The 71,336-nt window shown below is 45.4% G+C and overlaps 4 protein-coding genes, 1 long non-coding RNA gene and 1 pseudogene across 5 annotated transcripts; 5 read left to right on the top strand and 1 right to left on the bottom strand.

Annotated features, from left to right (window-relative positions):
• Positions 1-16,970: 16,970 nt before the first annotated feature.
• LOC120679137 lies at positions 16,971-25,139 on the top strand (annotated as a pseudogene).
• Positions 25,140-29,623: 4,484 nt separating this feature from the next.
• Positions 29,624-33,268, bottom strand: LOC120679136. The gene is made up of 3 exons (XR_005677005.1): positions 32,377-33,268; positions 32,211-32,302; positions 29,624-31,486 (listed from the first exon to the last, which is right to left on the bottom strand). It is a non-coding gene; the product is annotated as an uncharacterized LOC120679136 (long non-coding RNA).
• Positions 33,269-42,082: 8,814 nt separating this feature from the next.
• On the top strand, positions 42,083-50,394 carry LOC120677924 (reticulon-like protein B23). The gene is made up of 5 exons (XM_039959109.1): positions 42,083-42,088; positions 44,904-45,178; positions 49,368-49,509; positions 49,899-49,968; positions 50,088-50,394. The coding sequence occupies exons 1-5, from the start codon at positions 42,083-42,085 to the stop codon at positions 50,201-50,203; spliced, it is 609 nt and encodes a 202-aa protein (XP_039815043.1). The 3' UTR covers positions 50,204-50,394.
• A 2,752-nt stretch (positions 50,395-53,146) lies between these two features.
• Positions 53,147-55,584, top strand: LOC120679134 (3-hydroxyacyl-[acyl-carrier-protein] dehydratase FabZ-like). The gene is made up of 4 exons (XM_039960655.1): positions 53,147-53,481; positions 53,594-53,654; positions 54,452-54,596; positions 55,066-55,584. Exons 1-4 carry the CDS (start codon positions 53,271-53,273, stop codon positions 55,315-55,317), a joined length of 669 nt encoding a protein of 222 aa, XP_039816589.1. The 5' UTR covers positions 53,147-53,270; the 3' UTR covers positions 55,318-55,584.
• Positions 55,585-57,002: 1,418 nt separating this feature from the next.
• LOC120679135 lies at positions 57,003-58,466 on the top strand. The gene is made up of 3 exons (XM_039960658.1): positions 57,003-57,241; positions 57,723-58,002; positions 58,155-58,466. Exons 1-3 carry the CDS (start codon positions 57,143-57,145, stop codon positions 58,163-58,165), a joined length of 390 nt encoding a protein of 129 aa, XP_039816592.1. The 5' UTR covers positions 57,003-57,142; the 3' UTR covers positions 58,166-58,466.
• Positions 58,467-58,945: 479 nt separating this feature from the next.
• LOC120677923 (protein STRICTOSIDINE SYNTHASE-LIKE 10-like) lies at positions 58,946-59,971 on the top strand. Its single transcript, XM_039959108.1, has one exon. The coding sequence runs from the start codon at positions 58,946-58,948 to the stop codon at positions 59,969-59,971; it is 1,026 nt and encodes a 341-aa protein (XP_039815042.1).
• The last annotated feature ends 11,365 nt before the right edge of the window (positions 59,972-71,336 follow it).

Raw genomic sequence — 71,336 nt, 5'->3', positions numbered from 1 at the left:
GTCATTCTGGGAATGGAGACTCTGGCCAAGTGGGGAGTTCGGATAGATTGTGCTCAGCGGACAGTCTTGTTATCAGCTTCCAGTGGCCAAGAGGTTGTTATCAGTGCAGTAGAGCCTTCTGGATTTCTTCATCAGATGGAGGCTAGACCCACGGACGGTATTCGCGTGGTGTCTGAATTCCCGGATGTCTTTCCGGATGATCTGCCAGGTATGCCGCCTGAACGCGCCATTGAGTTTTGTATTGATCTCTTGCCTGGCACAGCTCCTATTGCAAAGCGGCCCTACCGTATGGCGCCTATAGAGCATGAAGAAGTTAAGAAGACTATTGATGAGTTGCTAGCCAAGGGCTATATCCGTCGCAGCTTCTCTCCTTGGGCTTTTCCAGTTGTTGCTGGTAGATAAGAAGGATGGCTCGAAAAGGATGTGTGTCGATTATCGGGAGCTGAATGCAGTCACTATCAAGAACAAGCATCCACTGCCCCGTATTGAGGATCTCTTCGATCTGCTTCGAGGTGCTCGTATATTCTCGAAAGATTGATCTTCGTTCGGGATATTTTCAGCTGAGGATCCGTCCTGGGGATATTCCGAAGACGGCATTCACCTGCAAGTACGGGCTATATGAGTATACAGTCATGTCCTTCGGCTTGACTAATGCCCCGGCTTTCTTCATGCATCTGATGAACATGGTTTTCATGGATTATCTGGATGTCTTCGTGGTGATTTTCATTGATGATATTCTGATCTTCTCCAAGACAGAAGAGGAGCATGAGGAGCATTTGAGACTCGTGTTGCAGAGACTGAGAGAGCATCAGTTGTATGCTAAGTTCAGCAAGTGTGAGTTCTGGATTGACGAGGTTCCATTCCTCGGTCATGTTATCTCTCAGGGAGGCATTGCTGTTGATCCAAGCAAGGTGAAGGATGTGCTCGAGTGGGAGACACCGCAGACAGTGAAGGAAGTCAGATCTTTCTTGGGCTTAGCTGGATATTATCGGAGGTTCATTGAGAATTTCTCCAAGATCGCGAAGCCTTTGACTTCTTTGCTGGAGAAGAATGTGGCTTTTGTATGGACTAATGAGCGCCAGATGGCCTTTGATGAGCTGAAGAAAAGGTTGACTACGGCGCCAGTCCTGACTCTGCCAGACCAGACGAAGAGGTTCACGGTATATTGTGATGCTTCGAAGGATGGTCTTGGGTGTGTTCTGATGCAGGAGGGCAGAGTGATTGCTTATGCTTCACGGCAGCTACGTCGCCATGAGCTGAATTATCCTACTCATGATCTTGAGTTAGCCGCAGTTGTGCATGCTCTGAAGATTTGGAGGCACTACTTGTATGGGCAGCGTTGTGATATCTATACTGATCACAAGAGCCTCAAGTATATTTTCACGCAGAATGAGCTGAACATGCGGCAGAGAAGATGGCTAGAGTTGGTCAAGGATTATGATCTAGAGATTCACTATCATCCTGGCAAGGCCAATGTTGTAGCAGATGCTCTGAGCAGAAGAAGTTATGTCAACATGGCCGTGGCTTTCCAGATGCCTCCAGAGTTATGCGAGGAGTTCGAGCAGTTGAGCCTGGGTTTCTTGCATCATACTTCCAGTGCGGCACTTGAGGCAGTACCGACTCTAGAGTCAGAGATCAGGCAGCATCAGAAAGATGATGAGAAGCTGCAGGAGATTCGTGAGTTGCTCAGAAAGGGCAAGGCTCCTCATTTCAGAGAAGATGATCAGGGTACTCTGTGGTACAAGAACCGGATCTGCGTGCCTGATGTGCATGATCTCCGGAAGTTGATTCTGAGTGAGGCCCATGATACAGCTTACTCTATTCATCCGGGCAGCACGAAGATGTACTATGATCTGAAGGAACGTTTCTGGTGGTATGGGATGAAGCGTTCAGTGGCAGAGTACGTGGCTATTTGTGACACCTGCCAGCGTGTCAAGGCTGAGCATCAGAGGCCAGCAGGTCTGTTACAGCCTTTGAAGATTCCAGAGTGGAAATGGGAGGAAATCACTATGGACTTCATTGTTGGTTTGCCTCGTACTCAGAAAGGGTACAACTCTATATGGGTAGTAGTGGATCGATTGACGAAGGTTGCTCACTTCATTCCAGTGAACACTACTTACTCCGGTGCTAGACTTGCGGAGTTGTACATCTCTCGGATTGTCTGCTTGCATGGTGTGCCGAAGAAGATCATATCTGACAGAGGGTCTCAGTTCACTTCTCGTTTCTGGGAGCAGCTCCATGAATTCGTTGGATACGAAGCTGCGTTTCAGTACGGCTTATCACCCTCAGACAGATGGGCAGACAGAGAGAACCAACCAAGTGTTGGAGGATATGCTGAGAGCTTGTGCTATTCAGTACAGTACTAGTTGGGATAAGTGCCTGTCTTATGCTGAGTTTTCATATAACAACAGCTATCAGGCCAGTCTGAAGAAGTCTCCCTTTGAGGCATTGTATGGCAGAAAGTGCAGGACTCCTCTCTATTGGGATCAGATCGGTGAGAAGCAGCTCTTTGGCCCTGAGATCATAGACGATGCAGAGCAGATGGTTCAGGCTGTGCGAGAAAATCTGAGGATTGCACAGAGCAGGCAAAAGAGCTATGCAGATGGCAAACGGAGAGACCTGACTTTCAGTGTTGGTGATTATGTGTATCTGAAGGTATCTCCGATGAGAGGAATCCGCAGATTTAATGTCAAAGGGAAGTTAGCACCTCGTTATGTGGGGCCATTCAAGGTGCTAGAGCGGAAAGGCGAAGTTGCTTATCGCCTGGAGTTACCTCTCAGTCTCTCGGGAGTTCATGATGTCTTCCATATATCTCAGCTGAAGAGGTGTTTACGAGTACCCGAGGAGCAGGCACCCCTGGATGGAGTCGATGTCCAGGAAGATCTGACTTATACTGAGCATCCGGTGAAGATTCTGGAGACATCCGAGAGGGTTACTCGGAACAAGCGCATCAAGATGTGCAGAGTTCAGTGGAGTCACCACAGTGAAGCTGAGGCTACTTGGGAGCGAGAAGATGAGTTGAAGAAGACATATCCAGATCTCTTTGCTAGCCAGCCCAGCTAAATCTCAGGGACGAGATTTCTTTAAGGGGTAGGGTATGTAACACCCTAATTTAAATTTCAGCATTTATTAATAAATTTAATTGGCTTTAGTTAAATTTTCTAAGGTTTATTGTGTTTAGTTGGCATTTAATCTAATTTTTGTTCCTTAAGAAATTAAAATTTATCATAGGTTTAAATTTTGTTGTTGCATTCATGCTGGTGCATACTTTAATTGATTGTGGTTTGAATTCAAATTCATACTTGAATTCAACCTTTGTTTGATTTAGATTTGAAATGAGAGAGTAAATAGACATAGAAAGGAAAAACCCAAAACAAAACCCAAGACCCAGCCCAAACCTCTTTCCCAAGCCGGCCCAGCGCGGCCCATGGCCAGCCCAGCGCCCGCTCCCACTTCCCCCGCACGGCCCACACTTCGGCCCAGAACGCCACACGCGGCCCGCGTGCGCGCTTGGCCGCTCCCACCCGCGCGCCGCTCAGCCCGCAGGCGCGCATCCCCGCTCTCACACGCTGAACCGCAGACCCCACCCGTCAGGAGCTCCCTTTCCCTTCCCTTTCACCCCGCCGCGCAACGGATGCCCGAAGTCACCGGCGAGTTTGCCGGGATTCTCATCCAGCCGCGCCCCGCCGCAATCCCCGCCTGGCCCTGCCTCTTAACCACCCAGCCGCACCCCCCAGGAACCCCATCCCCACACCGCAGCGCCGCCCCGCAAACCCTAGCCCCGGCCGCCGCTCTGCCTCACCAGCGCAGGGGCTCTGCGCCACCACGAACCCGCCCTTCCGCTACCTCCCGGGCCGCCAGGACCCCCGCACCCGCTCCGCCTCGACGTCCGGTACATCTCCGTGCCACCTGATCGAAGGATCGACCCGAACTCCGCCGGAATTGCGCCTGAGACCCCACTCCGGTAAATTCTGGAACCACCGCATTTCCTCGCCGCCGAAGCATCTCTGGCCCGCCTGATCCCCTTGGCCTCATCACAGGGACATCGCACGTCGATCCGCAGGACCAAGAGGACCAGAGCTCCCCTCCAGCAACCATGTCATCGTGCTCCGCCGTGCGACGCCGCCGAACTTCGACGCCAGCGCCACTGCACGGACCTGCCTTGCCCGTGCCGCGTTCTAGATCAGCACACACCCCGCAGATGCTCACTACCCCCTTCTCGTCCAAAATCGAGACCTAGTTTCGCGTAGACGTGAGCTCCGGCGGGATCCGTGTCCGCCGAGCCGCCCTCGCCGTCGAGGGGCCTTTTCCCAGCCCCGCACCTCCTGGGCGAGCCCGCCGGTGGATTACTCATGCCACGGCGGTGCTCCACGGCCAAACCCCGGCCCAATTAGGTCCCTGTAGCGGCGGATTTCTCAACCCCGGCGACCCCCCTGAGCTGCACCGCCGCGGAAGCTCCCGCTCCGGCGTGTTCCGCCGCTGCCCCGCGCTCCTGACCGCCCGATCCGCTTTGGACGCCCAGGATTAGAAGCGCGTACCCCTTCGATCTGATCCATCAGATCGTGATCCAGCGGCCCATATCCTTAGATAACGGTTCGGCCTGGCAATCTTTCTAAAGAACCCCCCAGCTTTCCTGAAATCAACCCGCGGTCCACAGCCATTCAAAAATATTTACATTTTGGCCCAAAATCTTGCTCAGACCCCCCTGACCTTTTTAGATATATAACCCGCCATCCACTCCTGACCTTTTTACATCGTTAGCCCCTAGATCTATCCTTTATTTGCATTTTAGTCCTCGGTTCTAGCAGAAAACCCCCTGGAACCTTAGTTTTCTTACAGAAAAGCCCCTAGAACTTGTTTTTGGCCTAGTTTATGCGTTTTAGCTCCGTTTTTAGCGTTCTTTATGTCCACGCGATCGTTGTAACGTGTAGAACAGTATTAGAGTAGTTTAGTGTGCTGTTTTTATGTATTGATGTACTGTTTCTTAGTTTTTGCTAAGTGTTTGCTTGTATGCTTATTATCATGCTTTGTTTTGGCCATGTGTTCGTGAGTAGACGTTGATCCATCTGAGGAGCCCCAGTACCAGTACCCGGAGCAGCCGTCTTCGGAGCACTTTGAGCAGCAGCAGGAGCAGTACGAGGAAGGCAAGTATAACATGAACAATCCTATCACTTTAATTACAATTTCATACTGCATGTTAATACTGTATGCCTTTAAGGATTTCCTAGCCAGTTTATATCCTTTATATATACCTTTGGGTTGCATTTTGGTTAGTTGTGCTAGGTTGCTGCGCTATAACACACTCTGGTCCTTTTTAATTAATTTGATTAATGGTTTACTTGAATTTAATTCTGAGAGTGGCACTCTGTGTGGCTTGAGTGGCTCACGTCTCGTTAAAATTGGCTTTTGTTAGAAACATGGTTTAGGGGACCAGCACGGTGCTTACTGCCTGGTTGGCCACTCTCCATAAGGACCAGTTCATAGAGCGACAACCTGGGACAACAGCGCTACCACAAGGCTAGAATGGGATAGACTTGGCGTAATAATTAGATCTTTTTGGTTTGGAGTAACTTACCTGCGGGGCAAGAGTAGTAAGCTTCAATGGTCCCTGCTCCTCCGGCTTGGTCTGTGCTTGGATTGCGCTCCTGTGCTTGTACCCCCAGGAGGTGGGCCCCATCGTCGCCGACCTAACTCTCGCGGTTACGCCTTACCAACGAGATTCTTTTTAAAGGCCTCGTAGTGAGTCGCTGGCCATCTCACCTAAGGAAGTGTGATGAACAACTGGCGTAGCTCACGACTTGTGGGTAAAGATGTGCAACCTCTGCAGAGTGTAAAACTGGTATACTAGCCGTGCTCACGGTTATGAGCGGCCCAGATCCTCCTTTTGATTAGTGAAGTTATCTCCTTCCGACGAGGGAGGTGCTTCTCGGGGTTACCTTGGTGGCTTGGTTTTGGTTTGGATCTCAGTAGTAGTATGATTAAATCTGATTAATTACTATGTAACTGGGTTAATGGTAACTCATCCACTCGTAGTAAATAGTTTTAATAAAATTTTGCCAACACTTAAAAGCTAATGCAGTTGAGTCAGCCAGCCTAGAGCCTCATAGTTTGTGTTATACTTGTTGAGTACAAGTTGTGTACTCACTCTTGCCTCTTCTCTATTTTTTTTTCCTCTTGGCTACGCTACTGCTGCTCAGTTCCTGCCGACTCGAGGGAGTTCGTCCAGCGCTACCAGGACTACGAGGACTTCTAGGTGCTTCGTCTCCCAGTCGACGTCCCTGTGGCGCCCTGCTTCAGCTTCGGAGAGCTTTATCATATTTTGTACTTCGCTTCCGCTGTATCAGACATTTTTGTCATTATTGTAATAAATAACATTCGTATTCGCTTTATTATGTCTTTTTACGTGATATGTGCTATGATATACTGTTCATTCTGTTGTATATACGTGTGACTTGATCCTGGCACGTATATGATTGCTCGGTTTATGTTCTTTTATAAACCGGGTGTTACAACCATGCAAATAGACAATTCGGGAGATATACAACTCTGCAAGTCTGGCACCAGAGTAAGTAGTGTTCACGGGAATGAAGTGAGCAACCTTCGTCAAACGGTCCACTACTACCCATATAGAGTTGTACCACTGCTGAGTACGAGGCAATCCCACTATGAAATCCATCGTGATCTCCTCCCATTTCCACTCGGGAATGTTCAACGGCTGCAACAAACCGGCTAGCCTCTTATGCTCTGCCTTCACACACTGACATGTGTCACAGATGGCCACATACTTTGCGACGGAACGCTTCATCCCGGGCCACCAGAAACGCTCCTTAAGATCATAGTACATCTTAGTACTGCCCGGATGAATAGAGTAAGCCGTATCATGAGCCTCACTCAGAATCAACTTCCTGAGATCATTCCCCTCTGGCACACAAATCCGGTTCTTGCACCACAAAGTACCCTGATCATCCTCTCTAAAATGAGGAGCCTTGCCTTTCTTGAGCAACTCACGAATCTCCTGCAGCTTCTCATCTTCCTTTTGATGCTGCCAGATCTCTGCCTCTAGAGTGGGCTCTGCCTTGAATGCTGCACTCAAAGTATGATGCAAGAAACCCAGACTCAACTACTCAAACTCCTCGCATAACTCTGGAGGCATCTGGAAAGCCACGGTCATGTTGACATAGCTTCTTCTGCTCAGGGCGTCTGCCACAACATTGGCCTTTCCCGGATGATAGTGAATCTCCAGGTCATAATCCTTGACCAGCTCTAACCATCTCCTCTGCTGCATGTTCAGCTCATTCTGCGTGAAAATATACTTGAGGCTCTTGTGATCAGTGTAGATATCACACTGCCGCCCGTACAAGTAATGCCTTCAAATCTTCAGAGCATGCACAACTGCGGCTAACTCAAGATCATGAGTGGGATAGTTCAGCTCATGCCGACGTAACTGCCGTGAAGCATAAGCAATCACCTTGCCCTCCTGCATCAGAACACAACCAAGACCATCCTTCGAAGCATCACAATACACCGTGAACCTCTTGCTCTGGTCTAGTAGAGTAAGGACTGGTGCTGTAGTAAGCCTCTTCTTCAACTCATAAAAGGCCATCTGACGCTCATCAGTCCATCTGAAATCCACATTCTTCTCTAGCAAAGAAGTCAAGGGCTTCGCGATTTTGGAGAAATTCTCAATGAACCTCTGATAATATCCTGCTAAGCCCAAGAATGACCGGACTTCCTTCAACGTCTGCGGTGTCTCCCACTCGAGCACATCCTCCCCACATGCCTACGTGGTGGTCAATGCCAGCGTGGTGTGGTCAAAACCACTAAACGTCGGTCAAAACAGCCTTTCCCCCGCCCAGGTGCTAAAAGTGAACGGTTTTAACAGTTGAGGTACTGGTACTAGACGGTTTTGTAGTTGAGGGTTAAAATTAGACTTCGCAAAGAGTTGAGGGGCCAAAAGTGGACTTTTTCCTTAAAAAAAGAAGAGAAGAGAGAAAGGGAAGATGACAAGAGCAAAAATATATGAATCGAATTTTCCCAAAATATAAATGACGGACATGTGTCCTTGCTTACACCTGCACATGATCGAAGTATTTGGATGGCATTGCTACTTAGAGACACATTGTTTGAATTTGCAAAATAAATAAAAAAAAGATAAGCATATACCTCTGTTACCATGTATACACATGAGAGGGCTTTGCCGTGTCAGGATCATACATCATGAGTGCCCGAGTGAATTGAGCATTCAAGAGTTTGCCTCATTTTCAAAAAGTTTAAAAATCCTCCAAGCTCCTAGAAGGAAGGCTCGCATTGATTCTAGGTGACAAGTTCTGAGGATCAATAGATGAAAGTGACGATGTTAGCCACCCGAAATCCAAGGTATGGAAAGAAAGCTAAGAAATAATTCTTTTGCATAGTTTGAATTCTTGAAACCAGGCTTCGCTCTTTATCGACATTATTGCTAGGGGCAAGCAAAGTCTGGCTGTGGGGGTGTGTTGACGGTCGATATCGGTGATTTTCGCCGCCGCTTCGCTTGATTTCATGAAACATAGGACATAATCTTGCCATAATCATTATATCTAAGAAGTTCCACAAGTTTTGGTATATATTTGATCTCAGGAACAACATATCCAAAATTGAGTCAAAACAGACAATGTTTAGACCGGAAGGCCCGAGTCCGGCCGACCGTATCAACTGTGGAATTTCGGCATGAAATTTTACCAGAGTGATCTTGAGGGAGAATAATGGCCAATCCAACAGGAACTAACTTAGAATTCACAAGTTGGAACCGGAAGGCTTGAGTCCTTAAGCACAAAGGGGAATCCGGGGCCACAATCAGAGAAACGAGATGTGTGAAGCCTGGAACCACCTCCAGGAGTAACATCCAGCCATTGAGGATCATGACGGTGCAACGGATAGTCGAGATGCCCCAGGGGGCAGGCCGCCCGGCCTTGTCTAGGCCGCTCAGCCCAAAGAAACCATTTCTGGACCAAGTACCCGAAGCACCAACCTCCAGAGCGCATCAGGAGCGTCCACGCAAAGGCGGTGGCCACGTGGCCACACCCCTAGCCGGCCTAGGGAGGCCGGCCGGCCTAGGGGAGGCCGCCCGACCCCACAAGTCAGCCACTGGCTGGCATCTTTCACGTGGAGTTGAAGCCAAGCAAGGGGTTGCGTATTCTTGCAGTTACCGGCCAGTTACCGACCTCCAACTGTTATAAATAGGCTCTCAGCCCTCACTTGTAACACACACCACTTGGAGCAAGAAAAGTTTCAAAGCTAGTTCCTCTCCTAGTTAGAATAGGGAGAGTGTAAGGTGAGAGCTTTGGCGAAAGCCGAGCTAAAGGGGCTGAGTCAAGTCCTCTCGACCTTACCCCACTTTTGTAAGCCACCTCAGGGGAATTTATTTCCAAGTAAGTTCCTTATTTATCTTTAGTATCTCGCTAGTTTTACTTTTTACTTCAGTTACTTGTTTAGTTACTTTCATTGATCTGCAGGATCCTGAGTCTGCGTAAGTAGCAAGTTCTACTTAACTGAGGTTACTTTCTGCCTAAGTACACGGTTGGAGTAAGTACCTCTATAGTTGTAGGCGTGGTGCCTAGGCTTGGTTAGCTATCTTGGGTTGTGTTCCACTCCACGGTACCACAGTGGTAGGCGGCAAGTGGTGACAGCCTTGTCCGTCCTTCATAGTCCATCACGTTCGGGTGCTTTCATAGCAGTAGTTGCCAACAGATGTTGGACTCCCTTCTCACCCCAGTCTGAGTCCTTCTCTTAGGCCGCCGAAGCAGATCAAGTTAGTAATCTAGCAAGATAGCTTAGTAATTAGGAAATCTATTTGGAGTTAAACTATCTACCCTCATACCTCTTCTCCTTGGCATGTCCGGCTGAATCATTCTTGACCACTAGTCGAAGCTTATCGTTCCTTGGATTTGATATCCCAGGTATACTCCCTGGAGAAAGCTACAATCGGTCTCTGTGCGCTTGCGGAGTAATTCGTTTAGGCTAAGGAGTGCCAACATATGGTAAAAGACTTTCTCTTCACAAATATTCGTTGATTATGATCACGGCACAAGTATGGAGCATCTTCATTCGCTAACAGGATCCATGGATCAGCATAGACTGCGAAAGGTGGAATGTCAACAAAGTTATTATAATCCTCTGACACATCTGTCTTGTCTTCGACTCCAATGATGTTTCTTTTTCCAGAAAGAACTATGTGTCTCTTTGGCTCATCCTTTGCTTGTTTGTCCCCTTCTTTGGCTTGCTGGACATGTCATTAACGTAGAAAACCTGAGCGACATCCTAGGCTAAGACGAATGGCTCGTCTCTGTACCCATGATTGTTGAGATACTATTGTCATCCCGTACTGATCTTTTGTTACCCCTCCTTCAGTCAGCTTCACCCATTGGCACCAAAATAGAGGCATCTTGAAATTGGAACCGTAATCCAGTTCTCATATCTCTTCAATGTAGCCGTAATATGTCTCCTTTTTTCAATTGCTGTCTGTGGCATCCATATGGACACCACTATTTTGGTTGATGCTCTTTTTATCTTGGGCTATCGTGTAAAATCTGCTCTCATTTATCTCATACCCTTGGCATGTTAAGATATTCCAAGATGTTCTCCTAGCCAACAAGAACAGTTGTTCACTTATATCCATGTTATCCATTAGATGCTTCCATAACCAGCTGGCAAAAGTATTCATGTGCTGACGAGTAATCCAGGCCTCAGACTTTTCTGGGAATTCGGAGAGCAGAATCTTCTTATGTTCCTCGATATACAGATCCACCAAGGATAATTTTTGTTGAAGAACCGCATTTTCTTGAATGAGACATCATCTGTGCAGACATAGGATTTCTTTCCTAGTGTGCCCTTTTCACCTAGTCTCCCATCATATCGTGATTCAGGGACCCCAATCGGTTAAGGTCATCAATAAAGTCAACACAAAAGTCAATGACCTTCTCTGTTCCATAGGCACTGGCAATATTTCCGTTTGGATGAACATGATTACGAACACATTTCTTTAGTACCCCCATGAACCTCTCGAAGTGGAACATGTTTTGTAGGAATATAGGTCCAAGGATATCAATCTCTTTCACAAGATGCACCAGAAGATGTGTCATAATGTTGAAGAACGATGGTGGAAATATCAACTCAAAGCCAACAAGGCATTGTACCACATCATTTTGCAGCTTTATCAGTTTGTCTGGGTCAGTTACCTTCTGAGAAATTGTGTTGAGGAAGGAACATAGCTTGACGATGGTTAATCAGACGTTCTCAGGCAAAATCCCCTGTAACACAAGCGGAAGAAGTTCAGTCATAAGCATGTGGCAGTCATGAAACATTAGGTTTGTGAATTTCTTCTTTGGCAAATTTAGGATTCCTTTTATATTGGGCGAGTATCCAGATGAGACCTTGGTACTGCTCAAGCATTCAAACATGCTTTCCTTCTCTTCTTTGCTAAGAGTATAACTGGCAGGACATAAGTAGTGTCGTCCATTGTTTCACTTTTCTGGATGTAGGGCATCTCGTTCCTCCATACGTTGCAATTCCTGATGTGCTTCTAGTATATCTTTTGTCTTTCCATAAACTCCCAATAATCCTATCAGGTTGACATAAAGATTCTTTGTGAGGTGCATCACGTCGATTGCATGATGAACATCTAAGACTTGCCAATATGGTAGCTCCAAAAATATAGACTTGTTCTTCTACATGGGCGCCATTCCGTTTTCACTCGGAACAAGTTGGCTACCAAGTCCCTTTCTAAAAACAACTTCTAGATCTTTTATCATGTCAAAGACGTCCTTACCGCTACGGTGCATCGGCTTTGTTCGGTGGTCTGCTTGACCTTTGAAATGCTTGCCTTTCTTTTGTACCGGATGTCTGACAGAAAGAAACCAATGATGACCCATGTATACAACCTTCTTGCAGTGAGTCAACCATATACTATCGGTATCATCTAAATAGTGTGTACAGGCTCTATATCCCTTGTTTAAATGTCCTGATATGTTACTAAGAGCAGGTGAGTCATTGATCGTTATGAACAACAATGCTCATAGGTTGAAGTTTTCTTGTTTGTATTCATCCCACATCCGTAGACCTTCATCGCGCCAGAGCAATAAGAGTTCTTCAACCAATAGTCTTAGGTACACATGAATGTCATTTTTGGGCTGCATTGGGCCCGGATCAGCACTGGGATCATGATGAACTTTCACTTCATGCAGAGCCATGGTGGAAGATTGTACATGTATAGAGTCACAGGCCAAGTGCTATAACCACTTCTCATCTCACCGAAAGGAATCATGCCATCCATACTCAAACCGAACCTTATGTTTCTCGCATCTGATTCAAAGTCTTTGTAGGTTCTATCTAGGTGTCTCAACATCGAGTCTTGCTTATGTTCCTCTTGTGCCATCATATTAACTTAGCATTCTCTTTATTTCTAAACAGACGCTTCAAACATGGTATTATAGGACAATAACATGACCTTGGTAGGAACTCTCTTTCGGGGACGCTCCCCCTCGACATCCCTAGGATCATCCTTTCTGATCTTGTAACGCAATTCACCGCATATGGGGTATGCATCCAAATTCTCTTACTCACCTCGGTAGAAGATGCAGTCGTTGGGGCATGCATCTATCTTGTGTACATCCAATCCTAGAGTGAAAACAAGCTGTTTGGCTTCACACGTTATGGTACGCAATTCGTTGTCTTTAGGAAGCATTACGTTTTGGTAGGCAATTCGTTGTCCTTAGGAAGGATTTTTTTTTAAAGTTTCGGTAATTCACCAAATCCCTTGTCGGATACACCATGTGTCGCCTTCCATTGCAGCAACTTAAGGGTGGTGCTAAGCTTCTTCAATCCATCTTCACAACCTCGGTATAACAACTTGTGGTGGTCCTCTAACATCTTCCGGAACTTCATCCTCTCATTTTCACTCTCACAATCTACCCACACATTGCGCAATAGCTGTCCCAGATCGTCGTCATGATCATCTTCTATTGCATCTACTTCGGGCTCTTTCATGGCAATATCATCATCGAAGGCACCGAATCCAGCATTTTCGGGAAAGTGGTCACCAAAATCTTCTTCTTAATTGTCTTCCATGGCAACCCCTTTTTCTACGTGCTTGGTCTAACAAACATACTTGGGCATGAAACCATTAGCGAAAATGTGGCTATAAAGGATTTTTGAAGAGGAGTAATCCATCTTATTCTGGCAATTTACGCACGGGCAGCATGTGAAACTATTCTGCTTGTTTGTGTCGGCAACAGCCAAAAAATAATGCAGCCCATCAATGAATGCAATAGAATGTCGGTAAACATTGTACATTCATTGCCGGCCCATCCGCAATGTTTTCCCAAAAAAAAATATAACCAAATTCAATACTAAATTTCTCGTATGCAAAATTCAAATGGATAGATTTCATTACATGTAACCATTAAATTAAATGTAACCAAAATAAATTAAATTAAAATGTAACATAACATGAATATTAAAAGATCCGCAATATCCATCATACAATTTGGATAATAGATTAACCATACACCATGACTAATTAAAAGGTCTACAAAATTCATTCCACAACATGACAAACTAAACGGTACAAACTAAGATACGGGATAAGGTACATGCTAATACATCCTACTCACAGGACCTATTGATCAATGCCTCGTGAACAACCTCGCAAAGTATCGACATGTTATAGTCAAATTCTGCCATCCCCGACGCTTCACACCTTGCATTGTATCGAGCCATAAACTCACGACCATCATCTGTACCATGCAACTCAACATGAAAATCACGCAGAAATTTGCGATCTGCTTTTGAAATTCATAGACCTACAATGCAAAATATACTCATTCTCACATTGAAGTTGACAGTTGATAATAACTATTTCTAATCCCTAATTATTTTGACACTCTTCAGTTTGAGGCGGACACTCTTCGTTCCAGGCTACTGCCATAGGATGCAATCATGGTTCACACACTTTGTTTCAGGCTCAATATCCAAAACACCATCTAAAAAAAGAATCTTTATTTCGAAAAATGTATATGTCATTAACCTCGACCCTGCAGTGATGACACTGCCATTTGGGGCCAACATGATATCTGCAACATGGTATGGTACAAGGATGTCACCGGTCAGCTCGCCATAGCACCAGCACATGCAGTTGATGCGGACGCAGAACTTGGCGCATGCAGCGTGGCCGTTGATATGACTTTAGTGCAACAACGGCCACGCTACCTGTGCCAAGTGTTGCGTCCGCATCAACCGCAAGTGTTGGTGCTGCCGCGAGCCAATGGGTGACGTTCTTATACTACATCGTGTCGCAGATATCATGTAGGTCCCGAATGGCAGTGCCATCACTGCTGATCGAGGTTAATGACGTATACTTATTCCGAATAAAGATTTTTTTTAACTTCTAGATGGTTAGAATGTGAGCCTGAATTAATACATCACTAGAGTGTCAAAATAATTCATTCGTAATACAAAAAGTTTCTACTATACTCATGTGAATAATTCATTCTAAAAATTTCTAATATCCACATATGGTCATTTATACATACTCATCTCATTCTAAAAATATTAAATATACTACAGTCATTTATAATATATGGCTATATATAAGTAAATCATAACAACTCTCTATACTCATTTAGATCAACTAAAACAAGTAAATAAAATCTACATTTGCAAACCTTAAGTACCACATTTGAGCTCAAATGGTGTATAAATGAAAAAACTCCAACATTTCCCCAATCTAAAAAACCTCACATTTCTCTATTTGTAAAGCAAATGAGCTACACAAGCAATGAAAGATGAGAGGAACATGCTCCTAACATTTAGAGCCGCTGGATGGATGGGGAATTAAGAGCTTTCACAAATGAGCTGAGGATATGAGCAAGAACTCCCCCACCCGAACCAAGAACAAGTGAGCTGAATGGCTCGGGCAGGGGAGGGGAGAGGAGGAAGGTGACAAGGAGGTCAAGGAATTTTGTCTCGGTTGGAGGCATCAACCGGGACCAAATGACACTCTTTTGTCCCGGTTGGTGGCTCCAACCGGGGCCAATTGGCCGAGTGGCCTTTAGTCCTTGTTGGAGCTACCAACCAAGACAAAAGAGTGCCCTTTGGTCCCGGTTTGTGCCTCCAACTGAGACCAAAGGCCCCCAACCCGCCTGGCTAGTCGTTGGACCCGGGACAAAAGCCCCCTTTGGTCCAGGGTCCAACGGCGTCCGGGACAAATGTGCCAGATCAAAGGGTTGTTCTGTAGCAGTGATAATTTCTTAATATATGCCTATAATAAATTTACTCTCTTCTCTCCACATATCATATTTATTCTCTCCATTATCATAAAAACACTATTATCTCCCAATACAAACCTAATAGTATCTAGTGCATTGGATTATGCATTGAAACAGAGTCTTGCATGACATTAGGTTTTTTCACCTCTCTATTTTTTCTCTCATTTATTATAGTTCCACGTAAGTGAAAAATCTTATATGGCAGTGTATTTAGTAGCATAGAAACCATCCAAGATGAATGAATGAATGGTGGTGCTCTAGGTCTTCTCCAGTTTTCACATTGTCCTTGCTTGATGGTTGCGCACATGCCATCATGTGAAGGCGATGTGTGCGATCGAATCTTAGCATCAAAAAGAAGTACGACTTCCCTTTATTTAAAACATTCACATGATGATGACGTGAATCAAGTTGCCATTGATGATGCAGCACGAGATACCGCTGCACATCAAATCTTTCATTTTGGAGTTCCCAAGACAAGTTATTTGTTTCGCTGGAATCATTAAAGGTTACTTAGAAAACAGTTATTATTAATTAATTAATGCTGAGTCGCTAAGTCCTCTCCTTCAATTTTTCACATTATCCTTTCTCGACGCCTGCGCACATGCCGTGATGTGAAGGCATATGCATGGAATCTTAGCATTAAATTGGGCGTACGACTTCTTGTGCCCACCTCAGCAACTTCATTAATAAGCATGAAGTTATACCCATGTTTCGTACAGGTTTCATACACGTTACATTGAGGTGTCATGTTGCATTTTTTATTATACGGCAAGGAGATAATAAGAAGAGAGATGAAAATATTATCGTCTAAATGAAACCATGTGTGCTTCCAACATAGAAAATTTCTGGCGTGTATTATTTATAAAAGAAAAAAAGTTCAGTTTACATCCTTGAATTATCCCAGAACTTGAATTATCAAAGTCTGATTTTCAACCTTCAACTAAAGTATCAGATAACGAGGGTCGTCGATATGTTGAAATCGGGCAAAGTTAGCCCCTTGAGTGGTTTCAAAGGTTGTTTTTTTTATTTTGTGAAAATTAAACATATTCAAGTTTAAACTAAAAATGTTCATAAGTAATTCAGTTCAAATCATAGAAATACGAAACAAGTGCCAGCGTTTTCCAAAAATGTAACTTATATGTTGGTAAGCGATCTGTCAATTACTTGGATCCAATTTTTTCTTATTCCTAGTATTTTATTCTTGTAGTTATGTCTATTGTTTGTTAATAAATAAGATTTGGTTCAAGTTTCATATTTTTATAATTTGAAATTAATTAGTTTTGATTTTTTAAAATTTATCTATTTTTTTATTTTTTAAAAAACTACAAAACATCTTTAAAACCACACAAATTTAAAATTTGCTCAGTTTCTACAGTCGGATAGCTGTAATTATCTGCTTTGTAGTTGAAGGTTGGAAACACCAAAATGGAACCATACATTGTATGAGGTATTTCATCCATCAACAAAACTCTTTGTCGCTTAGGTGGCATTCTTGGAAACAGAAAAAATGAAACCTCCCATTGGATATTGGCTTAAAAACCTTCCCCTGATACGGTTAAAGATTGCTGTAAAATATTGCATTTGCAAGTTGCCATTTGTTTGCAAGTCAAAACCATCTCCGCTACCAAGACGCTATAATAAGCGACCCCTTCAGTTCAACCAATACACACATTTGCCAACCACACCAAAAGCAATTGAACGAGAGACACCAAGCTAGCCATGGATCTCGCCACCGGAGCCATGGGATCCCTCCTATCCAAGCTGGCGGTGCTCGCTGAGAAAGAGTACAGGCTGCAGAAGAGTGTGAAGAAACGGGTGAACACTCTCACTCTCGAGTTGGAGAGCATGCAAGCTGCCCTTAGCAAGGTCGGCGAGGTGCCGCCAGAGCATCTCGACCCGCAGGTCAAGCTCTGGGCACGGGAGATCAAGGAGGTGTCCTATAACATGGAGGACGTCGTCGACATGTACCAGGTGCATATCAATCGTCCCTCCCCCAAGCACATCAACCGCTTCAAGAGGCTCATGGACAAGATGTTGAGCTTGTTCAAGATGATCAAGAAACGCCATCAGATTGCTGTTGCGATCGACGAAATAAATGCCCAACTAAGAGAAGTGACAGACCGGCGAGACAGGTAGAGTTTACTTTATCGGCCGGTATCGGCCGATATCTCCAATATTTCCCTTTTATCCCTATGGTCCGATAAAATTTGATATCTCCTGTTTATCCATCTTCTACATAGACGACTCAAATTCACCTGTGCAATGATCCTGCACTCATACTATATTTTAACCTGTGAACAATTGATGTTTAATAGCTTAGAAACAGTTTCGAGTCAAAATCTACAAAAAATTTTGAAATAATTTGAATATTTATTTGAATTTGGTCTAATATTTCTGATATATCTTGCTTATCCTATTTCTTTATGACCTCCGATAAATTTTAAATTCCGATAACGAAACCTTCACAGGTACACCATCAATGATGTCAATGCTTACCTAAGAGATGTAGGCTCAACTACCCATGTAGGCACAACAACACATGTAGGATCAAGAAGTGTTGACCCTCGCCTCCGTGCTATGTACACGGAGGTGACAGAGCTCGTTGGAATTAGTGGGACAAGGGATCAAGAGCTCATTGAGCACATTAAGATACTGCCCAAGGAAGATCATGATGACTCGAAAAAGGAACTGGGAATTGTCTCAGTGGTGGGATCTGGAGGATTGGGAAAGACCACTCTTGTTAAAGCAGTGTATAACATACATAAACAGCATTTTGATTGTTGGGCCTTTGTGCCCGTAGGTCGAAAATCTGACTTGAAGAAGGTTTTCAGAGACATGATAATTGACCTCAACAAGTATGAACCGCAGCTCAATTTACTGGATGAAAGGCAGCTCATAGACAAACTCCAGGAGATACTCAAGGACAAAAAGTAAGTATCACTCATCTCAAACCCAGTGGCATTATTAGTCACCATTTTCTTAATATGGTAGTTCACTATATATACCCTCCATTGTGTCCCCTATACAGATTAATTAATTGCTTTGTACGTAGGCTATCATTTCTATATGGATCTACAGATACATCGTTGCACTTATAAATCTTTGTCCGCTATATTGGCGCAACACTAAAGCGTATATGTAGTCCTGGTTCTATAATTATTTTTCTCTGCTAAGATTGAAATAACCAATTTTTAGCACTATTTTAGAAATAAAAGATGCACCAGGATCCAGTAATAGTATAAGATTAAAATACATGTTTCAATGTTCAGTATTTGGACAAGCTGAAAACCTAGATATTCATCATTTGAGAATTGTGACTATACATGCAACCCCATAAAAACATGTTTTGTCAGTTGGATGCCGAACAAGACATAGATTCAGACATTTGTAAGTTGCATGCATCTAAACAAAATTACCCATAGGATAAGTCATATATATAATTCTTTTTGTTGTAAGGGATGGATAGATTAGCAGTCAGTTGGCTGAGGTGCCTTTAGCTAGTGTCCCCTGAAAGCGCGTTACCACTTGGAAATTTATGGTGCTTCATATAAATTTCATTGGTAGATCACGCACATATTTTTTACACTGAAACTAGTTCAGATTTAAATATATTAGAATTAGTTTACCATTGCAGAAAATGGAATTAAAATATTCTATTGTAACCAATAAAATCAGGTCAGTTTTTATTTTATGCATTAGTTACCCTGGCATGCATGTCAAGTTCTCCTTCAGTTATCTGTTGGTCACCATATGTTTTCTAGACACCCCACATGCATTTCAATCCATAGGTCAGCCACTACAGTTATTGGGGGCTAGGTCTATTATGTGATTCCCTTTTTGAGATCTCTAAAGAAGTATGTTTTATGTTTTTCATTAAGTTTTTATTGGCAATCAAATTTTATTGAGGGACATAACATTTGTATCCCCATATCTAGTAAAGTTTATAATTGAAAATAGAAACTATATCATTGAAATACCTTCATCCTACTACAAAAATGATTTGTAGCAACACCCTGATTTTTTGACTCGCCTCTATAAATGCATTTTTAGGGGCGGGTGATGGTATGCCCCGCCCCTACAAATGGTCTTACGTCACAAAAATTCATAACTTTTTCATATGATCTCAGATGAAGTCAAACTTTGTATCAAAATTGTAGCACTACAACATATTTGATTTGTAGGGGTGGGTAAAAACATATTTTTAGGGGTGGATATCTCACCCACCTCTGCTTTTCGCAGCTAAAAATAGTTATTTGCAGGGGTGGGTACGCTATCCACCCTGAAAATGCACCCGCCCCTGCAAACCCATTTCTAGGGGCGCGTAACACACCTTCCCGTCCCTAGAAATGGATTTGTAGGGGCGGGTGAGGGGGTCACCGCCCCTAGAAACATAATAAAAAATAACAACAAGCAGCCCACAGGTAGCCGCGTCCGCGCGTGCCGCCGCCGCGTGCCGCAGGCCGCGCGCGCCGCCCGCTACGTTCGCGTGCCCCGGCCGCTGCGTCCGCGTGTGCCGCCGCTGCCCGCCGCGTCCGGCGCGCGCTGCCGTCCACGTGTGCCAGATCCGCCACGCCGCCGCTGGGAACCCTCGCCACGGCCCGGCCTCGCGCCGCCGCCGCGTCCCGCGTGCGCCAGATCCGCCACGTCGTCGTCCGCGTGCGCCAGATCCACCACGCCGCCATCGGGGACCCTCGCCGCTCACGCCGTCGTCGCCCGCCGCTGGAGGCCGCACGCGCCGCCCCTGGCCACTGCCGCGACGGCCAGGCGCCGTCGAGCTGGGCGGAGCAGGATGTCGACGGGCTGGATCTAGCAGAGGACGGGCAGGAGGGTGAGAGAGATGAGGTCGAAGAGATAAGGCTCGCACGGGGGAGAAGGGAAAAGAGGCAGGGAGCAGGAGGTGTGGGCCCGTTGATCCTTGGTGCAGCCAATAGCGTCGAAGTATTTGAAAGCACACGGATTATCACCATCCAATGCACACACACTGCGTCTTCTCACCTGCATTTTTAGGGGCGGGTGAGGGGGTTACCCGCCCCTAAAAATGACATTTTTAGGGGCGGGTCATCCCCTCACCCGCCCCTAAAAATAGACTACTTTTAGGGGCGGGTGAGGGGGTGACCCGCCCCTAAAAATATATTTTTAGGGGCGGTTCATTTGCTATAGTAGCTCAGCTCTATTTTTAGCAATGGGTCAAATTTTGTTCCGCCCCTAAGAAAAATTTGAGGTGTTGCTACAAATCATTTTTGTAGTAGTGTAGAGAATGATGAGATCTAAAACTTTGTAGATGATAACTTTTTCATTAGAGGTCATTTAATAGTTTAAAAAATTATTATAAGTTCTCTAATAGTTATAACTATATAGTATTTCATATGACTCAAGTCATACTTTAAGATTTCTACAATCTTAATTTATATACACTGAAGTGTACTTGGCATATTTTTTTCATTTCTATAGTTTACAATAACCATAGTGTAGAAGTTTCATTTTTTATTTGTTTTGTTATATGTAGAGATTTAAATGTTTTTTTGGATAAAATAGAAAAATATTTTTAGGGGGTGGTGGCATCACCCGCCCCTATAAATGATTTGTAGGAACGGGTGATGGCGTCACCCGCCTCTTCTAATCAATTACAGAATTAATATAAATCAATAGCATACCCTATAGATTCACAAGTGATTGTGTAGTGTGATGGTAAAGAAAGTACGCATGGACTTGAGGTAGGGCTTGTGGTAGTGGCTGGTTAGTAGGGATATTTTTCTTTTTTATTTTGCTGTTTTCTTTTTTATAAGGGCGGGACATGGCTTCACCCGCTCCTACAAATCGATTTGTAGGGGCAGATTATTTGTAGAGGCGGGCATATTACCCGTCCCTACAAATTTGATTTTTATCTGCGAAAATTAGAGGCGGATATTGCACTCCATTCCTAAAAATAAGTGTTTACCCGCTCCTAAAAATAGGTATAAATCAAATATGTCAGAACGATGTATATTATATTGTATTCTCATTATACATTTTGTAAAGTTTGCTTGCGATGTACATGGTATATCCCACCACAAAATTTCATTGCCAAACTCAACTTAATTAAAAAGATAGAAAGATAATTTTTCACAGATTAACTGAGACGGTCCCAAAAGAGAGTGACCCCTCCTGCCGCACCGAAATCGAAGAAGACATGTATCCTGGGTTACGATTATGAGGTTTAGGGGTCTGGGGTCACCAACAGACATGGAAGATGGGCTTCGATGTTGTGCGGTCAGGCTGCGGCAACCCCAGTGGAAGGGGAGGCGCTATTAGAGACGCCTTCTATTGCGGCAGGCGGTGAGCCAGCAAGGTAAGGTAGAGTTTAGGGCTGGAAACGAGCCGAGCCGAGCTGAGCTCGGCTCGGCTCGGTTCGGCTCGGCAAGTGAACGAGCCGAGCTCGGCTCGGCTCGCTATTTTTGCGAGCCAGAAAATCAGGCTCGGCTCGGCTCGGTGGAGGCTCGCGAGCCGGCTCGAGCCGGCTCGCGAGCCACACTAAACAATGTGAACTAAACTCAAAATAAATTAATTTACTTTTTTTTGAATGATAACAATAATTATGTGGCATATATTTCTTATGTACATACAAATTGCTATGTTATGTGTATAAATATTAATTTATACCACTAATGATGAAGAATTAATTCATCAATCATCGTGAAATTATTCTTAAACTGTATTGGGTCGAGCTCGCGAGCCGGCTCGCGAGCCGGCTCGCGAGCCTGAACGAGCCGGCTCGGCTCGGCTCGCTATTTTTGCGAGCCAAAAAATCTGGCTCGGCTCGGCTCGGCTCGTTTGAGGCTCGCGAGCTGCTCCGAGCCGAGCCGAGCCGTTCCGAGCCCGAGCCGAGCTACGAGCCACGAGCTATTTTTCCAGCCCTAGTAGAGTTGGTGGTTGTTGGTTGTGAGGAAGAGGATGCAACTAGGCAGCATGAGCAAAACAATGATGGGGAGGGTCAGCACGTTCACGCACCACATGACGGGTTGCAGAATAACTACGACTTAGAATTTTGACACAACTGCAATTATATAGGTTCATTGGGGATTATAGTTACACTAGCAACTATGCTCGTGCGTTGCAAGGCAAACCATATATGTAGAGTATATTGATTAGCGTATAAAAATATATTACACCAATTGACGATTCTCACAGTTTGACATTTAGAGGCGTTTGGGTCACTTTATCTAGAAATTTGTTCCTCCGTGGTTGGCATCTTAATTGTTTGTTCTACGTACCATCTTACTGCATTTTCAGAATGAAACTTTTTTTCTATTCCATAGTTTATTTGGCATGAATGATCCTTTCTAAACTATGCACTAGAGAGGCTTTGTCCCAAGTCCTGCATGTGTTTGCACTTCATTGATGCTCTTCCATTGATCTAGGTACCTGATCGTAATAGACGATATATGGGATAAAAACATGTGGGAAAATATCATATTGGCATTCCAAGATAGGAAGAATGGCAGTCGAATCATCACGACTACCCGTATAGTCAGTGTATCCCAAGCATGTTGCTCGTCGTCTATTGCTGGTTCAGTTTATGAAATGAAACCTCTTTCTACTGGTGAATCGAAAAGGTTGTTCTATAAACGTTTACGGAGTGATTTTCCTCATGAATTTGAAGAAGATATATTGAAGAAATGTGGTGGCATACCATTAGTTATCATTACTATAGCCAGTACATTGGCAACTGGTCAGCGTGAATGGCCTACTTTGGCCAAGTATTTTGGCCATGGACATGTAAAAGATGCAAGTGTGGAGGACATGCATAGAGTACTGTCCTCAAGCTATTATGATCTACCTTCTGATCTGAAGACATGTTTATTATATCTAAGTATATTTCCAGAAGATTCTGAGATTGAGAGAGATTAACTGATATGGAGATGGATAGCGGAAGACTTTATTCAGTGTGGGAATAAACAAGATAGCCTAACAGAGCTTGGAGAGGGGTACTTCAATGAGCTCATAAACAGAAGCCTGATCATTCCAGTATACAATAAGAAAGGTGGGATAGAAGTTTGCCGTGTGCATGACATGATTCTCGATCTTCTCTGTTCCTTGTCAAGAGAAGGATCTCTTGTCACTATATTTGATGGGGTCATGGCTAGCGAGTCATCTGGAAGTAAAGTTCGTAGGCTATCCCTTCAAAATAGGAAGGAAGATCATCAAACCACACCCCTTGACTCATCCATGGATGTATCCGGCGTTAGGTCCATTAGTATCTTTGAGCCTCAAATTAGACAACAATTGCCCTTTTCAAGCTTTGTTGTTCTTCGTGTATTGGTCCTAAGTGGATGCTATATAGGGGGAAACAGCCTTAGTGGTATTGGGAATTTATTTCACCTGAGGTATCTTGGTCTAGCTGATACAGATATTTGTGAACTCCCAGCAGAAATGGAAAAGCTACAGTTTTTACAGGTCTTGGATGCAAGGTACAATCGCAATCTAAAAGAGCTGCCTTCCAGTATTTATAGGTTGGGAAAGTTGATGTGCCTACAAGTTGACAATCTAGTGAGGCTTCCGGATGGGTTAGGGAATCTTGCATCCATAGAAGTCCTGAAGGAGATCCGTGGTGCCTCCCTGAACATTGTCCAAGAGCTGGAAAAGTTATCAAAATTAAGAGAGCTCAAAATCTATTTTGAGTACAATATGAGCATAGAATTGGAGAAAGCGTTTGTGAAGTCTCTGAGCAACCTACACAATATTGAAATTCTAACCATCAGTGGTTCTTTTCAGTCAATGGATATCCTGGGCCAAAGCTTGACGTCCCATCGACGACTCCGGATCTTTGAGTCTGTCAAGGTTGGCAAATTCTCCTCACTCCCAGCATGGATAAAGAGTAGTCCCTCGCCTCTGTCAAGGCTCTCCGAGCTACACATCGCGGTGGAGGTGCTGCAGCAGGATGACCTGCAAATCCTTGGGAGGTTGCCGGCTCTCCGCTCTTTCCGGATAAAGAGCACCCACCAATCTGAAAAGCTACTCATCGGTGGGTTCCGCTGCACAACAGATTTCTTCTTGTTTTGTCTGTTCCCATTGCCAGTAATGTTTCAGCCAGGAGCCCTGCCAATGGCCCAAAAGGTGCAGATAACTTTTGGGACGCCGATGGAAGAAGACCATGATCATGGCAATGTTGGTTTTGACATGGGCCTGGCGAACCTGTCCTCCCTTCAGGAGGTCAATGTTGCAGTCTATTGTCATGGTATCACAGTTGGGGAGGCCAGGATGGTAGAGGCTAAGCTGACGCAAGCACTACACGACCATCATAATCATCCCAGGTTCAAGATTGACATCCAGCCGCCTATATCAGACGAAAGTACGAAAACTCATCTCCATATGTGTTCATTCATAACCAAATTTCGCGTATGTATGTATCATTTCGTTATTGTCATTTGGTTACATTCTAAATTTCATATAATTTCGATAGATGATGTTGCAGACGAAGATATTATGGAATGAATCCACTGGTACGTGCTACATATATAGTTCTTCTTTTCTTCACTTGCTTCGATCATTTTGCATCGCAATCATATTTCCTCATTACTGAACTCCCTTTCTTTGCTTATCAAAGTAGAATTGAAGGCGCAGTCCGGCGAAGAACAGAGCAGGGGATTGAATCCTATGAGACAAGCACGTGATTGCGTGAATGAGGATGATGCATTTGACTTGTTGCGTCAGACTAGTAGATTTGCATTACACAATGCATGCCGTCTGGGAGCTATATCTCTTGTTTCCTTGTTTTTCATCTTTTCATAAACTAGAACGGCAACTTTGGCAGTTGTGCAGGCATAATCTTCATGGCATATTAGAATTAGAGAATTTTTACAATGATTGAAAAAAAAATAAGAGTCGTCCATCTGACAGAATCGTACGGTGGTCAAGATTGGAAGAACCTGGAAGTACCTAGACTAAAGTACCTAGTGGTACAAAAATGTGAGACCGAATGCCAAAAAGTGAGACCGAATACTAATTTATTAGAGCCTAAGCAGTCGAAGATTTTATCAAAGTATCTCTATTGTGTTCTAAATTTTCATAGAAGTTTAGGAATCTGTATTTATCATTTCTGTGTTGTTCTTTACATATCTCTATTGTGTTCTAAATTTTCATAGACGTTTAGGAAACTAAATTATCATTTTCTGTGTTGTTCTTTACCTTCAAAAAAAACATTTTCCTAAAGTAATGTCGCACTAAACAACTAATGTGTTTGAAATAAGTTGATCTATTCGACTTTGAGCCGGTGGAGCAACCCGAAGCGCACAAATATAATGTCTGCAATTCAATGTTCTATATGATGTATTTTGCATGAACAATTTGTGTAATTCAATTTCTATAGTAGTAGCCTCTTCTATCCATGTCACTGCTAGAAAAATGGAGGTTTCATGGGGTGACTAAAGAATACACCTTTGCGAACTAACGGACCATGTCGGTGTTTTCACCATCGGCCTACCTTGGGATGCCCTAAGGTAGGAGATTGTTGAGAACAAATCGTCTAATCTGGAACTTGAAGGTAAACGTAAGGACACAAGACACAAATTTGGACAGGTTCGGGCTGCCAGGATAGCATAATACCCTACGTCTTGTGTGGTGATTTGGTATATTGCGCCCTACGTTGGGATGTTGTGCTCTGTTGAGCCCATAGCGATCTAGGCACCCCGCCCTCCTTTATATAGTCCAAGGGGTGGGATTCTAGTCGATTTATAAGATACGAGTCCTAGGAGGATTACAAAATAGAGTACTAGGAGGATTACAGAGGAACCTTAATAGAAGTCTGGTTTCTCCTTTCCTTGTGGGTATCCGGAATCTTTCTTACATCTATATGGTGTGCACAGTCCCATGAGCCCGGGTCTGACCGACCATCACTACCAATTCAACCCAGTCTGACGGTGATAATTTTTAAGTCCTTTATGTGTATACCATTATGAAAGTTGCTGGTGACCTACATACCACTAAAAAGTTTGGGGACACATGTGTACCATTTCCCGAACTTTCTTTTACCTTTATGTCATTCGGTCCACCTTATGTTAGAACCTAACAGTTTTGGAGTGCTGATAGGCAGGACCCACATAAGGAATTATCCATTGTGCCCCTTATTCCATTTGCATACCCCTTCATGCTCATTGCTCTATTCTGTTCTCGCTCCCCCATTCACTCCCGGTCCCATCGAACCCTAGCTGGCCGGCGTCACGCTCCCTATCTCCCTCCCACCGCTCCTGTGTCGACCCTCTTCCACGCGGCCTAGGGCACCACAACCCTCCCTCTTTCCGCCCCTCTCTCGCCTCTGTTGCGCGTGGCATCCCAGGGTGCCATCGGATGCGCGACCGGGCGCGGCAGAGGTGGGGCCAGGGTGGGGCCATGCTATGGTCCAGGTCGCGGCCTGGCGCGCGGCTAGGGCATGACCGGGGCATGGCCACCGCGTGTCCATCCAACTACGGCGAGGCCAGGCCAGGGCCAGAAAGCAGCGGGTAAACACCTACTGCAATTTTGCTCATTTTGCTCATGAGATTTGCCTGTCAGATTGCTACTAAAACCAAGCGGAAAGATTTGCCTGTATTTGCTTGCATATATGATGAGGTTGTGTTGTTGTTCATCTGTAGGATGGACGGTAATAGTCGCTTCAATCTAGAAATTCGGATTGTTGCTCCCAACTGCCGTGGTAGTTGGTACAGCTTGTTCAAAGTCGTGGATGCTGACTTCACCAAATTCATAGATTTAGTTGATGAAGTTGTTGACAAGTATCCTCCTAGTTTCGATCAGATAGTAAAACTATTTTACTCATGCATAGATACAAAAGCCAACATCCATGTCTACTCTGACCAAAATTTGGTTGAAATGTTTGCAAAATATAAGGCTTCAAAGTTGTGCTATTTGACTTTCTATTATCATAGCCCTGCTAGTGAGCCTCCTGAGATTCATATATGGGATGTTACTAGAACTAGCCAGTCAATTGAAACCCCTTTCACCCCTTCAGTGCCATGTCCTAGTTTAGCAGAACCAAGCTTTGAAACTCAAACCCATGCAACTGAACATTTGGATAACCCAAACCCATTTAGTGAGTATCTAGATGTTGATGATGAAGGGTTGTATATTGATCTTGGTCCCCAAAAAGCAAGACCTACCAATCCTCATAGCCAACAAAGAGAGCCTGAAACATCCCAGTCAGACACATGTTATGATTCAGACAGCGATGATGAATCTTCCTCTTATGAGGAAGATGAAGTAGAGGGCATAGATGAGATTGTCATATATAGAGATCCTGCACCGAAGCCTAAAGCTAACTATGACAAGATGGATCCTCCTATGGCTGTAGCCACTTTATATTCAGACATGGATGCTTTTAAGTTGGCTTTAGCTTCACATGCTACCAAATATGAGTTTCATTATAACATTGAAGCGAGTGATAAATCTCGGTATAGGGTGTACTGTAGTGGCAAGAATGTGGGCTGCAGGTGGAGAGCTCATGCCTCTACTCTAAGTGATGGGGTCACAGTAAAGGTAATTTTATTTTGTCTTCACTTTGTTTTGCTTGATATCTTTTTTCTTGTAAATAACCATTGAATTGCTTTATTTGCAAATAAAGATGCACCCATACCCACATGAGGAGTGTCATAGCATTAGTAGGGCAGGTTCATGTATAGGGGCGACATAGTTTTGGGTGTGTGACTAAATGATTGATTGGCTCAAGGAAGATGGAACTTTGGGAGCCAAAGAACTGAAAAAGAAGTTGAAGGAAAGTCACAAGTTGATGTGACCTATAGGAAAGTTTACCTAGGTAAACAACTTGTTATGGATAAAATTTATGGCCCTTGGAGCAAAAGTTTTGACAACCTTTATAGATTTAAGGCTCAGATAGAGCAAAACAGTCCTGGATCCTTTGTTGTGATTAATCACCACACCATCGACAACAAGATAAGGTTTAATAGGCTCTTTTTTGCAATGAAACCTTGTGTTGATGGCTTCCTAAGCGGTTGTAGGCCATTTTTTTGCTATATTTAGTATATTTTTGAATGGAAGGTTCAGGGGCCAGTTGTGCGTAGTTTGTGCAGTTGATGGGCATAACTGGATGTACCCAGTATCTGTTGGTGTGATTGACTCAGAAACAAATGAAAATTGGGTGTGGTTCATGGAGAGGTTGAAGGAAGCTGTAGGCACCCCAGTTCGCCTTACATTCAACACTCATTGTGGGTAGGCAGTGATGAATAGGGTTAGTGGGGTTTTTCCAGAAGCTGAACATAGAGAGTGTATGTACCACCTAGTTCATAATTTTAACAAGAGGTACAGTGGGCAGGTTTTTTATGAACATTGTGGCAATCTGCATATTCTTGGAACCCTTACATGTTTGAGAAACATTATCAAGCAATCGCTGATTTCAAACTAGAGGCTATGAAATATCTTTAGGAAACTCACAAGAAATTTTGGACCAGGAGCCAGTTCTCCATATTGTCAAAGGTGGATTATATTACTAATAACTTGGCTGAGGTCTTCAATAAATGGGTAAGCAATAAGTTTATTTTTTTTACCACTTTATTTGTATTGGAATCTTTTTTCTCCTAGTACATGACCACTGGATTGCTATATTGACAGGTAAAGGATCAAAAGGGCAAGCACCTGGATGACCAGATGGATAGCATTAGACAGATGATCTTGATTAAATGGAATCATAGGAAAAAGGTTGCCCAAAAGTTTGACGGCAAGATTTTGCCTCGTATAGTCCAAAAGTTGAGGGACTGTTGACACTTCTTAGCATCACAAATAAAATCCGCAAGAGCACGGAATCGTCGGAGCTTTTACCCAAGAGTATTCTAGGGTATCGTATCCATAGGGAACGTGAGTATATTATCTAAGGCTTGAATTCATCCGAGCACACCACACTATGGAAGACGTAAGGGGTCGAGAGGACTTCTAAGGTTCAGAATCAAAGGTAAGATAGAGCTACTAGTTGTTTACTTCGGGCGCTAGCTTCGCCTGGTCAGATCAGAAGTTCTGGCATAGGCTACTGTCGCACAACCGAATGTGGAGGGTTACAATGGCACTAAGAAGGGCTATCACCACCACCTGCAGGCTACCTCTACAAACTGTGGGAGGTGCAACAATCAACAGGTATAGTCTAGACACCACGTCTACACTGTCCTCTACTAACTCTAGATCCAATCAAGAACATCCTTTTCCATCTGGAATCCTACTCTAGAGGCATCCACTAAACTAGTGGACTGTTTTCCCCCATAAACAACTAGTGATATTGGCACTAATTCTTAGCACTACTCTTAGTACTACTCCTTAGCAGTGCTTAACTGAGAACTACTTAACTTAGAAAATAAAGCACAAAGAAGATCACGGACACTTACTATGATTGATAAGCATCCGTCGAGGTACAAGCTAGAGAAGAGTGCAGGGAGCCGACAATCCTGACACCTCCCCGACTCCCCCTCACTCTCATAGATCTACTAAATGGAGAAGAGCACCGACAACCGGCGCCCTCCTGAGTACCTCTACCCCTAACTCTTACAAGAGGACTCTAAACTCTAAAAGAGAGAATAAAGTGAAAGTGTGAGATGCTCCTATTCTTACCCCCTCTCCTCATATTTATAGAGGGAGGAAAGGGGCTCCTCAGACGAATTTCTGAAGGGATGGCACTTGGAACCGCCTTAAGTGTTTAACCCAGGAAGTTGCACACCAAAGGAGATGGTCGTTAGCGCCACGGCATGGTCGGACGAGCATAGTGCTCGGCCGACTACCACGTGGCCCTGATCGCCTCCGTTTTTCTCTGGGAAACTTGTAGGTGGATCCCAATGTCGGTTGTGCATGCCCCAGCTGTCCTTATGTTGGATTGGGTGCTCTGGTGGGCCCGTGGATCCTTGTAATTGCGCCTGATTGGTCAAGAAGATATTCCCATGAATTGATGATGTGTCACCTTGCTTATGGTTGTGTTTTTCTCATGTGTGGCAGTCAAGTGGCCCCTTTTGATCCTTGTGCTTGGTTGAGCTATACCTTGGATCATTCTTGCTAGTTTCCTACACTTCTAGCCCAATTTCACCTGCACACATTTCCAGACCAACATCTGTGGAATTTGTCAATAATTCATCTTATCCTAACATTTATCCTTTTTTATGTTCTTATTACTGCGCGATAGTTGATGGTCAAAATGATTCGAAATAGATCGTCAATAGGGACAACAGCTACAACCCTGATATTGAAGTTATCACAAGCTTACCTGACGGTATTGCAGAAATTTGTGCTAAGGAGTGTTGTGCTACTACCTACAGGTTTGTAGTCAACTTAATTGACAGGACATGCACCAACAGGGCTTGGCAAGGGTCAGGAATACCCTGCAAACATGTTATTACCTACATCACATCAATTCCTGGTGCTTCCCTAGAAGACTATGTGGATGAGTACTACTCAATTGAGAAATTTAAAGTTGCATATGAAGGTTATATCCCTAGTATTCCTGACAAGTCCATGTGGCCCAAAGCCACACATGGCTTCTTTATGCATCCTCTATTGCTTAAGTCAACTGCAGGAAGGAGAAAGAACATGATGAAATCAGCTTTGGAGGGATATAGTAGCAGGAAAAAATCTGGTACTGAGGAAGGTACTGGCAGGAAGAAACTTGAGTGCCTAATATGCCATCAGTTAGGGCATCACTGGTACACCTGTAAGAATGGGAATCCAGAAGATATAGCTGCAGTGGAGGCTGTGAGGTAAACTTCATACATATTAGTTCACTTTCTTTAATTAGTTGCCATATGATTTTGCCTTTAGACATGTATATCAAATAAAATTTTAATTCAAGGGTCCACCAAAGAAAAGGGTCAAGAAAGCAGCTACTTGTAACACGAGACTAGTATTATAGCTGCCACTTCTACATCGTATGGTCTTCCCACACAATGAGGCAGTGGCCAATGCGACACATAAAAAAGGAAGAAAAAATCATCTTCTTCATCATCAGGTGTCAAACAACCACTACTTCAAGAAGTACTGCTAGCAGGTGTGGTCTTAAGTTGTTCTCACCTATCAATACTTTGTCATTTTCACCTCACTGATAGACATTTCTTGCTTTCACACAAGATCTGTAACTGGATCCAATGACCCTATTCTTCTCCAAGTTGTGCATCCTGCCACAACACATACAGAGCAGACACCAAGGAAGAAATATGCCATCATGAAGGAGCTTGCACCTAAAAAATAAAGAAAAAAATTAAGGAACAGCCAGGAGGGCACCGCAAATTTCGCTTGTAATATGCGTGTGCGCGGTCCGTGGGATTCGAACTCACTCCGGCCTCGTGCTAACCTTCAATACCATTCCACCTACACAGCACATGTGACTAAATAGAAGATGTTTTTCTTTCGAAGTAACCCATGGAGGATCATTTAGAACTGGATCAAGACACCAACCAGTTCTAAATATCACCCTTTAGTACCGGGTGGTGTCATTGCCCAGTACTAAATGGCCACGGCATTTTTGTACAAGGCCAAAAGCCCAAATCACTGGCCAGTACTAAGAGGTGACATTTAGTACCGGTCGGTGTTTTGACCCTATACTAAAATGGCTCTGGGGGCTTTAAAATTTGGACCTGGTACTGAAATATTTTCCGATGCTATTTATTAACAGTTTTAAATGTGACTGGCACTAACATCTACCGACGAATGCCCAATTTTCTAGTAGTGGGAATATAGGGTCCTAAAATATTAAAATACTATATGCTTAATACAATTAGTACTTTTGAACAATTATATAACTCAATTAATCAAAGAATTAGCAATATTCATAATTAATTTCATAAACCAAACAAGAGTATTTCGAATTAATTCGAATAGAGCATGTATATGGATGAAAATTAGCTATGCTGTTTTGGACTAAGTATGGTAAGAATTCAGCGCTTGTCACATTATTCAACTCACCTCAGTACGTTACGTATTTATGTTGGGTCTTTTAAAGTGTTGCTGACTGCTGCCGCAGTCCATGAGATGCTGAGGCTGGTCGCACTGGGGACCTGCAAAAGGTTCTGGAGTATGCTTTTACAGTAAAAATGGTCTGCAGCGGCAAGCCGGCAACTGGAAAGCTTACGCTAAGGTAGCGAACGAGGTTGCTTCCGCCAAATAAAGCGTCCTGCTCGTCGCGCCACCGCTCCTCCGCCGCAAATCCTACACAAGCCGCCGCCGCGAAGCCTGCCTGCCCGGAGTAGGGGAGGAGCCGAGGCGAAGAGGAGGATAAAGGGCGCAGAGGAGCGTCGCCACTGGGAGGAGCTGTAGGAGTCGCGCCGGCTTGTGCCTCTTCCCAGTGGAGGGCGGCGCCGCGGGAGAGGAAGTGGAGCGCGATGAGCATGCCCGCAGCAAGGAGGAAGAGGAGGCACTGGACAACGGTCTCCGGCCATGCGCGGTGAGGGAGGAGGGCCGCCGGGATCAGACCGCCGCCATGTACTTGCGCGGCGAGGGAGGAGGGCCGCCGGGAGCCGCGAGTGCCATGGACCCACGTCGCCTCGCCATGGCCGCCGCGCGCCGCGCCTCCACCTTGCGTCGCGGCGCGGCCCTTGCCCCCACCTGCAGGTGCATCTCCCGGCCGCGGCGAAGCCCAAGGAGGAGGAGGTGCTGCCGCCGCCTCGCGCCGGAGCCCCTAAGGTGGAGGAAGGTCGCGGCGTGGCTGCTCGGCCCGGCCTCGTGTCGCGGGGCGGCTGCCCGGCTCGGACTCGCGGCACAGCCCCCGCCCCCCCCCCCCCCCCACCTGCAGGTCCCATTGGCCGGCCACCAGTGAGGGAGGGAGGGGCGTAGGGCCGGTGAGGGAGGGAGGGGCGGAAGACCGGCGAGGGATGGAGGGGCGGAGGGCCAGGCGACGCGAGGGAGGGAAGGCCGGCCGCCGGCGAGGTAGGGAGGGGCGGAGGGTCGGCCGCCGGCGAGGGAGGAGAGCTGAGGGCCGGTGAGGGAGGGATTGGCCGGGAGAGAGAGGGTCTGAGAGAGAGAGAATGGGAGCGATAGAGGGTTAAAAAATGAAAAAAAAATAATATGACGTGTGGTTCCGACAGGCTAGTAGTTGATGTAAGGTAGATTCAGAGGATGAATGGTTGCAGGGAAATTGGAGATAGAGGATAGAATCATGATGATAAGCATAAAATATTTTTTAGAGGATGAATTTAGAGTACGATGAGTGCGGATAGCCTGATATCCAAGATCAGTAGATCACCTGACACTTACAGGGTTGTATGGGCTGCGTCAAGGTAGGGGCTAGGAGCTAGAGGGGATTGGGCTTATCATCGGCAGCGACAACAGCCTACGGGATTGACTATTATGGCTCACTACTTGAAAAATAATTTGTAGCAATGTCCTTTTTCAAAGGATGACCCGCTCCTACAAATAGAGTGGAGCTAATGTAGAAGTTGACATGTCCCTAAAAATATAATTTTAAAGCCGGGTGATAGGGTCACCCGTCTCTGAAAATATCCACCATTTTTAGAGGCGATGACATCATCATCCGCCCCTAAAAATCCAATTTTAAGAGCAGGTGATGCCACCACCCACCCCTGAAATAACCACTATTTCTAGGGGGTGCCAGAAACACTCGGTAAAGGACGTTTTGCACTCGGCAAAAGCTTTGCCGAGTGTCTAGTGACGGCGAAGACAACTTCAGGCACTCGGCAAAACTTTCACCGAGAGCCAAACCATACTCTAGGGTTGAAAATGGTCGGGAACCGTCGGGAAAATCCCCTAACCATTCATGTTCCTATTTTTCTTTGTCAGGAAAGAAATGGGAACAAGAAAGGTGGACAGGAAAACGAAATCGATATTACGGGATATTGGAAACGGAACATATCGATCAGGAACATGTCGATTACGATCGGAAATCGGTAACTCAAACCGGGAACACAACACATGTAAGGACTTAAAACATTTAGCTCGACACAATTTACAACCACACATCATTCACATGCAAACAAATAATACAAAGAATAGATTAGATAATTAATTTAATAAATGGTGTGTTGCGGACTCGAGGAGGCCAGAGGCAGGGGCACCATGGCGTGGCGGACTCGGGGAGGCTGGACCGCCGGAGGCATGGGCACTAGGTGCGCGCGGCGCTGGCGCAGCCCCTGCTGTGGTCTGGGGCGTCGGCGTGTCGCGGACTCGGGGATGGTGTGGACGGGTGGCAGCCAGGCAGGGGCATCTCCGGGCACGCCCGGAGCTGGAGACTTGGCTGCTGGCACAGCGACTGTTGCGGTCCTCTCCTCTCCGGTCGCCGGCTCGCTGCCTCGCCGGTGCATGTGCGTCGCAGCGTCGGGTCTTCACCTCTCGCGGAGTCGTGGTCTCGCCCTCCCTCTCCGCTCCGGTGCGCTGGCAATGGAACTGGGAGGTGGGCAGGTGGAGATGGCCAGCCGCCAGGTGAGTGGTGACCGGTGGGAGTGGGAGCCTGGGAGGGAGGGACTCGGTCACGGGTCCCACGAGGACGGGGTGAGATGGGTGTTTAGGGTTTGGAGGTTTTTGTTGGGCCGGGCTAAGATGGAGTTGCGGGGGATGGTTTTGGTGGGTCGGGCTGAGATGGAGCTGCGGGGGAGTGCGGGAGGTGTTGGCTGAATTGGTCAGCAGGCTGAAAACAGGAAGAACCGACGAGAATTCCTATATAAAATACAATAACCGCAAAAATAGTCGGGAAACATCCTCTCCTGTTCCCGTTTCTGTTACTGCCGATTTTTTCTTTTTTTTCATATTCCTGTTTTTTCTTGCTGAAATGGTACATGGTCGATTTATACGGGATTCGATGCTGGTCGGGACGGGATTTCCCCATCCCATTTTCAACCCTACCATACTCGGCAAAGTCTCCACGTGTGGTTACGGTGACGGAGGTTTCGTCGAGTGCCAGACGGAAAGGCACTCGGCAAACCATACTCGGCAAAGCCAAACCAGGTTGTGAGCAACCTACGTGACAACTTGTGCGAAACGTTCTCAATTTTTTTCCAAACCCTTCACATACGATATCATGACATCTTTTCAAATTTCATGATTTTCTGACTTCGTTTGCTTTTTATAGAATTTAAAATCCGCTCGGGCACGCGACCGAGGTCGTGTTTCCTTAACAACATGTTTGAAATTCATTTTGATTTCATAAGTAAATCCTCAATGTGGTTTGAATAGTATGAATATCAATTTTCAACTCATTTTTTCTATATATTTGAATCACTTGCGGTTCAAATTTGGCTTGATTCAAAAAATTGATGAAAATTGAATTAATTCGTAAAATATATGAAATAAATTCAAAAATACATCAAATTTGAATAAGGAAAAGCACATGTTGTTTGTATTGGTTAGAAAAAATTTCGGATATAAAAAAGGAAAAAATAAATATTTGCCGAGTGCCAGAATGTAGGCACTCGGCGAAAATAGGTTTGGCCGAGTGCCAACAGTCGGCACTCGGCGAAGTTCGAACTTTGCCGAGTGCCTAAATGGCAGCACTTGGCATATAGTAACGGCCGTCAGGCACCCTGATGGCTGGCGCACGGCGGGCGCGTGTGCCGGGCACGTGCGCGGCCTTTGCCGTGTGCAGGTCCACGACACTCGGCCAAGATTAGATATGCCGAGTGCCCACTCTTTGCCGACTGCTGGCACTTAGCAAAGAATGTTTGTACCGTGTGCCGTGTGTTCGCCGAGTGCTGCAGGGTCGGCACTCGACAAACGGCCTCTTTTTGTCGAGTGCCCGAGTTTTGGCACTCGGCAAACCTCGTGGCACTCGGCATATTTGCGGTTTCTGGTAGTGGTGGGTCGTGGCGTCACCTGCGCCTGAAAATGTATTTGTAGGGGCGGGTGACGCCATGACTCACCCCTACATAAAAAAATTTATAACTTTTTTATATGAACACAGATGGAGACAAACATTATACCAAAATTGTAGAGTTCGACGAGATCTATAATTTTGTAGTTAACTACTTTTTCATTTAAGGTCATTTAATAGTGCAAAAATTATTATAAGTTCTTTAGTTTCAAAATCTACAAGTTTTGATTGGTTTTGAAATAACCTCCGATGTAAAATATAGAGTAGTTCCGTATCAAAGTTTTAGTGGTAAGATCTAAAATTTTATAGTTTATACATTATTTATTTAAGAACATTTAGTGCTCCAAGATCATTTGCTAGTTGTGCCCTATATATGGCTTTGACTATATAGTATGTCATACAACTCAAAAGTCGTATTTTCAAGTTTCCACAATCTTAACCTTCATATGCACTCAAATATATTTGGTACATTTTCTATATCTATAGTTTTCAATAATCATAGTGTAGAAGTTTCACCTTTTATTTATTTGTTCTACTAATTTTAAAGATTTAAATAAATTTTAGAATAAAATAAAAGAAATATTTGTAGGTGCGGGTAATGGCATGACTCGCCCCTAGAATTTGATTTGTTGGGGGCGGGTCATGGCCTCACCCACCCCTACAAATCAATTTCAAAGTTAATATAAAAGAATAGCATATCCTATAGAGTCATAAGTGGTAATCTAGTGGTGGAGAGGAGGGTACATGTGAGGCTTGAGGTAGCGGTTTGAATCCCGGTGTATGCAAGTTTGTCAAAAAATTGTACCTCGATAGGAGAGGGGCTCGTGGTGGTGGCAGGTTAGTAGGAATATTTTTTTATTTTGCTATTCTTTTAGTTTTTCTATTTTTTTATATTTTAGAAAATGATTTGTAGGGGCGGGTGAGCTCATGACCCGCCCCTACAAATTGATTTGTAATTTTTTTTATCTGCGTGAACTTGAGGTGGGTATCGCACCCACCTCTAAAAATTTGTTTTACACCTCTAAAAATTTGTTTTACGTCTCTAAAAATACTTTTTAGCAATGGTTGGCAAGTTCACAACGGCCGGAACGCGGAAAGGACACATTATTACTTGATGCAAACGATGCTCATTGCAACAATTCATCGCAATGTACATGTACGGGATGATCAATGAAATGTGAAAGTAACTCCAACAGAATCTCTAAACAATCCTCTATCTCAAGTTTAGAGGGTTAAACATAAAAAATCACTCTACTAACCCCTCTATTTTAGGCACCATTTGAAACGAGGGAATTTTACGGGAATTTCCCAGGAATGGGAGGAACGGAGGCAAACATTTGGAACAAAGGAAACATGCCTTCCGTTCCAGATGAAAGGGTGCAGACTGCACGCAAAACATAGGAATCAAAAAATCCACACCGAGTCAAGGGAATGAATCTCTACTCGCTCTCCTTCCGTTCCTCCTCCCCATCGCTCCTGCCCTCTCCCGCCATGGCTCCTGCACCCTAGAAGAAAACAGGGGGACAGTAGCGAGCACCACTACAATCATCCCATCATCGTCGGATCCAAAACCTTCTTCATTGAAGGTGATATATTTGTTAAAAACTATGTAATAAATTTATAATAACGGTAAAAAAGATTATACCCAAGCAGCAACCCCACAATCTATCAATCATCTCAACATCCAACGTCCACAAATTTTTACACGTGATATACAAAATATGCATCACCAGTGATTCGAACCCACAGTCATCACCGCTATGTTACGGACTTAAAAAGTGATTGGATATTATCACTTACACCAACTTTTTTAAATATTGTACTAAATTTATAGTGCTAAATCAATCTCAAATAAAATTAATGACGGTTGGAGGATGCTGTCGACCAACATACCAAAAATTAATGACAATCGGATCAGTCATATTACATATATATTTGGCTCATCCTTAATAAATATTGTGTTTGTATTGAGAACGTGTGCTCTCTTCGTAGACTAATTTGTTCACCTCTTGTGAATAATTCGTGGAGTATGCGTGTTTCTTCTTGATGCAGATTTATTTGTTCGAGTGTGGAGCTATTTGGTTTGTAGACTAACTTATTCCCCAGTGTATAATTATTTGTTAATTAAATGGCAGCGTATCCTATGGAAATCATCTATCATGTGCAAACTTTGGAAACTCCAATCAAGACCTTAAGATGGGCATCCGATGGATAGGAATGGAGGTGGGACAATTTTGCAAATAACCGCCCGCAATTAGCCTTACTATCTTTTGTGCAATTCCTATCTCTAGGGTAGATGCTTCAACTTCTTGCATTGATTTAATTGATGATTCTTGTTCTAACATTTGCAATGAGAAATGCTATGAGAATGTTGTTGTAGAATCATGTGATGATCTCATTACCAAAGAAAATGATGAGCTCAAGCAAGAAGTGGAAAGGCTCATGAAGGACTTGTATAGATTGAAGGGCAAAGACATAGAGAGCAATGTCCAACCTTCTCGAGATAACCGTGAAGACATGGTGAAGAAGCTTGAGAAGGGGTCCAACGTGACTTGCTCAAAGTGCCACAAAGAAGGCCACAAGTCCAACAAGTGTCATCAACCAAGTAAGAAGCTTCTGGATGAGAAGAACAAAAAGAATCTCACAATCAAGAGTTCTCTCATCTACACCAAGCTCAACCGGAGGAACAAAAGCAATAGCACCTCCTATGTAATAAAAAAGAAGACAAATGACAAGGTGGTTGCTCACAAGGTTGGGAAGAAGGAAAGGAGTTGGAACCACTCCATTTGGGTGCCCAAGGACATTATCACCAATATGAAGGGGCCTCAAATGGTGTGGGTTCCAAAGGAGACTTGAAGCCCAAGAATGGCTTCGGGGGATTTGGAGGCTTAGCTCACAAGTTAAAGTGAAGGTTAAAGCCAAAGAAGCTAAGCTCACAACTTGGACATTCGTTGCCCAAGTCCCCCATAAGATAATGGTAGCTAGATTTCAATTCAAGCATCATGTAGTTCCATTGCTTTTGCTAGGATGGTTGCAAGTTTTGCATCTCCTAGTGTTATATATGGTGGGTTGCTTGTGTCATAATTCTAACCCATGAGTAACCTACATGGTTTGATAAGTGTGTAGAAAGCTACACAAGATTACCCTTCATGGTACATGGACTTCATGAGGTGTGTATTTCATTTGTGTACCATGAACACAAACTATAGGGTAAAATTCCCATTGTTGTCAAAAATAATGTGCATACTTTTACTTGGTGATTCAAACACTAAATGCACACATTTAGGGGGAGTTTATCCTATAGGTTGTGATTTTGAGACTAACATGTTTGCAAGTTTATCTTTTGTAGTCTCACGTGGAGTTAACACTCTAAGAGAATGTTATTCACGATCAATGTGAACAAACAACTCTATAAGAGTGATTAGATAAATTGTGCTTTCATGCATATTGAGCCATGCTTTATTGAACTTAAATGCTCATATCTAAGTTCATAGGCTATGTGCTCATACATTTGCTTAATCTTGGTGTACCAAGTACTCTTCTTTCAAAGGCTTTCAATTGGTTGCAAGTCACTTTCAATTTGGTACATACAAGGTAAATAAAGAACCCCCGGAGGTATGCAAGGTTCTAAACTCATTCAATTGGTATAATTGTCAATTTCTTATCTTTTTTAGAGCTACCTCCTGTTCTGAGAGAAAAATCACAAAATATTCTCTCTGCGTGGAAAATAAAGATGTGGGCGTGCCAGTGTATATAGAAAATACACAAAAGGAACAAAAGGTAGGGAACACAAGCTTTATTCATATTTTATAAAATACAAATATCAGTTCTCATACATATGCGTGCGCTCCATAGCCTGCCGCCGTTGGGCAGATCTGACTTGGGCGGTGTGGTGTTCTGGTTCCCAGGGCCTCGAGAAGCTCCTAGTTAATTACCTCCGCAAGAATAGCTTGCTGGAGGACCTCCGATTAAACTGCTGTGGTCGTCATCTTCAGGCTTCGCTTCACGTTCTCCATGCATGATGATGGTGGTGGTGTAGATGTGGGCGTCGGCGTCGTCTATGGCCTCGTCAGTGTCCATGAGCCGGTGTAGCGCAGCTGGAACATCAGCGGCGCCCGCCTGTGTCGTTCGGCCTTGTCGGTCTCGAACGGCGGAGTAGTCGTAGTAGGGGTATGTTGGCGATGCAAGGTCGCGCGAGCTAGACCAAGTCATTGTCGCAGCAGCTTGTCGTGGTCGATTTGGTCATTGCAAGCATTGTAGATTAGCAGAGAAATCCCATCCGCCGGAAACTTCACAATCAGCTAACTGACTTGTTAGCTTGTGGTAGTGCATGCGCACGTACGTACATGCAGAGTGCCCCCACATACTTGCACTTCATGTTGAAGTAGATGGGCCTCCAGACACTGCCTAGCGCCTCTGGCTGCTGATGCCAGGGAAGTGGCCATCGATGATGAGGGGTGCCGCCGCTTTGCCGGCGGCCGAGCCAAAGTAGTCGTCCACGATGAGGGGGTCGCCGCTCCGCTAGCGGGCGAGCCGAAGTGGTTGTTGATGATGAGCAGGCGAACGTCGACCATGAGCCGGAGGCACCACGCCGCTGCCTTTCCCCTTCGCGTTGATGGAGTCCTGACGGTCGGCTTGATAGCAGATGACGGATGCCGGCCGCTCGCCGGCTCCTTCACCGCGTGCTTGATGGAGAGGAACCCCGGCCGAGAAGGGCCACCAGTAGCCTGGGCGTCGATGGGCGAAGAAGTCCTACGGGAAGACCGTCCGCAGAGAGCTTCATCCTCTTGTAGTGATAAGGCATCTGTATGTAGATGCACTTGTTCTTGTGTGCTCCCCGTGGTGGCGCACGTACATCTTCGCGCATGCCACTGTAGCTTGCTAGCTTCTTGATAACAACACACGTGCACCTATGGCAATGCATGCTCAAGCGCCTGGTTGAAGATCGTCTCTTCGGCTCCGCGTAGCTCGGCATTAGCGGCAACCCGCCGCCGGCATCGCTTGCTGCCTTGACGTCGCTTCTCACCCCGGCGTCTTCGGTGTCGCCGTCATCATCGGCTCGGTGCCGGGCTTGAACGTACAGCCCCGGCCTCGCCGCTGGCTGCGCTTAACACACCTCCGAAGATGAACAGAGGCGCCATAGCCTTCTCCTCGTCACTCGACTCGTTCCTCGGCCTCTGCTCGGCGCCGGGGCAGTTGCCGACTCCCGGCCCCTTGCCGATGGTGGATGGCGAGTGTGAGGAAGATGAGAGGATGAGGGCCGCCGGCGGCTTGGTGCAGACGTGGATGAGGCAAATGAAGACGACAAGGGCGAGGCTGCCGCCGTCGCGGCACAGGCGTGACCTTTCCGGATCCTCCTCCTGCCTCTGTTCTCCTTGCGTGCACCCTGGCCCTTGCCCGGCGCCGACGAGATCGCCAATTGTCGACGATGGCCGACGAGCTCGAATTCGCTGAGGATGAAGGCTGCCGCCTCGGCAGACTTGGACGATGCAGATCCACAGACGAAGGTGCAGATGCGACCTCCTTGTAGATGGATTCTTGATCCATGGAGTAGATGGATTTGATCCAGGGCAATCTCGTCTAGGTGCAAGCAGCAGGGCGGCGCTGCTCCGGCCGGTTGGCTGCCAAGCCGGCCACGACGAGCAGATTGATGGGGTCCTAATGGCCGGACTCCCGCTCCTTCGTGAGAACTTGGCCTCGGGCGCCGGCGGCGGCTTGGACGATGATGGATGCGGAGAGGATGAGCACGTCTCTCCTCCTGACTTCTCCATGCGCCGGCCCTGTGTGGAAAGGGAGATCATCTAAACAACAATATAAAGAACCTCACCCTTGAAGTGTCCAGCCATGCCGCCGGCGATCTGAGATGGCGAGCTCGATGACGGCCGGCGCGGCGATCTCTCGACTCTGGCGCGACCGCTGGCTTCTGCCTTCTACTTGTGAGATGGACGGAGATGAAGGCTGCGGGCGGCCTCGGCGGCGATGCCGGTATCTCCGATGGAGAACGGCTGGGGGCGCGGCGATGCCGGTATCTCCGATGGAGAACGGCTGGGGGCGCGCCTTGCCCCCTGGCTCCTTCGACTCGGCTGCCACGATTGAAAAAAAAAGACCCCCTTCCACAGAGAAGGCACGGTCTTTATATAGGCTGATTAGGGTGACGTACTTCCTGAGTTCTCCCACCCGACGCAGCCTTTGGATGGTTGAGAAAAATCCGCGAGCCTCATCTGCCGAGCGTGCCAAGCGGAGCGATAAGCATGGGCAGGATAAGCATCCTAGTCACCCCTCGCTGTATTGTGGGCCTGAGCAAGGGAGTCTTCCAGCACACGTGCGTGAGAAGCTAGGAGGCAATAGAATGTGCAAACACGCGCACATCTCTCATTTCATTATGGGTTCAACGCTGAGTTGTTGCCACGGCGAGAGGACTCCGGATGTTCCGCTGCTTCTAGACCATTCTAGGCTTGGCCTGGCTGCCGCGTGGGTCCAGAGATACGTGACAAAATGTCAACACGTGCTGTATACGTGCGTGGGCGCCAAGTACTTCGGCCGCCGCGTTCATCATGGTCGTTGGGTGTTTTATATTAATCGAGAGCATTAGTTTTGTCAAGGATTTGTACAGCCCCTTGTGTACGTGACTCAACTTGTACTAGAACATTGCGCGGCGTTGCCGCGCAGAAATATGCCCTCCAGTTCAATTTTATTTTAAAAAATTGAACTACAAAAAGTCTGGGGGGATTTTCGTAAAATTGGTAGACTGCGGGGGTTATTTGGTAAATTTGGCGTCGACGGAGTACCGGTCGATTACTGAAAAGTTCAAGGGGTTTTTTATAAAATTGATGGACTTCAGAATCATTTTAACCAAGTCCAGGGTTTTTTTTTATAAAATTCACGGAGTACGGCACGATTACTAAAAGTTCAGGGTTTTTTTGTAAAGTAAGGCTCCACGAAGTCTGAGGGGTTTTCCATTAAATTGATGGACTCCGTGTTCATTTTAACAAAGCTTGGTGTTTTTTTGCAAAATTCGGAGTACGGCACGATTACTAAAAGTTCAGGGTTTTTTTAAGTAAGGTTCCATGTAGTCCGAGGGGTTTTCCATTAAATTGATGGACTTCGTGTTCATTTTAACAAAACTCAGAGTTTTTTTTGCAAAATTTACGTCCCTATCTATTCATGACCGTCGGATTGCGATCCGACGGCCAATATTCTCGGAGCTGACGTGGCCCATCTCCTTGGCCGCGAGCGCGACCAAGGTTTAGTATTGAAAGATATGCCTGCCACCACGCATATACATATGAAGCCCACGAGCTTGCCAGCTTCTTCTCTTTTTCTTGCTTCTTTTCTCTTCTTGCTTAGAGATATAGTACGCATGATCCATATCACATATATAGCTCATTTAGTACAAAATCTCGTCAAACACCTCCGTGCATGATATGATCTAAGCTTTCTAGTTATAACATCTAGTTGTGCACTGGATTTTCACATTATCATTTTGTGTGCATACTTGTGGAAAGCTTAGCTCATGTCATGCTAGTTTTATGATTTTGTGATCCACCATAGTAAATTTTCAATTGGTATCTTCATTGATATCATACAATTGGATCATAAGTCATGAAACTAACTTCCTAAACTACTAATCCTCTCTCGAGCTATATTGTTTTGCAAGACCCTTTAGGTGCAAGACCTTTTAGGTGGTTTGATTCTAAAGGGGGAGAGATGTGGATCAAAGCAAGACATGTTCCCAACAAAGATGAAGAAATATTCCCAAGAGGGAAAAGTATATTCCAAAAGAGGAGAAATGCCAAGTGAATCAAGTCATAAGGGAGAAGTAGCGAGATATGGGGAGGAACAAAAGGGGGAATCATGGTTTTAGGGGGAGACCAAGTCAACATTGGATGGCAGTAAGCATCCAAGCAAGTGTAAGTGGTTCAATTTGTCAAATTTTGCAAATTTTATGCTTGCTTTGATTGTGTTGTCATCAATCACCAAAAAAGGGAGATTGTAAGGAACATGGCACCATTTAGGCCATTGTTTGTGATTTTTGTGATTGAGTGACAACATAATCAATGGGAAAATGATGAGTAATTTAAATAGATTAAACTTGTTGCCTGCAAGAGTAATTTATTCGCGATATGGGTGTGTTTATTCTGCATATAGAACAATTTGTTGTGTTCGTTTGGCTGTGGCTGATGGCTGGTGCTGATTTGTTATGAGAGAACAGTACTGCTGACTGACTGATAGCTGGTGGCTGATGCAGATTCAGTATGAGAGAACAATACTGCTGGCTGGTTGGCTGACAAACCAAGTGAACACAGTGATGTAGAATAATTCATTCATAACGTTATATTATTTGACCGCTTTAAAAAGCTAACTCGCTAATAATTGTGGACTCATCCGTAAGTCAATGTGAACTTATTTATTAACTTTGACTAATATGTAAATAATTTTCATTTTTGCACAATAATTTATTTGCTAATAGGCTGACCACCTCTCTAGCCTCTAGTTTAGCTTAGATAACTTCGTTCGCCACTACTAGACTAATTTTTTTTTAGTTGGTCTTAACAAATCGTTTTTGTAGCCGCACGCAGGAGATGAGAAAAATGAGAGGCGTAACTTGATGATTGGATCATACTGTTATTTCGATTTTATTATGTTATCAATAATAACATAATAAAATACCCAGCCTAGTCCAGTCCATCGTGTCATCTCTCAAATCAGCCCAACCGGCCTTATCTTTTGCGGGTCACTTGTTCGAGAAATATTTTGGGCCTAGTAACTACAGAGTCAGCCCGGCCCAGCCCAATTAATTATAGCACTCACCAACCGACTGGTGGCCGCTCCTACTCAAGGCAACGGAAAAGGAGCCGGTCAAGAAGCCACCCCGGGGCACGACACGAGACGGCGGCGGCGGCGTCGGCGGCGACCCCGCGGCGGGGAGGGGGAGCGGAGGAGGAGGGGGGGCAGAGGCCGGGCGGTGGGCGGTGGGCGCGGTGCGCGGAGGCCTGGTGTACTACCACTGCGCGGTGCGGCGCGCCAGCGCGGTGTCCCTCGCCGCCGACGTGCTCCTCGTCCTCCTCTGCTCGCTCTCCATCCTCGGCCTACTCTTCCGGCACCTCCAAATCTCGTGAGCTCCCGGTTCCCACGCTTTATCCCCGCTTTTCGTCGTCTCCTTGCCGCCCTCCTTCCGCCCGCACTTGGAACGAAGCAATTCTGCCTTTATTGTGTTTGTTGGTTGGTTTCGCTTGCTGGTTGTTATGATGATTAGGTTTCATAGTTTCTCAAGGAACCTTGATTTCTCTGTGTTCATTGTAACACGCTACTAGTTCTAAGATGATGCTGGCAACAGTTGCTGGTGGCTAGTAGATGGTGCTAGAAAGAGGAAAGGAGGTAGTCGACTAAGAGGAGAGGGATTGAACTATGGATCCCCAAATTTAGATTTTATTTTTCTGTGGGAAATTCGCTATTGGTATGAAGTAGGCCATGCAAGTGGGAAGTAAATCAAAACGTAGTACCAAATATCCATTCTGTTCTGTGTAGTAACCTACATCAGATAGCTGGAGTGGGGAATGCACAATAAAACCCGTGAAGAAGGAATAAAAGAGCATGTCTATTCTCGAGTTAGGTCACTTGCTTATCATATCCAGCCAAGTAATAACCCATTCCCTGGTATGGGAAAATTCTGCATCACTTCTGAAGGATAGCATTGCTTCCGATTGCTTTGGGATTGCATACTGAATTGAATAGGATACTTCAATCACGAGCTCACGACCATCGTCACTCATCCAATTCACTTTCTTGAGGTGTTTACACCTACAGAAACTTGCATTCAAGACTTCAAATTGCTATTGATTAATTGCTATTAAACTAATTCAGCATATTGGCTGTTGGTTTCTTATTCCCTGCCAGCAGTCCAGCACCAGTTTCCTACTACTACTTTGTGGTGTACGTTATCCCTGACCCTGTGCAAAAATGTTCGCTCATCAATAAGAAAATATCTTCTGAAGCTGCTTATAGATAAAGTACAGTGGAACACACAACTTAAAGCTGCTCCCTTTTGCCTCTAGACATTTCCTCCTCCTATTTGGCCCCAAAATGTTATGCTTAGCAGATTAGGCCTGATGGTTTGACTAGGATTCTTGATTTCTTGGTTGGTAGTAGTGGCTAATGGTGGTAGCTCCTGCTGGTGGCTTTGTAGATTTTTCTAAAAATGGTCACTCAGTTTTTTGGGTATCGAATTCTTTGGCAAGAGACGCTTCTTTTGATCTTCCCCTTTATCTCAATGGATTTGGAAATCTCGAATCATTCGTATTTTATCTGAAAATGTTCGCTCATCAATTAGAGAAGAGTAAAATACATTGTGGGTCCTCAAACTAGTTCTTCTGTCCTGTTTAGGTCCATGAACTTTGAAAATGCATTTCTAGGTCCAGGATCTATTTAAGTGAGCCATTGAGGTCCAAAACGCCCTTGACTTGCTCTGACCGTCTACGTGGATCGCCAAGTCGGCTCTGACGTGGATTTTCTTTTTATTGTTCACCCCTCTCTCTCTCCCCGTCCTCCCCCTCCATCACGCCTCCCCCTCCGCCTCCCTCTAGCCGGCGGCGCCCCCTACTCTCTCGCCGCCTCCTTCCTCTCCGGCGAGCAGGGGCCCGGCCTTCCCATCCTTCGTCTCCTCTCTCCCTGCCGGCGAGCCGCCCCAGCCCTCCCTTCCTGCCCCGGCCACGAGCCGTCCCGTTCCCTCCGGCGGCAGGGGCGCGGGGTGGCGGCGAGCGCGCGCGCTGCCCGCGGCGGCGGCACGCGCGCCCAGGCCCATGGCGGTGACGGCGGCGCGCGCAGCCCCCTCCTCCCTCGCCGCGCGGAGCCGCCCCCTCCTCCTCCCTCCCTCCCGGCGCTTCCTCTCGGCGGCCATGGGCTTGGGCGGCGGCGGGCGGGCCGGGGCGCGGCTGCAGCTGCGGCGGACGCGCGGCGACCTCCTCGACCCCGAGCTCCGGCGGCGTCCCGACCCCCCTCTCTCCGTCTGCTTCTCCCCGCCCCTCTCTCTCTCTGTCGGAGCTTTCCCGCACGCCGCCGCTCCGCCCACTGCTCGCACGCCGCTGCTGCTCGCTGCTTGGCCCACGCGCGCACGCTCGCCGTGGCCTCCTCCGGCCTCCACGGCCACTGCCTCCTCCGGCCTCCCCGGCGAGGATCCGCACGGGCGCGGACGCCGGCGGATCGAGTTCCGCGGCGGGCGGTGGTGCGGCCTGCAGCATCCGGGCGGAGGCGGCGCGCGGAGGCCGCGGAGCGGAGGCGGCACGCGGAGGCGGCTCGCGGAGGCGTCGTGTGGTGGACACGGAGGCCGCTTCAGGAGCGTCGCGAATGCCGGCCCTTCCTTCCTCGCTTCCATGGCGGGTGGCCGGCCCCTCCTTCGCGCAGCGGAGCAGAGTTCCTAGAAGACCGCGCGCCGCCCCCTTCCTCCTCCCTCGCGCAGCGGAGCAGAGCTCCTAGAAGACCGCGCGCCGCCCCTTCCTCCTCCGCCGTCCTCGCAGTGCCCGCCTGAGCTCCGCCTGCTCACGCTCGGCCGCAGCCGAGCTCCGCCGTCAAGCCTGTCCTCCGCGGGGCCATGGCGGCCGGCATTCGCCCTCCCCTGCTCCCTCCGTCGCGCAGCGGAGGCGAGGCGAGGCGCCCCCATCGCCGGCGCCACTCCTCCCCCTCCGCCCCCTCAGCTCGCGCGCGTGCCGGCCGCTCGCAGTGGAGGCGTGGCGAGGCGAGGCGCGGCCGGCGAGCCGCGAGCTCGTGGAGCTGAGGTAGCACGCGCTCGGGCCACGGGGGGCTCGCGGAGCGGCGGCGACGTGCGCTCGGGCCACCGGCGCACGAGGTCGACGGCCACGTAGTGCTCTCTGCCCCCGCCGGCGGAGGAGGGAGGGAGCAGAGTAGGGGCGGCGGCACGGGAAGGACGCCGGAGGAGGGGATGGGGAGGAAGAGAGAGAGAGGCAGTCCACGTTGGATCTAAGTCCATGTTGGATCCGAGTTGGCCGTCCACGTAGACGGTCAGAGGCAGTCGGAGGCGTTTTGGACCTCAAGTGACTCACTTAAATAGATCCTGGACCTAAAAATGCATTTTCAAAGTTCATGGACCTGAACAGAACGGCTCAACTAGTTTAAGGACCCACAGTGCATTTTACTCATTAGAGAATATCTTCTGAAGCTGCTTATAGATAAAGTACAGTGGAACACACAACTTAAAGCTGCTCCCTTTTGCCTCTAGACATTTCCTCCTCCTATTTGGCCTCAAAATGTTATGCTTAGCAGATTAGGCCTGATGGTTTGACGAGGATTCTTGATTTCTTGGTTGGTAGTAGTGGCTAATGGTGGTAGCTCCTGCTGGTGGCTTTGTAGATTTTTCTAAAAATTGAGAAAGGCTGAAAAGGGATAGGCAAGTGAAGAGGAGCAAATCAACTAGGGGTCCTTAATTGTACTATTTTGGAAAAAGTTTATTGGTATGGATATGAAATGGCCTATACAAATGTAAAATTCATCGAGTTTGACCTTATTATTGAAATCAGACCAAATATATCCTTTTCTTGTTGTATGGTAAACTCAGTGCTAGCAACTAATTTCGTTAGGTAGAAACCAACTCAGTTTGTATGAATGTGCAAAATGTCTAAAAGTTTGAACTGAAACACACAAATGTTCAGTAGATTTAGGAATAAAAAAGGTGTTCAAAACTTGATACCCTGGCGTATGCGGCAGCTTAGCTTGCGTGCAACGTTATTTACACCCTGGCGAGAATTGGTAGATACTTCTGCACCAGTTTTACTTCCATTGTATTTGAATTTTCTTATTTGATTTATTAGAGATTTAAAATATGGCAACTATCCACCAGCGCTTGACCTAATTCACTTTCTTGGGGTGCTTCTGCCAAAAGAAAATTGCACCGAGCATTAAGTTTGAATTTTAACTCAGATGTAATCCTGCTAAACTAACGCTGTTTTATTGGCTGTTGGTGCTTTCTCCGTGTTGGCGCTAATTTCCTGCTTCATGAGATACTATATTCTTCAAGTATCACTACACTAAAATAGTAAGCTTGTTTTCAAAAAGAGGGCTTTGATGTACAGTAAGCTTGTTTTCAAAAAGAAGGCTTTGATGTACCTTATAATTTGGGATGGTTTGTTATTGTTAATTTCCTGATAATTTTGTTTATTGGCATCAATTTCCTTACCTTAGCAGTGGCAAGTGGCAACTTTATTGGTCAATTAACTGACGATTGCCATGCAATTTAATTACTTGTTGTTTATCATTGCAGTTCCTCATTTTTCCTTTAATGGTTTTGCATGTAGGGTGCCTGTGGATCCTCTTGAATGGCAGATTTCTCAGGAAATGGCAAATAGCATAGTTGCATCCTTGGCTAATACCATAGGTGCTGCTGAGTCTGTGTTAAGGGTGGCTGCAACTGGACATGACAAGAAGCTGTTTTTCAAGGTATGTGTCATATGTCATAACTTCAACTTTATATGTGATCCATGTAGATTTTGAGACAAAGAAATGTTGAAATTCTATGATATTCATGTTGCTAGTTGCCTAGCTATTGTTTGTTAAGACTACAACTTGTTGTCATTTGAAGCACAGTAGCTGGTGAGTGGTGAGGTCACATTTTTCCATGCTGTTCTCTGATATGCAAGTTGTGTAGAGAAACGAGAAAAGACACCCTTATGTCGTTTAAGTGCAGTGTTTTGTTGATCTGTGCGAATTTTTTATTCTCTGGCTTGCACTGATCTACAAGACTACAACCATTTTCTAGAGAACATAGTCAGTTTGATCCTCCCTGTGCTTACATATCCTCTGGCTTACACTGATCTACAACCTTGTAGGTGTTTTTTACATTGTATTTTCTAGCAGCTTTGGGAAGAGTGGTGTCAGGAGCTGCAGTTGCTTATGCTGGTAAAAATCACAGCAAAACTTTCCCCTATGCTGCTTTAGATTTCCTTTCATATGTGAAATTAGCACTAAAAAATAAATTATGACTTATGACTGTTTTGTTGCCATGGCCAGCAGCCCAGCACTATGCATCTTCTGCCTCTATATGTTTGCACAAAGCACCGATCTGTTTGATCAACTTCCTTCCTGGGGACCTGTGGGAAGGGATTCATTGGGCAGTGCTCAGGATACCGCGTGATTACCACATGTACATGAACTACAGTGCTCTTCTTTTCCCCCCCTTATGTACATGGTCCTGCAATAGCTTGAACTATGGCATCTATGGCGACTGTACTCGATGTTTTACCAACTGTGGTGTTACTACCTCTGTATATCATGATACGTTACCAACTTGCTAATGATGTCCCGTGTATGTTACTGCCTAGCTAAGTGCGGATCTCTCTGGCTAGCCATGATCTTGTGATGCAAGGTTGGTCGTGAAATGTGGCCTCGTGTGTTTTGCTTGATCACGGTTACCTGTGCCTGAACCTGACGTTGCAACAGGGCCTATGAGATTGCATTGTCAGTTGTTCGTGTAATTTTCCTTCAAAAATGTTGCATGTCGAGGCATCGCGTCCTATCTGCCAGATTGATCTGCTCCAGCTGTTGCTTCCACATTCACTACGTTCGGCTGGTCTCCAGCCCTCCAGCTCTACAGTGTTTCTCTCTCACATCACTCCAGCTCCAGCCTCTAGTCACCAGCCAGGTAACAGTATTTTTCTCTCACATTACTCTAGCTCCAGCCTGCCGAACACGGTGATTATTCTGAAAACACGATGATTTAAAGGTTGTCTTGTGAAGATGATGGTGATGATGATGATGATGTGTTGTACGTTCTTGAAGGCTTGCATATTCATCTAGGGAGAAACTAACTTTCGCAGGAAGCATTTGGTTTTGAGGATTATAATCTTGCTTTTGGATAGGAAAGGGTTATAGACCCAAATTGAGTTCCCCTCTGATCCATGGGTAAATTAGTCATTCTAACCCGATAAGCCTTAATCCCTACCCCTTGAAACAAGCATAAATCGTGGCTGATCTTAATTAATTCCATTCAGAGAAATCTTAATGTAGAGCTATCTTAATTCTTAGAGCTTGGCAACGGAGAGGTATTGAATCATGTCATAACCCACCTGGCGATGTGCGGCTAACAAAATCCATACTTTGCCGTTAGCTACAAGACATTGTGTCTTCTTTAGACTAGCGCACTCTGGTACTCTGGTCGACGCAATTTTTCACGCATTCTTTTCTTTCTATTTTGTTAGTTGGGGTGACTTATACTAACAAGTTACATAGTAGTAATCTATATATGTTTATGTGGTTAATGAAAAATTAAAATGGATAATGAAACTACAGTACACTTCAAAGCAAAATGGATTTGAAGATGAGACGCTTTGATAGAGGTGAATTCGGTTGCGTTGATACGTAACTATATTGATACCGCTTGATGAGCCCATTAATTTCCGGTATATTGGTATGTAAGTTCATTTTCAATTTAGACAACACAGTAGATTAGGCCTAATTCCTACACGTAAGGGTCCACTAACCAAAGCTTAAGTTACTTAATCATTAATTTTCAATGTTAATCACTAGCCTAGGCCTTCTCCAGTTATTAAGTCTTGTGATCATTTAGACCGAGCTCCGTTAAAAAGAATTACAGGCCTAAATGTCATGTTCTAGTATCTTATTTAGGCCTGTTTGGTTACCATAAGCCAAGTGACTAAAAACTAGTGAGTTATAAGTCCTTTCTGTATTTTTTTTAGCGAGAGTCTTTCCTGTATTGTAGATGACTTGTAAGTCCTTCCTGTATTGGTTTTAGATGACTTATAAGTCATGACGCTCCCGCCCCTCCTCCTCACTGCCCACTCTGCCACGCTCCTCCTCCTCCTCCTCCTCCTCGGCCCTGACGCGCGCGCGTGCAAGCGCAACTGCCGTGGCAAGGCTGGCCCCGACCCGGCCCGGCCCGCAGCAGGCGGCATCCACGCCCCCGGAGCAGGAGCCACCATCGCCGCTGTCGCCACCAGCGCCCCTGCACCTGTCGTTGCCGTCCCCGAGCCCGGACCACTACCCGCTCACGTTCCGGATCTCGATGCCCACCTTCCACTTCCTCTCGGGCCTCCTCAACCCACTCCTCTCCAACCCTGCCCTTCCGCCCGCCCCGGTGCTCCTTGCGTTTGCGTGCCTCGCGTCGAGCCTTCCCTACTGGTGCTCTTCCGCGTCCCACCCTCCGCCCCGCCCACCGCCTCCTGCCGCCTTCGCTGTGTGCTCCTCGTCAACTTCCGCTTCCGGCTCACCTTCTGGCACAGGGTCGGGTGCCGATAAGGTCAGGTGTGGGTCCCACATGGAAAAGGTGTGGGTTTCAAGCGGAGGGGGGGATAACTTAACTTTAAACAGGGGTATACCAACTTATGGCTTATAAGTCACATGACTTAATAAGCTATCGTTGTTTGGTAAAATAAATCACTTATTTCACTTTTCAGCGTATAAGCATGTGACTTAAAGGAACCAAATAGGACCTTAATACATACACAAGTTATTTTTTCCTAGATATAAGCTAGACATTATGCTAAAACGGCAAAAAATACTCGATTCATTTCTCCTTTGACCACGTGCTGACATTAAAACATATGGTATATATACTTCTACTGTAACTGTTATTGGACCTACTTGCATATGTCCACATGTTCTATGTTTTCTTACTAAAGTTTAATAAATTATTAACTAGTGAAAGAGAAAATTTCAAAATTTAAGGTAGTTCAACGTATATATACATGCTCTGTTGGACTGGCTGTGGCTGGTAGCTGATGCTGATTTATTATCAGAGAAAAATATTTCTGTCTGGCTACTGACTACTAACTGATTTTGATTTGATGTGAGCGAAAAATACTGTTAGTTGGCTGGCTGACAAGCTAGTTGAATAGAACGACAATGAGCTGGTTCCGCTCCCGACTATTTGCACGAAATTCTTCCGTTACAATTCGTAGAGTGTTTTCTTCTTTTTATAAAAACAAGTGTTATACCGAATCAATGAGCAAGAAATCTCTTCTAGTCTTAGAACAATATTTTTCATAGCTACTGACAAAATGACATGGCAAAAGCCAAGCAGGCGTACATCCCAAAGCAAACAAGCCAACGACGGAGCTCCCGAAACAAACCAAAGCCCCCACAAAACCTTGCTCTCCTCGTTCCTATCGCCATCCCCTGCTCTCGCCTCGCCCCCGCTCCCAACGCGCGCCCTGCCGCCCGCCGCCGCCGCCGCGCCGCGCGCAATGGAGGCCGCCGCCGTGCCCAGATCCGCCGCCGTCTGCCGCGCCGCGCCGGCGGTCCCGGCCGCGCGCGCCCTGCCCCTGCCCCTGCCCCTGCCCCGCCGCGCGCGCTCCGCGTCCGTCGCGGCGCCGCGCCGCCTCGTCCTCGCCGCGCGCCGCGCCGCCGACGGCGACAGCGTGGAGACGGCGCCGGAGGCGGTCCCCATCGAGAAAAGTCGGTCCCTTTCTCCCTCCTCCCTTACCGTGCTCCTCCCGTCCCGTCCGCGCGCCGCCTGCCGATTGGGTTTCGCTAAGATTTCGCACTGCTTCATGTTTGCGTGCCGCAGGGTTCCCGGCCTTCCCCAGCGTCATGGACATCAACCAGATCCGCGAGATCCTCCCCCACAGGTGAGTGCCGGCCGCTTGCTTGCTTGCTCTTGTGGTTGCGCAATACATGTCTGGCATTGCAATCGCACGGCACAACTTTAATGTTGATGCAACACCTTCCAGTATGACCATATGATGCTTTAACTCTGTTATTTCACACCTAGAGATCTCCCCAGTTGTAAAGGCCCATCGATTCATGCTTATGTGGTGCATACTGTGCGTAGCATAGTTCCGCACATTGTAAGGTGCCATCCAAGTTTTGGAGTTGTAGCATTGAATTAAATAAGATAGTTTGGTCTCCTTGTGCGCTGGCATAGAGTCAAATTGCATATAAACGTTGGAAAGAAACAGATCAGAAAATTTGGTGATACTGTCACAGGCAGGGTGTCCTAGCGGTAAAACTGTAACGTTCTGTAATTAAGTCTGACTGCTTACTGAAAAATCTCAAGAGGGGTTTTATACCAAAAATCCAAGGGCTGCTGCAGTCACCACTATTCCATCTGCATGTCAATCCCTGATACATAGTACTTTAACTGCATTTCTTTATGGATTCTGGATATATGATCTCTGTCGTCGTATCCTAGGCAGCTGTAGTCTGTATCTTGTGTGTATCTGCAACAAGTTTTACTTTCTACTGAAAAAGATATTGAATATTCAAACTGGACATTGAGCACTATGGCCATGGCCCTTTGAATTCGTGAGATGTTCTTATCTGGAGTTCTATACGCATTACAATGAACCAACTTCATTTTTATCTGGTATGTATTTTTTTTTAAAAAAAACTATCTAATACCTATGCATGTGGATGTGCATGTTAGGTTTCCATTCCTTTTGGTTGATAGAGTAATTGAATACAAGGCTGGAGAATATGCAGTGGGGATCAAGAATGTTACAATAAATGATAACTTCTTCCCAGGACATTTCCCTGAACGCCCCATAATGCCTGGTGTTCTCATGGTTGAGGTATGCACTGATTCACTCTGTTGCTGTCCTTATTCGTGTATCAATCCTGTTTAGTGTGTTGATCTAACTGATCCTTGACATAAATTATTTCTCTTTACCACATCACAGAGCAGTCTGTCAATATTTAGCCTAGAGAAGGATACCTGTAATGCTTAATCCTGGAATTATGTACACGATGACTTTGTTTTGACAAAATTCTTGGTGTCAAAGCATGGTGTTGGAATGCCCTTGAGCATACTTTGTCCATTTCCATGTTGAAAAAATCTTTCAGAAGTAGCCATAAGTAAACAATAATTGAATTATACAAGTTTCTTCATATGTATATGCTTCATGTAAAGTTCAATGAAAGTTGCCTTAACCAAGCTGATATGTATATAGTTGCCTGCTTTACTCCATAGTTTGTATCTTGCTGATCATATGCCTGGATTCAATGACTCACATTACAAATTACTTTTACCTTTATCCACAGGCCATGGCCCAGGTTGGGGGTCTGGTGATGCTGCAACCTGAAGTTGGTGGATCTCGAGACAACTTCTTTTTTGCAGGGATCGACAAAGTTAGGTTCCGCAAGCCAGTGATTGCTGGGGACACATTGATCATGAGAATGACTCTGACAAAGTACCAGAAGAGATTTGGACTCGCAAAGATGGAAGGAAAAGCTTATGTTGGTGGTGACCTAGTTTGTGAGGGGGAGTTCCTCCTGGTCAGTGCAACTGAATAGTCCAAAGATACCTAGCACTGCCCAATTCTCTTCCAGAGTCATTGGCTAGGATGGGACCAGGATAGTTTCTTGAAAGAATTGAGTTTTGAGTCCATGTTCACGCGATTTCTATCGCCTACCAGAGCTGAATCTAGCTCTGTTGCTGTTGTAATACAGGATTACAGTATGTGAGGTAGTTGTTTGATGGAATAAACAATGATGGTTGGATTGTGCTTCCTGGGATTTCTTAGTGGATCCCCCTCTGCCATGTGATCAGTTTCTCAAATTTGCCGTATATGTTCCAGCATAGTATGTGTCATATTCTTGTATTTCTCAAGCATTCAAGATATGTCCGGGGAGTTAAATTCTTTTTGAAATATCTTGCATTTTCATAGTTTGTTCACATGGCAATTTATTATGACTGAATGCAACTAGTGTGAGAAGGCATGACTGCATGTAGCCCTGGTCATTGTTTTGCCCATTCTTTCAACATAATAAAACCGTGCTGCTTCCAGAAATTGTCACAGTTGGGGACTACAAATAAGTACTTAGTGCTCAGCAGTAGATGAGAAATCTCTTTCTGATTTCTGTGAGAATTGTTGTGGAAATTGAATGTTTTCTTACTGTGTTCCTGCGATCCAGCATTCAAGAATTGTTGTGGCCCATAAGGACACCTTTCGATATTTAGGTTTGATGTTACAAAAGGATGGCGACATTGATGAAGATGTTAGGCATAGAATCTCAGCTGGCTGGTTGAAATGGTGTCAAGCTTCTGGTGTCCTCTGTGACAGGAGGGTGCCACAAAAGCTAAAAGGTAAGTTCTATAGGACAACGATTCGTCCGGCAATGTTATACGGTGCTGAATGTTGGCCTACAAAAAGGCGACATGTCCAGCAGTTGAGTGTAGCAGAGATGCGGATATTGCGGTGGTTTTGCGGGCACACAAGGAGGGATAGAGTCCGGAACGAAGCTATTCGGGAAAGGGTGGGGTAGCACCAATTGAGGAGAAACTTACCCAACATCGGTTGAGATGGTTTGGACATGTCCAACGGAGGCCTCCGGAGGCGCCGGTGCGTAGTGGGGTGCTAAAGCGTGTTGATAAGGTAAAGATGGGTAGAGATAGACCTAAACTGACTTGGGATGAGTCGGTTAAGAGAGACCTTAAAGATTGGGATATCTGAGGAGTTAGCTTTGGATAGGAGCGCTTGGAGAATAGCTATCAATGTGCCTGAACTATGACCTTTGTGTCTTTTGGGTTTTATCTCTAGTTTACCCCAACTCGCTTGGGATAAAAGGCTATGTTGTTGTTCCTGCGATCCAGAGTGGACCTATGCCATTGGAGTGTAGTATGAGATATGATGTGGGCATCTACTCCTGGTTGGAAACAAGGAAACCTTCAAGCCATTATTTTTTGTTATCCTCAGTAGTGGCTTTGCTGACTCCATACATATGACAACCGCAGCACAAGTAGTCTTTTTTTCTGTCAAACAATTGCAATGAACAAAAAACAAAAAGAGCAACGACGATGTACGCAACCAAGGGCAAGTATCACAAGTTCACAACGAGCATAAAAGTCAGCTAGAACTGGTCAACACCGCGAAATCGATAAATTACCTACGAATTTGCGAGGCACTAATCCAGATCCAGGTCATTTGGGTTTGCTGGTCAACTCTTGCCCGGACGCAATTAGGAGGCGAATTCGGGTCGCTTAAGTTGGTCCAAACGCCTCACTATATACCCAAATCAAAGGAGAGATGAAGGCTGCGAGAGTGCCTTGAGCTTTCTTCAAAAGTTCAAACCAAGGGGGTTGGATACTGTCCGTTTGAGTTCTCCGTGTTTGGGTTCTATGGCTAATCTTGTGGCGATGAACATAAAGAGGAAGGATGCAGAGGTGGCCAGCCATGGATTCGCCATCTTCCTTGATCCCAAGAGGATCAAACTACAGGTACAGCAACTAGCAAGTGATGCTCTACTAATTGCAAAGGTACTTATATGCTGGTAACTTTTAAGTGTACCAGTAACAACAGATTCACGTTTTAAATTAAAGCCACAGTAGCATATGGAACAGTTTGGGGTGTGACTTTCTTGTCCTTGGGGAATGGAACTGTTTCTTGTGAAAATCATGTAAAATTCAGATCAGAATGTTTCTTGTGAACTACTTTAAACAAACTGTCTCTGGGCCTCTGGGGGTTGTCTTGCGCATGACAATTTCCACCTCCTATGTAACAACACTTTAGTAGCCTGTTCCTTTTGTGGTTTCAGGGTCCTAGTGAAAGGTCATCCACATGTCAAGATACCGAATTCAGATCAGAACGTTTCATTGCTCTGCTGTCAAATGGATCTTGATGACGGCAATATAATAACGCAGCTAAAACACTGATCACTAGCTCATGATTCCTTGTTTGCTCTCCCCTTGCTTTCATCAGGATGCGGTTGAGATTCCTGAAATGATGGAAGAAGAGAAACCACTTGCAGATTCAGATGCTGGAGCTCCACCAGCTAATGTGCATCGAACCATGCCCATGCCCTCCCTGTCGAAGCCAACTCAGGGCCAAGAGGCAGCTGCCCATGACAGCACCCTGAGCACTGAATCTGGGAGCCAATCCTCAGAACCACCACCATTCAGCGCAGACCAGGCGGCGCCGATGGATGTCCAGGACGATGTCCAGCAGCCGCAGCCGGGCAACCATCCTCAGTTCTGGTCAGGTGAGTACAGCCATTTTGGCATTCAATAATTTCTCTGAATGTAACCATAGCTGGAGTTGTGGCGTTCCACAGAATCTGTCAAAAATTGGAGAAGGTTTGTCAGGTGATGAAAGGAAAGATACTGATGAGTGATGTAATCCCACAAACTGCAGGTTTCTTCTGATGACTAGCTCCTCCAAGTCATGCAACAAGGACTGCTGCTGTTCAATTGAGTTCAGGCTTCGTCACCTGCTATAGATGTGTACGTGCTAATGGGTAGCAACAATGTATGTGCTGTTTGCAATGTATGCCAAGTCTTCGGTTCATCATGGCACGCAGTTTCACTGTCAGGGTACTGATCGTGTAATTGAGCATATGATGGTTGGTACATAGTAGAGTTTTAGCCCTGACCACGAACCTTTTGAAGGCATATATATCCTTTTCTAAAAGGCATATATATCTTATTTTATGCGTTAAAAAATGTTACATACAGAATGGAATTCAACCCTTGTACTATTTTAATTAAGCAGCCTAGTTAAAATTGATCCTGGTCCAACCAGCCCAACAACCACAAATATATTGGTAAGCCCAGCCCACGGCACGGGCTGCAAGGAATAACAGGCGATGAGAGCACAGGCCAAGGTGAAGAACTGAAGATGATCGTCGGCCTGAAAACTGCATCACCCTCCGTCGGCTGTTTCCGCCCGTGCGATACAAAGTCGGAGTCCGTCAGCGTTTCTCTTACTGCAACTGTTCCCTCTTTCCCTTGGAAGAGAGACTCGGAGTCTGCTCACCTCCATGTTCTGACGCCGATTCGGACTTCACGCCTGAAGAAGCCCCCAATAAAACGAGAGCAGACACGCCGTTCTCCAACAAATCAAACCAAAGCGTTTCAGCGATCAACCAGCAGTACGAAGAAAGAACCACACCTCGTACACCGAACTCACTAGCCGGAGTAGAAACCATGAAGCAGACCACGTCGAAGCTGCCTCTGCTCGCGGCCTTGCTCACCGCCATCCTGCTGCTCCTGGCCCCGGCCGCCGCAGCCAAGGCCATCGACGCCAGCAACCCCCAGCGCCTGGAGCTGCCGGACACGATGGCGATCGGCCCCGAGAGCGTCGCGTTCGACGGCCACGGCGCCGGGCCCTACGTCAGCGTCTCCGACGGCCGCATCCTAAAGTACGGCGGCGAGGGCGCCGGCTGGAAGACGTTCGCATACAGCCCGAGCTACACCAAGAACAAGTGCGACGACTTCTCCGACCTCCCACCGGTTGCAACGGAGAGCTCGTGCGGCCGACCGCTCGGCTTAAGGTTTGATGTCAACTCCGGAAACCTCTACATTGCTGACGCCTACATGGGTCTGATGCGTGTCGGGCCGAACGGCGGCGAGGCGACGGTGCTAGCGACGGAGGCAGGTGGTGCGCCGCTGCGCTTCACAAACGGCGTCGACATCGACCAGGTCACTGGTGATGTCTACTTTACCGACAGCAGCAAGACGTATACACGAGCGCAACATCAGATGGTCACCACGACGGGAGACTCGACTGGACGCATCATGAAATACGACCCACGGACTAACCAAGTCACTGTTCTCCAATCTGACGTGACATACCCTAACGGTATTGCAGTCAGTGCCGATAGGACCCATCTTATCGTTGCGCTTACCGGACCATGCAAGCTAATGAGGTACTGGATACGAGGTCCCAAGGCCAACACGTCAGAGCCGTTTGCTGACTTACCAGGATACCCGGATAATGTGAGGCCCGATGGGAAGGGAGGGTACTGGGTGGCGCTGCATCGGGAGAAGTTCGAGCTTCCGTTTGGTTTGGATAGACACTTGCTCGCCATTAGGATTAGCGCAGAAGGTGAAAAGCTTCAAGAGATGAAAGGACATAAGAACGTGAGGCCGACTGAGGCGGTGGAGAGAGACGATGGCAAAATATATCTTGGATCCGTAGAGTTGTCATACGTCGGCATTGTTAACTCATAAATTATAGCTAGATTTTAGATATAGTGTTTGATCTTTTTAATATGCCGCAATAGTATTTATGTATCATTTTCCATTTTTGTGTTGGTCTTCAGTTAATATAAAATGTTGGAATTTCTATGATTTATGGTATATTGAATTTACACATGCTCGAGTCAGAATTTCAGATGTTTGACCACGTTGATGGCATATGAGAAGTCTACTAATTAGCCGAGTTCCTCACGCCCTCTCCGCCCGAGCCTCCTAGCGCCCGCGGGGAGGGGGTAGGGGGGTTGTTCCCTGAGGGTTCTATTCCTCGCACCTGCGTTGCGAATCCATCCCATCGCAGAAGTGCTGCCCTGCCCTTCTGCCCCGCCTCCCGGACTCCGGCACCGCTCGGCCTCCGCCGCCGCCGTCCCTAACCGAGCTCACCGCCGCGCGCCGCCGCCTTCTTCTCGCCCCGCCGCCGTGCCCTTCGCCGGCCGAACCGCCGCCACCGCCTGGCCGCTGTCGTCGTGCCCTTCGCCGGCCGAACCACCGCCACCGCCTGGCCGCCACCGCTCCCGACCCCCTTCTCTATGGCCGGCGACCATGGAGCCACCCCAACCCCCAGCAACCCCAGATACTAAAGCCGCCGCCGCCCTCCACCACCACCCCGGCCGCCGGCGACCTCGCCGGCAGCCGCTCCGCCCACCAACCACCGCTCCCCAGCCACCCCTGTCCCCCTCCCCTAGCTTGATGGCAGCCGCGCACCCCCTCCCCTAGCTCGGGGAAGAAGAAGAAGAACAGGGGCTCCAACCCCTTCCGCGATGGCGCGGCTATTTATCGCGCGTGATAAATAGAAATCGCGGGTGTCCCTGGGTGTCCTTTCCATTGCTGCCAAACATGCAAGAACTGCCTATAACCAAGCGGACTGTGATCTCTGATCGCCCGATACGACAATGACCTCAAGAAGTACCACTGCACCATGCATGGCATTTTCTAGGAGCGAGAATGGTTCATTGCAGAAAAATGTAGAAAATGCAATATATATGCACAATTTTTATTTACAAATTACTTCTATCTAACTAATTCACACTAGACACTACAGGAACATTTTTGAAATTCCAGGAAAATTCAGCACCTCTCTTTTCATACCGATACAACTTCTATTTTCTACACAAAATAGGACCAAGATCCTTCAAATGACATGCATTTTTAGCGAATAATATCATACTCTTGAGAGATATCTTTTTGATGTTCGATGTTTCTCTTATCAGAATAATTATTTGTTCATTTTTCATAACTTGATTTGTGAATACCATATATTTTTTTCGCTAACACACATGATAGGAGTGTCATTACAATCCACTTTTCTGTCAGGTTAGTATTTTGCGTACATTGGCGGCACTCGATCAACAATACAATATCACATTGCTTGTTAGTGTCATCTATTATTTAATAAGAGAAAGTCCGGTTTTGTCAGTTGGAAATGATCGACTACTAAATCTACTCATTAGCATGCGTCGCGTGCTGTGATCGAATATGGCCTAGCACACAATGACTTGAGATTTATACTAGTTCAGACCTGAATGCCCTACGTTCCAGTCAGGGTGGTGATCCGTTGTATTGCTCGAGCCTAGGTGCTTAAGAGAGTTGGAGAATTACAAGCTCACAAGAGTATTAAGTGCGTCTAGAAGGGTGCCAAGAGATTGAGTGTGCCGGTCTCCGGTCTCCAGAATGTGTGTTCCTACGTGAAGGATCCCTCCTTTTATAGTTTTAAGGGGGACCCACTTTACAGGATAGCTACCGCAGAGCCGTGGTTTAGAAGAAAACTAGCCTGCCGCCAGTCGGAGCTGCCTTGCCTTCGGGTCGAAGCCTCCTGCTGCCTTTAGTCAGAGTCATGATTCCTGTTAGTTGGGGTGAAAGCATCTAGGACCCTAGTGGATTTTGGAGTATTGATTGACAACACGATTAAATGACTAATTTGTTTGCATGAGTTTATGAGCAGGAATTTAATTGAGAAATTTGTATGAAATGAGAAGACTTATGTGTTGCAAGCAAGTGTGTTTATCCCATTAGCATTATATATACGTGACAAGCAAAAGAAGAAAGGAAAAGATAGAGCAAAGTATTCATAGTTGATATGACGGCTCTAATATTTGCTACGACTTGTTCGACTTATGATGGGATTCAAAGTGACAAGTAAAGGTTTTGTGGATGAGACATGATATGTTTGTGCATAGTCTCAAATTTGGAAGACCTTATCATAAATGGTGATTAACAAAAGAAGCAAGCAAAGCAAAAGTAAATGAGAAATGAGTTTATGCATATATGATGTCTCAAATTGGAAAGCTTGCACATGAAATTGAATTGAGAGTTCGAGTTGATAAAGAAGATTTCATGCATGACATAAATCAACATGAGTTTAAGATGGACGGCTAGGATAAAGGTAGAGGACCGAGAGGCATGTTTCAAGAGGCTACGCAAGCAACGGCTTGGGGGAGCAAAGAAACCGATATGGGTCAACGGCCGGAGATCCTAGAGTCATGGAGAGCTCTATGTTGAAGAGTGTCATTATTCAAGTGAAAAGGTGACTTGTGAATCAATGTTGGATTTCATTCCTATGCAATTGAAGATTCAAAGTTACTAGCTCAAATCGGGTATGCTCAAAGAATTGAAGATGTTGATGCCCCACGGTATTGATCGAAGAAAGGTCGGCATGATTATAATGAGAAGCTCAAAGTAGTGATTATGATAATTGTATATTTCATTTATATACTTGAGTATAGGTATGCCGTACTATCAAGAGGGATGCAACATTAAGGGGTTTAGACAATACCAAAAGTGCTCAAAATAGTCCCTAGAGAGAATAGCCTAAGAGAGAGAGAGAGTTAGTTGCAAAAATCAGAATGACCGGTCTGACCGGTCTATGGGACCGGTTTGATCGGTCTAGGCAGAAAAACACTCCAACGGCTAGTTTTCAAAAGAGACCGATCTGACCGGTCTGAGGGACCGGTCTGACACTGACAGGGGCAACGGCTAGTTTTTGTGAGAGGGGTATTAATATCCCATGACTTCACCCATTCGTGGGTGCTGATGCCATTACATTCAGAACACATCTAAGAGTCTTGAGAGCACTTGAAGAGTCCTCCCCAACATCTATTTGTGAGAGTTGCTTGATTCAAGTTGAATCCTTGAGTTGGGTTGAGTGAATCCAATCCTCGAGAGTGATTTGAGCAAGAGACATTGAGCCCTAGCTTTTGAGCACTTGAGGTTGCGACGACCAACTCGATTGAAGAATTTGTTACTCTTGGAGCTTTGGTTCCTAGACGGCTAGGCGTCGCCGGCTAGCTCCTAAGATTGTGGTGAGCAGCGGCAAGTTTGTTGCAGCAGCGATTGTATGCCACGAGGGCGCATGGTCATATAGTGGTGTAAGGATCACCGGGGTGTCCGACCCTAGAGGGGGAGGGGGTGAATAGGGTCGCTAATTCGCTTTCTAATCCTTGGGCTCAAACTACTTGCATAAGACAAACCTAACACGTCCTACACATGCTAGTTATGACTAAGGTTTATCTATGCTACTCTCTACTTACCCCAAAAGACTTGCAACCTATAGCCAATCCTAATCAAACTAACTAGGAAAGTAAATGTACGCAAGATAGAGTAAATGCGGAAACGTAATATGGTAAGTAAAGAGGTAAGGGAGAGAATATGCAAACTCCCGTGAAGACACCAAGACACACGATTTAACGTGGTTCGGTTAGGACACCAAGTCCCTCCCTACGTCCACGGCAACTTGTCCAACAAGAACAAGTGTGATGCCGAGTCTCTTCGCTTGATCACCGTCTTGCGTTCGCCACCAAGGCTTCCAGCAAGCAAAGGCTAAGTGACCCCAAGTCACCAAGACAAGGCCACCGCCACCGTCTCTCTCGAAGCGTCACCAACGGCACCGTCTTCACTATCGGAGCTTCTCACCAAGAGGGGTCTCCTTCCCCGCACAAAGTATCGTTGCCTCTCCACACCAAGTCGGAGGGTCACACGACGAGTACACAAGATGCTTGCCGCAGCAAGGCTTTCACTCAAGCTAGTTCTCTCAAGAACTAAGCCTAATCAAGCACTAAGCACTCTCACAAGTGTGCTTTAAGCCTACATGATATACAATGAAGCTCTAAGGTGGTTGGAGAGGATCTTCAACTCTTTTATGCTTCCTTAGTCTCCAGCGCTCCCAAATGAGGCGTGGGGTGGCATATATATAGCCTAACCCCTCAAACTAGCCATTGGGAAAAGGCTGATGAAATTCTTTAACGTCGGTTGATCCGACGCTCAGTTTTTGTCATCACCGGTTCAACCGGTGAATGCTTTTTCCCAGTATCTAGCCGTTACTGCTCCTATGGCTTACTTGATCAATTGCACCGACGCTCTTGAAAAGCACCGTCGGTTTAACTGGTGTATGTAAGCTCAGAAACCCCCAAAAATGGAGTCTCTGGACAACTGCACCGACGCTTGTCTTCAGACATCGTCGGTTCAACTGACACCAAACCCTAGCCTCAGGTTCTGGGTCTATTGCACCGACGCCATCATTTTTCCCATCGTCGGTTCATCCGGTGCACTCTGCTGACTGAGTCTTCTCTGAGCTCGTTGCACCGGTGTATGTAATTTGCCTCACGTCGGTTTAACCGGTGAGTGCAAATTACCTCTGTCTTGGTCCTTTCGACCTGATTTCTTCGGGGTTTTGTATCTTTTCATCCCTTGGACCTATAAGCCTGATAATGATCATCTTAACACATATATTAGTCCAAGTATTGTGTGTGTCATCAATCGCCAAAATATTATATTGAAATATGGCATGAGAAGCCATTTTCGTTACAATCTCCTCATTTTTGGTGATTGATGACAATACAACCAAAGTAAGCAAGATTAATTGCAAGAATATGAAATTGATACCAATTTGAAAAGTTAGAAACTACTTAGCTTGCTCGGATGACATTTCAATACTCATTTTAAAAGCTACCGGCATTTGATTAGTCCATAGGACGAAATACTTCCGGCTTGATAGCAATTGTGAAACAATGGCTTGTGGCCAATGTAAGACAATTGTGTGGTTTGAACCATATGAGCAATGAAAAATTTTTGTACCTTAGACTATGGGATCATCAAATTGCACTTCTCCCCCATATTGACTAAGTACCTCCCCCTATCACCATGTATCCTTTTGCATTGCATTTTTCATTCCTCCCTCTTGCTAATGGCATCATTTACTCCAGACTATTTGCTTGCTTTTAGGGTACATTTCTCCCCATTTGTCATCAAATACCTAAAAGCTTCATAACCACTAGCAACAAGGAGCATTAGTAGCAAAAGAAATTTACTAGTGATAGAGTGTTATACCAACTAGATTTGGCATATCTCCCTTTGTTTGAACAAGCTCCCCCTTTTTCAAAGCTTGTGGCACCTCCTATCTTGACACCAATTGTGATGCCAATTGTGACTTGTAGGGGTAGTGTTCAAAAGAAATTTGAGCTCATGGAGATAGCTCTAGGTGACTACAACAAATAGTACTTGTAAAGCATATTAGTCACACAAACACAAGCTATAGAGTTAGCTCCCCCTAAATGTGTGCATTAGTGTTTGAATCACTCACAAATGTATGCACTTGTATTACACATAGTGGGGGATTTAACTTTATAACTTGCTAATCATGGCATCATAAGCAAGCAATTGATATCAAAAGCATTTTTACCACGAATATGAGAGATATCAAATTGCAAGATATGCTATGAAGGACATATGCCATGTGAGAGAATCAATTAAGCTCATGTAGGTTACAACAAGATATGAATAAGGCATGGATAACCTACCATATGAAATTTCTAGGAAGGCATATCAAAATGAAAGATACCAATAGTAAAGATAAGATCATGCATTCCTAGAGAGGCATTGAGCTACAATGATGCATGAAGGATAACAAATGAATTTGAGATCATCCTTTTACCTTGCTGATTACCTCATATGTAGGGGAGAAGAATTTGGGTCACTAATCTTTAATCCACAACTTGGCTTTAATTCAACTTTGCATGATGCATCCCTACACATGCATCCCAAACCTTGCCTAGCCTCCAAATTCCCCGTTACCGCTCTCATCTTCTAAGTCTTTGGAACCCAAACCCTTTGGGAGCCATCCATGGTATGAATAATATCCTTCGGCACCCAAATAGGCCGGTTCCATCCATATGTTCTCCACCCCATGGCATGAGCAACCACCTTGCCATTTTCTTTCTTCTTGAGAATGTAGCAGTCGCTCTTTTGCTTGAATTTGTGGGTGGGCTTGGTGTACACCAATGAGGCCTTCAAGTATGGAGATGTGTTTTTCTTGATCTCCTTAGCCTTCTTGTGGCCCTTCTTGCTCTTGTTCAAGTTCTTGGGCTTGTTTTCTTTGTCCTTTGCTTGGCCCTCTTTTTCCTTGCATTGGTAGGACTTGTGGCCTTCTTTGTAACACTTGAAACAAGTCACGGTTTCTCCCTTCTCAAGCTTCTTCACGCCCGTGGAGGTGTTATCTTGAGAAGGTTGGGCTTGCTCTTGAGTGTACTTTCCTTTGAGCCGCCTCAAGTCCGTATATAGCCTTTCTACCTCTTGTTTGAGCTCATCATTTTCCTTAGCAATGAGATCATCACATGTTTCTACAATCACATCCTCATTGCAAGGGGTTAGATCACAAGAGGTAGACGCATCTACCTTGACAATAGGAATTGCACAAGGAATATTGCAAGGGAAAGATTCATCCGATGATGATCTACTTTTAGATTCAAGGCTCTCATATTTCTTTTTAAGCTCTTCATGCTCATTGTCTAACAAATTGAATTTGTTTAGCAAGTTCTCATATCTTGAGACAAATGAAGCATGAAGTTTTTCTTTAGCCTTGAGAGCTTTGATTTCTTTATTTTGTTTACTGAGATATTCTTGTTGATTATGAAGAAGTGTCATCATCTCACTAATTTCATCAGTTTCAACATCGGATTCATCATTGGAGGAGGAGTCATCACTTACATCGTTATTACCTTGTACCATGAGACACATGGGTGTAGCGAAAATGGCCTCTCATGCCATATTTCAATATAATGTTTTGGCGATTGATGACACACACAACACTTAGACTAATGTGATTGTTAAGATGACCATTCTCAGGCTTTTAGGTTCAAGTGATGACAAAGAGAATATGGGCGTAGCTAGGCCCGAAGGGCCGCCCCTACAGGGGTTTGTAATTTGCATCATGTCGGTTTAACCGGTGAGTGCAAATTACCTCTGTCTTGGTCCTTTCGACCTGATTTCTTCGGGGTTTTGTATCTTTTCATCCCTTGGACCTATAAGCCTGATAATGATCATCTTAACACATATATTAGTCTAAGTGTTGTGTGTGTCATCAATCACCAAAATATTATATTGAAATATGGCAAGAGAGGCCATTTTCGCTACAAGTGGAGACAGGAGATAGCTTGACCTTGGGGTCACCATAAGCTTCCTCAACGGAGAATGGGATTCACACGTGGGTGCACGGGGTGAATCCGAACTTCGGTAAAACAAATTATCGTGTCTCATTTGCATCATCTTTACTTCGGTTTGTTTTACATACCTTGAATTATTGTCTTTGAGTTTGAATTGTGCTTCTGCTCGATCTACTTGGGTGTGCTTTACTTGTGTGCAGGGAGCTATTTATATTGATAGAAATACTCTGCAAAATATACACTCCAAGTTTCATATAGGTTCAAGCTCGAGAAGGGGGGTATTTCCCTGTTGTGGTTTGTCTGCCTGATCAGATCGGTCTGGCCGGTCTGTCCGACCAGTCTGACCGGTCCAGGCAGTCCCAGCAGGGTTAAGTGCTAAATTTTGAAGAAAAGCCTATTCACGCCCCTCTAGGGTATGACATCGTGTGATCAAGATTCTTTCAATTGGTATTAGAGCTTTGGTCTCCGGATTGAAGCCTAACCGCTTGGAGAATCACAACGTCGACATCTTGCGAGGTACCATTTGAGCCCCTTGGTATGAATGGCTCAAACTATATTTCTTGGTCTGCTCACATTCATAATGTCTTAAGGACCATGGGTCATTCTTTTGAGAAAGCTATTAAAACTAGCATTCTACTTAAAGACTTCAACAATTTGTCAAAATTGTCAAATAAGGAAAAAGAATGCTTGTTGTGTAATCGTCATGTTGTTGACCTCATGTTTGAAAGCATCGACAAAGATTTTGCAGATTCTATACAAGAGGAGAAGAAATTCTCAGAGATACGCCTTGATACATATCACCTTTGGCAACTCCTCGAGGCAATATGCAAAGAAGACAGTGACGACGAAGATCAAAAAGAAGATGAAGAGTCACTAGAGGAGTATACTACTTCAGAAAACTATACTCATCCTCTTGTGACCTCTTCCGATGATCAAGGAAGAAAAGGAAAAAGGTCTGCTGGTTCCCAGTTGGAACCGGTCAGACCGGTCTGACCAGGGAAAGGCGCAAAGAGAGCAAGAAGTGCTCTCGAAGGCGATCAAGGCAAGCACAAGCTTCATATGAGTTAACATCTTCGAGTGATGTTGATCACAAGTGTTTGACCACCGAAAGCAAGAAAGAAGATAGCCAAGGAGTCAATCAAGCAATGAAATTTAAAGAAGAGCTTGATAGACTCAAGATCATCTATGCCTCCTTGGTTAGAAAATCAGAGAGCTTATCTGCTAACTCCTTATCTTGTATATATTCATTGGAGAAGAAGAATCAAGTGCTCAGAGCCAAGTTGGAGAAGCTCACTAGTGAGCAAGTGGTTTTGCAAGAAACACATACAGAATTTGAAAAATCCGATGAGAAACTTGTGGACTCACATGCTTCACTTGAAGTTGCTCATGAGGTTATGCTTGCAACGGTAAAATTCTATGAACCTCTAACTCACACTTGCATATGCTCACAAGTTCAAATTGATTTGACTTGCACTAAACCATGTTGCTCTCAAGCAAGCCAATCTAGCATTGAGCAAGTATTTGTAGAATCTTGTGATGACTTCATTGCACAAGAAAATGAAGAACTTATGCATGAAGTAAAAAGGCTCAAAGAAGAAATGATCAAGTTGAAGGGCAAGGAGCAAGCGAGACTTTCTCAAGATAACCGCGACTGCGTGGTGAAGAAGCTTGAGAAGGGTTCAAACTTTGCTAGCTCAACTCCTCAACAAAATTAAACAAGCATCAAGCACAAGATTCCAAGAAAGAAGTCTTTAGGACACATCAAGTGTTATAGATGTCTAGAGAAAGGGTATTATGCAAGAAATTATCAAATCAAGCCCGATGAGGAAGTGCGACTCTCAAGAAGTCAAAGAAAGCTTCCAGAAAACAGAGTGTGCTTTGGTTGCAGGAAAAAGGGGCACATGATTCACTGCTGTCCTCAGCAGTTCAAGTCTGACCAGACCGGTCAGACTGGCACACCCGACCGGTCAGACCGGTCCAGGCCAGTGCTGCTGTAGGACCCACCAAGAAGTCCATAAAGGCCACTCTTCCATTCAAGAAGCAAATTGATGCTTAGAAGCACAAGAAACAAGTCAAGAGCACCTTCGTCAAGTTTAAATACCGAATTTGCTACACTTGTCGAGCAAAAGGTCATATGAGCAAGGATTGCCCAAACGGTAATTTGCCTAAATCAAAACTTGTTCAATATAACTTTGCTAAGCTTGGGAAGGACAAGATGAGTACTTATGCTACTAAGGTGATCAAGTCACCCAATGTTAGCATAAGGGCAATTTGGGTTCCCATGTCTATTGTGGCTAACATTGTAGGGCCCAACAAGAGTTGGGCACCAAAAAAAGCATAATAAGTTTCAGGTACATGGAGATGCATTGGAGAACTTGGTTTATTGAAGTTTATTGTGTATTAAAGCCATTGGCCAAGTTCAAATATTTATCTTGCATATCTTGATCCAATGTCATCTCGGTAACTCGTTTCTAAATTCAAATTGCATTGGTCACTGGACTCATGGTGAGTGCAAGTGTGTCACTTGTGTTGAGCTTGTGATATTCTAAATAGTGACTAAGGCACTTTCTTTCGAGTTACTCCCCATATGTCGTGCGATGTGTTTAATGGCTCTTGTGTAGAGCAATGTCTTGATTTAGTGCAGATAAGGAAGCCCATCTAGTAAATCATCCATTGAGGCAAGACATGAACAAATTGAAGCTTGCTGCATTTTGACTGGTGGACCGGTCTGACCGGTCCATTGGACCGGTCTGACTGGTCTGAACCAAAAAATTGCAGCAGTACAGAAGAAAGGAGAAAGAAGCTATCCACAAAAATTCTTTCTCAGTGCATGTTTTTAAGAAGCATCTCATGGGGTCATGTACTACAGGAAGTAAGAAAATCTATCACAATTTCACTTAAATCTATTCACTTTACAATTTTTGTCTTTGGGACTAACATTTTCTTTGAGTGAATGTGTAGTCTCTCATGGTATAGATTATGATATTTATGGATCCAATGTGAGTTAATCTAAGTTTATTCCTCCCATGGATCAAATATTGATTGACAAAGTATAATCATGAGTACTTGTACTATATTGAACACTATTTCCCATCCTTGAGAGCTAGTGTTGGCTTTAAAATTTTTATGCACAAGTTCAAGTGGCTAAGAGGCAAAGGTATGTTTTCTACTCACTTATGTTTTACCTTTGAGCATCTAGGCCATGCTGTTGTGCTAGTGTGTGCATTTGTGTACATCAAGCTCAAGTAATCTTGTCACCTAGATATTTAGCTAAAACCTTACTAATTGTGACTAAGTGTCATTCTTGCATAAAATTGAGTAAGGTTTGTGCTAAACTTCTCTAGTGTGGTGATAGCTTGACTTGTTGCATGCTATGAGTGTTGTAGGATAGATGTTTCGAAAAACTCAACTAGCATGATAGGTTGTGTGCCAAAGTTGAAATATTTGGATCTTGGTCTTCGTGATCATATCAAGCTACTCGTGACTATTGTTCTCATTGAGTGTTTGATGGCTAGTCACGAGTGGTGAGATTCTCTCAAGTCCATAGAACTTTATCCATCTCCCATCTCTCATCCAAGGACTAGTTATATTGAAAAATCATCTCTTCCTTGGAAGTAACAAGGAGCTCGTGTTTGGAATATTGTCCTTTATCAAAATACTCCTTAATTAATTCTCTTCTTCCTATCTCTTCTCATGGTTAGCACATAAGGTCAGAAAATATAAACTTTGGAAGTGCTTAGCCATTTTATCAAGGAATTATCTCTCAGAAAATTATGTATGAGCAAATCCCGGATACTCTGGACATCTTTTTCTCGCACTCTAGGTGCGTCCGGTCTGACCGGTCTATCCAACCGGTCCAACCCGGTAACTTCCTTTTACCCCTCTCCCGGGGTAAACACTTCACCATT

This window comes from Panicum virgatum, chromosome 6N, assembly GCF_016808335.1.
Source record: "Panicum virgatum strain AP13 chromosome 6N, P.virgatum_v5, whole genome shotgun sequence".
In the NCBI taxonomy this organism is placed as follows: Eukaryota; Viridiplantae; Streptophyta; class Magnoliopsida; order Poales; family Poaceae; genus Panicum; species Panicum virgatum.
Note: the sequence above shows the minus strand (reverse complement) of the source record. Positions and strands in the feature narration are given on the sequence as shown.

Coding starts and splice junctions, on each gene's coding strand:
- LOC120677924 (XM_039959109.1), top strand. Junction 49,510..49,898: donor ACAAGAAGCTGTTTTTCAAG/GTATGTGTCATA, acceptor ACAACCTTGTAG/GTGTTTTTTACATTGTATTT. Junction 49,969..50,087: donor AGCTGCAGTTGCTTATGCTG/GTAAAAATCACA, acceptor CCAGCAGCCCAG/CACTATGCATCTTCTGCCTC.
- LOC120679134 (XM_039960655.1), top strand. CDS start 53,271: ATGGAGGCCGCCGCCGTGCCCAGATCCGCCGCCGTCTGCCGCGCCGCG. Junction 53,482..53,593: donor GGCGGTCCCCATCGAGAAAA/GTCGGTCCCTTT, acceptor TGCGTGCCGCAG/GGTTCCCGGCCTTCCCCAGC. Junction 53,655..54,451: donor CGCGAGATCCTCCCCCACAG/GTGAGTGCCGGC, acceptor TGTGCATGTTAG/GTTTCCATTCCTTTTGGTTG.
- LOC120679135 (XM_039960658.1), top strand. CDS start 57,143: ATGGCTAATCTTGTGGCGATGAACATAAAGAGGAAGGATGCAGAGGTG. Junction 57,242..57,722: donor CCAAGAGGATCAAACTACAG/GTACAGCAACTA, acceptor TGCTTTCATCAG/GATGCGGTTGAGATTCCTGA.
- LOC120677923 (XM_039959108.1), top strand. CDS start 58,946: ATGAAGCAGACCACGTCGAAGCTGCCTCTGCTCGCGGCCTTGCTCACC.